This window comes from Crassostrea angulata, chromosome 9, assembly GCF_025612915.1.
Source record: "Crassostrea angulata isolate pt1a10 chromosome 9, ASM2561291v2, whole genome shotgun sequence".
In the NCBI taxonomy this organism is placed as follows: domain Eukaryota; kingdom Metazoa; phylum Mollusca; class Bivalvia; order Ostreida; family Ostreidae; genus Magallana; species Magallana angulata.
Genome location: NC_069119.1, coordinates 21,006,121 through 21,059,292, shown reverse-complemented (window position 1 = coordinate 21,059,292; position 53,172 = coordinate 21,006,121). Strand labels below are relative to the sequence as shown.

General features: G+C 33.8%; 5 protein-coding genes and 1 long non-coding RNA gene across 6 annotated transcripts; 2 read left to right on the top strand and 4 right to left on the bottom strand.

The window, feature by feature from the left end:
- Positions 1–2,817: 2,817 nt before the first annotated feature.
- LOC128162870 (fibropellin-2-like) lies at positions 2,818–5,187 on the top strand. The gene is made up of 3 exons (XM_052826288.1): positions 2,818–3,133; positions 3,396–3,512; positions 4,948–5,187. Exons 1-3 carry the CDS (start codon positions 2,851–2,853, stop codon positions 5,070–5,072), a joined length of 525 nt encoding a protein of 174 aa, XP_052682248.1. The 5' UTR covers positions 2,818–2,850; the 3' UTR covers positions 5,073–5,187.
- A 1,851-nt stretch (positions 5,188–7,038) lies between these two features.
- Positions 7,039–10,273, top strand: LOC128162871 (uncharacterized). The gene is made up of 2 exons (XR_008240721.1): positions 7,039–8,323; positions 9,996–10,273. It is a non-coding gene; the product is annotated as an uncharacterized LOC128162871 (long non-coding RNA).
- Positions 8,359–10,107, bottom strand: LOC128162869 (uncharacterized). The gene is made up of 2 exons (XM_052826287.1): positions 9,879–10,107; positions 8,359–9,501 (listed from the first exon to the last, which is right to left on the bottom strand). The coding sequence occupies exons 1-2, from the start codon at positions 10,105–10,107 to the stop codon at positions 8,843–8,845; spliced, it is 888 nt and encodes a 295-aa protein (XP_052682247.1). The 3' UTR covers positions 8,359–8,842.
- Positions 10,274–13,181: 2,908 nt separating the features above from the next.
- On the bottom strand, positions 13,182–30,221 carry LOC128162866 (coiled-coil domain-containing protein 177-like). The gene is made up of 17 exons (XM_052826282.1): positions 30,082–30,221; positions 28,058–28,182; positions 27,652–27,766; positions 27,402–27,557; positions 26,359–26,461; positions 25,777–25,854; positions 24,947–25,124; positions 24,455–24,640; positions 20,109–20,228; positions 19,494–19,547; positions 18,996–19,121; positions 18,427–18,500; positions 17,340–17,447; positions 16,134–16,236; positions 15,564–15,673; positions 15,156–15,264; positions 13,182–14,250 (listed from the first exon to the last, which is right to left on the bottom strand). Exons 1-17 carry the CDS (start codon positions 30,113–30,115, stop codon positions 14,104–14,106), a joined length of 1,926 nt encoding a protein of 641 aa, XP_052682242.1. The 5' UTR covers positions 30,116–30,221; the 3' UTR covers positions 13,182–14,103.
- A 1,766-nt stretch (positions 30,222–31,987) lies between these two features.
- On the bottom strand, positions 31,988–39,124 carry LOC128164291 (WW domain binding protein 1-like). The gene is made up of 6 exons (XM_052828068.1): positions 39,012–39,124; positions 38,434–38,468; positions 38,256–38,351; positions 35,400–35,631; positions 35,094–35,157; positions 31,988–34,655 (listed from the first exon to the last, which is right to left on the bottom strand). The coding sequence occupies exons 1-6, from the start codon at positions 39,078–39,080 to the stop codon at positions 34,594–34,596; spliced, it is 558 nt and encodes a 185-aa protein (XP_052684028.1). The 5' UTR covers positions 39,081–39,124; the 3' UTR covers positions 31,988–34,593.
- A 3,432-nt stretch (positions 39,125–42,556) lies between these two features.
- On the bottom strand, positions 42,557–49,550 carry LOC128163548 (uncharacterized). The gene is made up of 4 exons (XM_052827178.1): positions 49,423–49,550; positions 49,078–49,320; positions 43,113–43,299; positions 42,557–42,974 (listed from the first exon to the last, which is right to left on the bottom strand). Exons 1-4 carry the CDS (start codon positions 49,456–49,458, stop codon positions 42,862–42,864), a joined length of 579 nt encoding a protein of 192 aa, XP_052683138.1. The 5' UTR covers positions 49,459–49,550; the 3' UTR covers positions 42,557–42,861.
- Positions 49,551–53,172: the final 3,622 nt, after the last annotated feature.

The following is a 53,172-nucleotide window of genomic DNA, read 5'->3' as shown; positions in this document are numbered from 1 at the left end:
GTATCATACAAAAAGCAAGAGTGTATACTGTGCACATCAACCTGGAGCATTGACTCTCTTATAATATAGATAAATTTACATAAGTTATTTATAACAGCTAATTTTTTACATGAAGTACAATTGATCAGTTGATTTTGATTGGTCGATTACCGGTGTACGTATTACCTTGAATAATTAGTCAGAATCGATCCACTAACAGACGCATTTGTACTACTATAAAATGATATAATTTTTAATGATTAGATAACCAATCATTATATTAGATATATTGAATTTTTTTTTCAAAATTGGGTCGTATGATTATAAATAAACATTTAAATTATATTATTACATGGAATCAAATTTTTGATTTTCAATTTCATAAGGAGGCTAGGTGGTCAACAAACTCGTCATAAGATTTACATGAGATTTTGAGATATTAATTTTTAAATTTGTAACAAAATTTTAAGTAAAGAAAATTTTCAAATATTTTATTTAGCTTTAAAGTTTTGCACAATTTCCTATATCTTTATACAACACTCTTGTTCTTAAAGAGATCAATATGGTCTAAAAATGGCTGCGACCATCCAGCCCCTGTTACGCTCATAATGCTGAGCTTTTGTATATTATTAATACTCAACACAAGGAGTCAGAGTTTATCATTACAAGGACAATAATTGTAAATTCATGTAATTCTAATGAAGTTTGAGTCGATCTCTCATTACAAGGACAATAATTATAAATTCATGTAAGAAAATTATATTTGCCTGACTGAGCTTGTATACACGCGGAATAAGGTGTTATTTCTAAATTCCATTATGTTTTAGAATGTAGTGCACTGTCACATGTAAGGAAAAAATTGTTTAGTCATTATTATCTTAAAAACCCAAACATCTTAAAATTTAGAACACTTATGTCATCTTCAAATCATGTAATACTTATGAAAATGTGTACTTTAATTAGAAAAAATATTTGATTTGGTCGATCATCCTACCTAAATATAACAAACTCATTGTTTACTTTATTCTGTTTCTTTGTTGTGAATCCTCTTTTTCTTATACTTTTGTATATAATTCTTCTGCACCTTATGTAACATTATATGTTATGAGTGAAATAAATGAACTTGAACTTACAGAGATAATCAATCATACATATATATATATATATATATATATATATATATATATATATATATATATATATATATATATATATATATATATATATATATATATATATATATATATATATATATATATATATATATATACATACTTTTACGTGTACATGCAGCAGATGAGGCCTACATTTATTTGACACAATTTAGAAATAATTCATGTATTTAGTTTTTCAATTAATAAAGTATTATTGATGCTGGTATATTGAAAGCAAAGAAAGTCATACTGCAGTGGTTCTTCGAAATGTCAATTAAGTCTTATTTTGTAGCTCGACCTACCTTGAATTGGTAAGATGGCTGTTTATTTTTTATGTAAATGGCCTTGTTGATGATATAAAGTAAAGCGTCAATTAAAGGACAGCGGAATCACCCCCCTCCAGTCATAGCCCGCACATAACGGAATAATAAGTCAGTAATCAGTTTGCCAAGGTGAGAGAGAGAGAGAGAGAGAGAGAGAGAGAGAGAGAGAGAGAGAGAGAGAGAGAGAGAGAGAGAGATTCTGGTGTAGTGTTCTATTCAAATGTATTGAGTCAGTCTCCAATAAAATTACGCTTTTACTTTCCGGTTATTATAGGAGATAATGCTTTCCTTGCCTTTTTAGGTAAGCGGTATGCTTCTTGGTACACTATTATGCATGTCACCCTATCATACTTACAAGATTTATACTTATTTAGTCACACTTGACACCTTGAGAGTCAAAATCATTTGCACTGTGTTACATGTATATATTGTATTATTTTCCATCATTATCTAGTTTGTACATCATGTACATCTGTATTTTTTACCTACACTGTTCTGTAATGTATCAAATTTGCATTGTCATTGTTGCATTGTTAACTAATTGCCATCATACCAAATAGAACCATTTTCACAAGTCCTTGGACTTTCAGTATGATGTAACTATCTATTTCTTGCGTCAAAGCAAGTTAAAATGACGCTGGTTTCAAGCGAAATATACACCGATTGCGTAGCCTTACCTCAAAAGCCAGACAAATCTTGTTGATTTCAAACAGCCATGGCCATGGCTGAGTGGCTAGCAGTGAAATAGACAGGTTTACGTCACACTGCTGTTTGACACAACTACCCAAAGTCCAAGCTCCTGTTAAAATGGTTCTATACTAGTTGCTTGAAATTCATTGTATTTACATACCATCTAGGCATTTTGTTACCTCTTATATTATGTTGCCACGATTAATTTATCAAAACTGAAATACTGTTATATTTAAGAATCGTATATACATGTGTCACACGAATACACACATTTATGCATTATTTTGAACACCTTGACACGCAAAAAACCCCAGTATGTTCTAAAATAGCTAGCTATATATATACATGTAAGCAATAAACCAAGCAATTCAAATTTAATTTTAGTCAACAATGGTAAAGAATGTACAAAACGTCGTCCGATATCCTCTCCAAGAAAAATCTATAACTTTTCTCCTGTTTTATTTAACATACGGCACAACAAGGTGTCCCATCCCATTGGGTGGAAATCAGGGGCATTGACTTACATGTATAACCACTACGCACTTGTTTGTATTTTTTACGCTGTTAGTTTTCTCCTTAGCTCCATCTCTATTCGCCAAAAAGAGATCACGCATTTGTGGTGGTAGATCACGTGCTGATTCTCTGCTGTATTTATACCTCAACCTCCTCTTTCTTTTCGCAACATCTGGTAGAGTCCTTGTACCATGATGCGCGCGCATTTCTTTCTATTCCTAACGGTTGCTCTTTGCATCCAATTTCATTACACATTGTCGCAGTCATCACGATTCTACGAATGCCGAGACGACAATGATTGTCCCCGGTATGCTAGATGTGTAGACGACAGGGGCGATTATTTCAATAACGGTGGCCCGGGGGACTACGGTAGATGTCGCTGTGACCCGGGGTATTACCCGTACTATGGGGACACTGAACTCACCCTGGACCTGGACCGGCTTGACGATCGGGAGATCAGCTGCAGATCTAGAGGTATAACCACACCTACAAGTCCTACAAGACTGGCGTAAAACTCTCTCAGACTTGTCAAACTACTATCCTATGAAAATTAACATTAATATTCTGCTTTTTTTCTCAGTGACCTATTAAGTACATGTACGCAACATTTCTAAATTAATTTGTGTGTGTGTGTGTGTGTGTGTGTGTGTGTGTGTGTGTGTGTGTGTGTGTGTGTGTGTACACACACTGTCTTCATGTCAGTAGTATTGACTGTCCATACCTGTGTGTTCGGTAGATACTTACTCCTGTAACCAGTTCAACAATGACTGTGGGCGCTACGGCTACTGTGAGGAAATGCAGGGACGCTACTACTGCAGATGTACTAACGGATATTACGGAGAGAGATGCGAAAGTAAGCAGCTTACAATGCAATGTTCTCACACAATACACAATGAAGATAGCTTACAGTTCGGAATGAAGATAGCTTACAATTTGTAATGAAGATAGCTTATAGAACGTAACGAAGATAGCTTACAATACGTTATAAAGATAGCTTACAATTCGTAATGAAGTTAGCTTTAAATACATGATGAAAATGGTTTACAATACGTTATGAAGATAGCTTTAAAGTTTAAATGCATAATGAAGATAGCTGCATTAAGAATACTTAATGCAGGTAGTTTATATTAAGGATGTCAATGAGTACTGGAGTACTCGACTATCGCTAGGTCACGAGATCATCGACTAAAATTTACTTATAAAGTAAATAACATTATCATTTTCTTAACGCAACAATTTTTTGGTTATGAAATTATGAATGAAAATAGCATTTTTCTTCTCTCGGCATTTTGATCCGTATTGATAGTTGCAGTCTTATCATCGCACCTTATGTATATTTGAGCTGCTAGTAGGGTCAGAGTTCTCTTGATTTTGTAGATCAAAATATAGTTTGGAATAAAAACATTTAATATGCATATTGAATAATGCAATTGTGGAGACCAATTTGATATTCCTTTTCATGTTAAAAATCGATTTAATTATTGAATTAGATCTTTGTACAATTAAAAAAAATTAATTGCATCAACTATAGCTCAAGGCGTTTGTTTGTATGAACATTAAACTTTGATTGTTAATTTGGGACGGGACAATGGCTTTAGAGACATCAAGGACAAGATAGATTTGAGTTGCCTTAAAAGATATTTAATTCTATTATGTGTTAGCGTCAGAAGAAAAAGGGAAAAACCATGCTAGCCATTTACTAATGAATATCAAGATTAAATAATTTATAATTTATTTGAAATCAAATTCAACCATTTCATATTATTATATATATATTTTTTAAGAATTTTATTACGAAGACACAATGAATATGACAGTAGCGTTATTGAATTGAATAGGGCGTACGGATTTAAATAAATCAAAAAACTTTCGATTAATGGACTATGGATACATAATAATGATACAGATGTAGCTTATTTGCCTTTAAAAAAAAAGAACTATGTGCGGTATTGTGATTAGTATGTATTACTATAAGATTACATCCCTTACTTGGTTCAATTCCAAAACACATTTTTGTTTATCGTTGCATTATTTTCCAGCCTGATCTTTTTAAAAAAAAACAAAAAACTCCCATGAGTGTTAGAATTTATTTAAAAATGGTTCGAACTTTGCTGACTTCATATAAATATTTGGAAGGTCTCGGAATTACCAGAGAGTAGTGCCATGCACGTTGTATTTCTAACCATGTACTGCTAACATCACATTGTACAGTCAGTCTGCCATAAAATGGTAATCACGTGACACACACTGGCTTGTATAAAATACTTTCCACCATTTTTTTTTTACAGTCCCCGGCGACGGAATGACAAGGAGAAATCAGTTGACGAATATCATCCCACTAATTGGCGCCGGGGTGGCTGCCCTGGTGCTCCTGGGGGTCGGCGGGGCGGCTCTCAGCTCTTTGTCTGGGTAGGACTCTCTAAATGGTCCCCCTCTCAATCAGTGCCCTCAGATGAAATAAAACAGGAAATGTACCAGTGTTTTGTTTGCTTCTTCAGTTCAGAGTGATGAATAAATTACGCGTTGTATTGAGGGTTTGTTTTTTATTCAACTACAGTGGATCCTTGTTAATCCGGGCAATTCCGTTTCTTATTGAATTATTTGAATTAAAGAAGCATATGCTTTAATTGGTCACCAATGCAAAAAAATATAACATGAATTTAAAAATCAGAATACAAGAATTGTTCGAAAACTGGCGTCTAAGTAATTAGCCCCCAAGATTAAAAAGCTGTTTTGTTCACCCGTGCTGAAGGTTTACAGCTTCACGTTTATTAAAAGTGATCATTTCGGACAATATTTCGTCCAGCGTCTTTCAGCGTTGTGTTGCGTGTTAATATCATAACATTTCATCTTCTCTAGAGGTAATAAGTTCTTTCAAAGAACTATACATGATATGAGTTAAACTTAAATTTGGCCCCCATAATTCGCCATTTTTTAAGTGTTTCTGGTACCATTAAACGTTATGTAAATCTTTAGAAGAGTTGATGTAAAATATATTTTTCACCTATTTATTTGATTTATTTGCACTCTTTGGCAGTTTATAACGTCAGAAGAGATGCTATTTCTATACTTCAATCAAAATCAGTCAAAAATTTACATTTTTCTTATCTTTTTATGAATGAGAAATATAGAGCGCATGCTTGAACACGAAATTTTTTTTCAAAGAAAAGCTGCTTGAAAACATGCTGTTTTATGCTAAAAATGCAGAAATGGCGGTAAAAGGGTGTCTTTATGGTGTCATACATGTACACGTATTTCTAAATTGTGGGCTGTGAAATCAAAATGAACATTATGTCAAAACATCGCATATATATCTGTACAAAGAAAACAAAGTAAAATGATCGATGTTGTTCATTTTAGGGGTCATTTTATGCCCGTGTCATATATAGTCCTTTGTTCTAATGAAAAGCCGGGTACCCTTCTAATGAAAGGTTAATTATGGTAACATTTATACAATTATTAGGAAATTCTTGCTAGTTATATCAAACCTTATACACAAACATCCTTTTACAAGATAGATTCGACAAAACTTGTTACGAAAAAATTTTGGTTGGAATTGGTGAAGTGTCGACCGCGTCGACATCTTGTGTACGTTCTAAAATTAGCTTGGCACATCACGTGCTTATGAATATTTCAAAGTTGGGCGTTTACTGACCGACCCGGTCAGTAAATAAAGTATTTAGAATTTATATTTAATACTTTTAAATGCGTTTGATTTAATCTGTATAATTTGCAGAAATTTTATACTATTGTAGTTTAATTGAAAAACGCAAACATTTCTTTCTTTTAAAATTTTCATTTCAAACGGCATATATACCTTTAACCATTTAACCCGAAATAAGAGTTCTAAAAATACGCTATATTATATTTTCTATTGATAATTATGTTACACAAAAAGAACATATTTTCACAAATATGAATATACATGTACGAATATACATGGTAACTTCAGCCTTCTCCGAAGTTTAAGATCAGTTTGTGCAAGTTAGAGGAGTTCGTGTTCCTAATGTACCGCCTTAGTTTCGATCAATCCAGAAATGATTTACGCAAAGTCAGCGACAAAAGTACAAAGAAAACATACACGAATGATAGAAAAATTATTTTTGACAGCTACATGAAATAAAGTGTTCATTGAAAAAGCGCTATACTATAGTAAACAATGCATCTAAACACAGTTTAGAATGCGTGTATTCTTACGCCAACAGCTTATTCAACTGAATCGCGCAGATTTCTGTCTTGCCAGTATGAATTACAATCGATTATAAAAAAAAAAAACAAAAAAAAAAAAAAAAACAAAGAGGGGAAACACTTAGTGGATTTAATTATTTTAACAACAAAATGTATACTTTAGAGCTTCATGTGGCTATGATGGTAATGGTCAATCTGATTAAAACCAGCCGTTCTGATACGTACTGGTCTCGAGGGTGGTATACCTAGCGTGCCAAAAACAGCAGATTGGCCCGAATGAAGAACCAGAAAGGGATTTCACTATCAATAATAACATCTATTTTTTAACCCGTTTATCACTTATTCATAAAAAGTTGGTACGTAAATTATCATCAGAGTCGATTAGAACTTAACACACAAGGAACAGCTGAGTTTTCCAATAAAGCAAGTGCCTGAAGTTCTTAAGAACCGTTAATACAGTTATTCATAATCGAATTTATTATATGATTGATGAATTCCTGGCTCTCTGATTGGCTGATATCCAACTTTCTAAAAACATTAAACGTAATGTTCACCTGTACATGACCTACGTGGTCAATATAACATTTGGTGTTTTTTTTCTACATTGGACGAAAAGAATCGGGAAATCAAATTGATAGGATAGAATTATCATTATTCCTGTCGTCAAGTAAAATATAATTGCGTTTCTAAGTGTGTTCGGCTACGGCTTCAAACTAAAAGGTGTTGAGGGTTTTCTTTTTTCGCTTGATAACACTAAATTTGATATCTCCGAATCAGTTCGTCGCTGAATCATATACTAGTACATTGTAATGAAACATCTATTGCTGTTTTTTTTTTCGACCAATACGATGATTTATCTAGCCTAGAAGTATAATATTCACAGTATTGACCTAAAAAAACAGCAACCTTTTAAAGGTTAACCTTTTAACCTTTACTGATATATATGCGGTGAATAGTCTTTTAACTATATAGGGGTCATGTACAGACACTGTTCAATCTGATTAAAATTAGACCATTCATCTCGCTCTCTGTTATGTATGGTATGGTAACCATACATAACAGAGAGCCAGACGAAAGGTCTAATCAGATTGAGACACTGTTTAGCCAATTCGGCAATATAGAGAAAAGATAGGAATTCGACGAAGAGACGTCTTCAGCTCAAACATGTAAAAGACACTTTTGAAATGTTTTCTGCAAATGATAAGATTAATGTGACGTCATCACTGTTTGTGGGGGACCAATGTTCGTGGGTAACCATTGAAATTACATCCCCACGAACAGGTTGGTCACACACGAACTAGTACAAATATTGCAAAAACTTCAGAATAAGGAAGATTCCTCATGTTTTGCTCAATAATTGATATTCAAAGTATTTTGAAGTTTTTCCTCGCAGCGGTTTGAATTAAGTGAAGAATTCAGAATTTTCCAGAACACGGTGCACAGAAAATATCAACCATCAACTATATAACGACAAATGTTAGTGCATTTATTTTTGCTTTTCAATTGTGAAATTGGAACTAAACGATATGAAATCATGACAGCTTTGTGCTCTTCATGTATTTTATTCTTAAAACTTGGAGTTACATGTATGTTAAGATGATTTAGCTGTTTAAGTTGCAACATATTTCAACTATTATTCACCAGATAAGGATCCATTAAGGCGGCTCGGCACACCAATGTATTATTTGATCAACCGATAATCTGTAAAATACAATTTCACAAAATGGATCGATATCGGCTTTCACTTATTTCATTTGATTTTGTGTGTGTGTGTGTATTTTTCATAGAAAAGGGAAAATGAGTTTGTGGTACGAATAGGATATAAGATTTGGTCTTAATTCAAAAATAAAACAATGACATAGTTAATATGTTAGCCTTCTTTATTTTTTCAACCAATAAAAATTTGATATGATTTAGAATAACTGCGTAATAAAAGTAGAAACTGAGAGAAAAATCGTACAATTATCTATTTCATACTACTGGTAAATCACTGACTTATTTGGTGTCTGATTTTCTAGTAGAGTTACTGGTTTTCTGTGGGAAGTCGATGATTGCCATATTAGAGAGTATGTCTTGTAGTACATTCATAAGGGACTCTACTTGTAGTTCAACAGGGGTCACGTCAATCAGTCCATTGATTGACACACACAGACCTTTCGTTAACTCATAGGTATCTTTCCCTGTACACGGTGTAATAGAGCTTAGCTTCAGAGCTCTAAGCGATTCCTTGCTAAACAATATCCCTCCACTTTGGACCCCGTTGGCTAATCTGGATATCCTACCAGCATATGGACGTGGTAAAGAAGTCAATTTTGAGAGATGAAAGCGCAATTTTTCCAAATAAACAAAATTTGTGTCTGTGGAAAATAGAAACCAGCCCTGTGTGACAAAATATTTATCTTTGACGTAAGATATTGCTTCACTTAGCACTTGTTTTGCATCGTAGTCTGTAGTATAAAAGGAATGGTTAGAATCTATAATGGTATAAGGGGTAGTCTGATTTAGAGCTCTTCCTACAAAGGCTAAAGAGGAGCATCGTTTGGCCCACGTATTCGCTACAGCGGTTGCAAGCCGGAGTCCGTAATGTTCGTTGATGAAAACAACACAGTGAATCCTTACAGTCTCCTCAAAGTTTCCTCCAATGGTATCATTATCTGTAATATGTTAAATACAAGCAATGATAACGAATGGTACCCAGTTTTTTGTTGTTGTTTTTTTTTTTGTCTAGTTCTGTTGAGCGCCCTGAACGTACTTGTATCGTACTCGGTTTTCATTAACGAAATTTCAATTTATTTTTTTTACATTGTTTTGTATTAAAACGTAAAGGATTCCTACCAAGAATCAGAATAAAAATGTACATGATAGTTTTAAAAAAGTTCGGACTCTTAATACCGTAATACATGTACAAGCTTTGAAAACAGCCACCAGAGACAGGAGATTTACGTGGTAGTTTTGTCATGCCGCAATAGACACATTGCGATTAAATGCATGCATAAGTCAGTCGTCCCCTTGTTAAGCAGTGAACCTTTACCTTTCAGATCCTTTTGGTCGTCAGTTTTAGAATCAATTTCATTTTCTAGACGCTGAACGTCCAGTTTATGTTCTCTGTAGAATTCATCCAGTAATTCTTGAACACCATTTTCTTTAGGAGCAGAGCTGGATTCGTATCTGATGAAGAATATGACCGGTTTGGGGAATAGTAGGAAATACAGGATCATCCCAAGGACTGCACCGACCAAAAATGGTGCACTTTGTGTCATGATGACATCCCAGGCGATCAACCTCTCGCAATTTTAAGGAGCCAAGACAGCTATAACCAACTAACCACATAAAATGTTTAGTCTACGACAGCTAAAAGATAACCACATAAATGTTTAGTCAACGATATATTTTGATACTTGTTCGTCAATAAAACAAAACAAATTGGATCATATTTTTACATGTATATTATAGGATGATATCAAGATCGTGCGGAGCAACCAAGCACGTTGTATCGATTTCTTAAAAGAGTGTTGGCGTGTGTGTATGTGGCAAATTGGAATCTTTAATTTAAATTTTACCTTTGAAAACCAATATCAAGTTTATCATTTTATAAATAGGGTGGATATGCTTAAAAAATCAAAATTCCCCATATATATTTAAAACAAAAATAAGAAAAGCTCGATCGACAGAAAAACTATGGGGTGCTACGTATATATATTACGTACTTTGAAAGTCATATCTACCATCTCAGGTAAAATACTCCAGTGTCTAATAATAGGAGTTTAAAGAAGTAATAAAAATACTCATAAATATAACTTGAAAAATTTATAAAATTAAAATATATATATTTGAAAGAAGAAATTGATAGGTTATTAATATTCTATTTGGTTGCTACAGTATATAACTACATGTGGATATCGATACACATCCAAAATGTAATGCAAAGTTTAATAAACTATACAGTATATAACTTGATATCGATTTACAATTTACATCCAAAATGTAATGTAATGCAATGTTCAGAGTATAGTTTATTTCATTGTGTCTGGATTTTCAGATAAGGTTAATGAACTGTCATTTCTATATAATTTAAGATGGTATGTGAAATTCAGTGCGTTATAGTGGCAAATAGATGTATATATCTACCCTGAAAAGCTTTATAAAATACATGCAGTTTCATTATGACAATAACAGATATTTGTTGATATTTTAATTATCACTGTACCAAGTAAACACCAAAGTGACTTAGGAACATGTACATGTTACCCACCATAGTACAACGCATTCCATCATCCCCATTATACAGTTTTACATTACTGAGGAAAAATCATGTTAAGTTGACAAATGACGGGCTTATAGTGGTTCTAAATATTGTAAAGAGGTGTCAAAGAATTCCATCATTCTCTCAAGACTCATGGTGGGAAAACAGCAAAACCCTTGCACAGGAATACGGTACAGTACTGTATCCCACTAGATTTAAACAGTGGATACTGGCAGTGCTCACAGTGAAATTGATATACCCAATAGTTAATTATATGTAAATATTTCTTGTATATATTTTAACAAACTACTTTAGAGTGCATTCAACAATAATAACCATTTTTAATAAATATCGTACGAAAAGCTCCCACGGAATATTTTAATGAAAAAGAGGCATGCCAAATCCAATAACTTACATTTGCGAGATTAACATATGGTCCCTTAGTACATGTATGCTGGTATTTGGAGATTCCGGAGTATAGGTCTAATTTTGCCTTTATAAAATTTATCCTCCGCTACTATATATACTTTATCTACATGTATACGTCTCCTTGTTAGTTATATACAGTGAGCATTACTTTTTGGATTTACTTTACCTAGTTTTGGTCACAAAAAACTTGTATGTGTCGGATAAACAGGACACAGAAAGTTTGTATAACTGTACCAAATACATTCTGATTGGTACATGTGCACCAAATCGCAAGGGTTCTTGTCAGTGTCTGTTCCCTAATATTTTTTTGCGTTTTAGTTCACTCCCCCTATACCACCCTGAAAAAGTGAATCACATCATTAATAAATCATTTCGTAACTAATCATACTACGTGCCAGCTTCTTGGAAGGTCACTGACATGAGTATTTGTAAGGAGAAATTTCTCCGCGGGTATCCCCGATCCCTGCCCTCTCTTAGCTTCAGGAACAGCCCGCGTCTGTCCGCAGGCAACCAGTGGTCACAGAGCAAGCACTACGTAGTCTTCGTTTCGTATTTACATTTTATGCGTATTTTTACTTGTTGATGACTGATCCGTTCATTCTACACGTTTTCACGTGTAATATCGTAGTATATTTCGTGTTGGACACTTTATACATATATTGTACACAAGACGTGTACCAACGTTGTGATTACTCTTATTAGTTAAATTTTTACTTCCATCTTTAAAAAAAAACCCGAAAAGAGTGAAATCATATATGATGATTATTGTGTAACTGAAAGAAGTGAGCAGGCGCACATACCCCATGCCCCCCCCCCCCCCCCATATTACTTGACAATGCTACACATAATGAATGACAGGGTTTGCGTTAAATACACAGAATAATTTGATAAGGAGCAATCATCAGATCAAAACTCCCTAAATATATGTACATCTACATCTATTCCCTCTTTCTTTCTCAGTAGAGACCTGATATTTGGAACTAAGAGCAACTGATGTCAATGTTATCTGATATATTGACAAATTAATCCACAACAACTGATTTTCGTAATTTATTTTCTAAAGAGTAAAAATCGTTGTTTTATATCAAGAATTAATGTACTCTGTTCAATTCAGAGGTGGAGTGGGGTTAAATTTTTAGGTATACACTACACGCAAATGTAGATCATTCCCTGAAAAATAAAACTTTTAGGTTTAGTTCGGACTGGCCGTCGCCCGTATTCTATATATTATTAAGTTCATGGAGTACAGCTAAAAGGTGAAAGGGTTGATGAACAACAGTTAACTATGTACCGTCAGCAGTAAAATCAATGTACGGTATTTTAATCAGTTTTAGTAAATAAAACAAATTGGGGTGGGGTTTGGGTCCTGAGACTTACTTTGATAATATTTCCATCAAAGTTTAAATTTTCTGGTGTGTGAGGAATGGTCCAGATCTAGATCTGCATGCTTTGAGTCTTGCGGATTGAAACATCATTTTAAAATTGTCATTTCAACTCATTTGCCTCTCCATGTAAGTACACTTAGGTGTCAATACCAAAGTAAAAATTCAAGGAGAGTTATTGCTCCTTTCGTTAATGAACCTGCAATTTGACTTGTAAAAATGTAACAAGACATTACTTCTTGGTAAATAATGAAATAACGAAAAAGTGAAAATGCTGAGATAAAATATTCAATGTTCTTTATCTAACAAATGACCATAAATATGGAAAGTACAATGTCGCTAAGAGAATGTCCTATTCAAACTAAACACTAAGAAGATTTAACTTGTATGACAACTATAAGATCAAATCATTCGTCCTTTTCAGACTGGCCAGATACATTCCAAATAATATTAGTGACATGCATACAACACTCACAAAATCTCATCCACAGGAACATTCAGTATAATTATATTTGAAATAAATTACCTAGTCTATAATACATGTATATCTAACACATTTCCATGTACATGTAAGTCTAAAGTCCAATGCTTTATACAAGTATTTCACTTCCTTTTTATAGATATTTGTCTCCGGCTCTGTTCATTGAGTGAATAAATATTGCAGCACAGATGCTAGTACTGTTCACAGATACTGTATAAAGTGTTGTATAAATGCACAAACATCATCATAAATGTGTAGAACCATTGCCAGATTTCATTGTAATGATGACAAAAATCTCGGGGAGATTATTACTTACATATAGACACAAATAAAAGTAACATCAAGTACCAAACAAACAACGCTGACTTTGACTTTTTGTAAAGTTCATACTGCATTGCATTGCATGCAAATAAAAATTCAAACATTCTTTTATACACACCCCCAACCCCTCAAAAATCCACATATAAAAATAACCCACTTGGTAACAAAACAATTTCTCACAATGTTTTAAAAAAAAATAAAGATATTCAAGTCCATACCTAAATTAAATGCAATCATAAAATTTCTGAATACAAGACAAATATCACAGACTAAATTTGCAATTTGTTTTTTGCTTTGGAATGTACAATCTACAGTCCTTTTTGTATTAAATACAGGTGCTGACATTGGCTCTGATGGAGACTTATTCCTTGTCAGTCTATTGGTCCATTCACTGGGTGACTCAGGCTTTCCTCTGTGAGACGTAATTGCCAAGGTTTAGTTTGTTGTAGAGGTTGACTTTTTGAACTTTCTTGTCGAAGCTCTCGCCGCCGTACTTCTCCCTCAGGCTGTTCCTCAGGACTTGGGACTGGTGGGCCACCTCTCTGCACTGTAAAACACAACATGGACATTACACACAGACCCTGTAGCCAAAATGTGCTGGTTATAAGACACTCTTGCATCTGGTCAAATCCTGTCACACTTATTACTTTTCTGCCATATACATGTAGTAAAGGGAAATGTAACTTAATTTTTTAATCTGATCAAGTTTTTTCCCTTGCAAATCTTATGATAGATATGAAATACCTGCTTATTGAATAATACTTTGAAAACTTTGGCCTCAGAATTTAAAGATTTATTTTCTCAGGCCTTGTCTACATTGTTAAAACAGAAATAGCCACAAGTGTATTGCTGAGCAATTCATAAAATGTATATAATTATCCAAAAAATACTTTCCAGAGAAGTTGTTCTAGACTTCTTAAAAACTAACATACACTTATAGTATATGTCCACAGAAATAAATAAGGAAGGATCAATCATCAAATGAACAAATATAGAACATAAAAAATTAAATTCCTTCAATATCAAGTCAAAAATTGAAAATACAAGTATAACAAAGGATATTGATATGTACATACTTACTTATAACTAAAATAAAAAGATGGAGCATTCAAAATCTTATTTTTACAAGACAGTGTATACATTTATCGTTTGATGAATATCCTAAAATTTCTAGGGGTGTTTCTGGGTTTTTACCGTAATTCTTATATGATTGTAGAAGAAAATTCAAGTTCATTACACCCCCATGTTATTACTGTGATACTTAAGACATTAAAAATTAGGTAAGACCCATTTCCCTTGAAAAAATATCACTACAATCTGAATATCTGGATGAACTACCAGGTATATACAAATGTAGGAAAAATAGTGCAAAATCTTCGAAATAAAATAGGACCATACAATGATAAAGATACGGAAAATACTACATATTATGGTACTCATTGTGGAGCTAACCTTTTGAATAGTAACACTTTTGTCCAGTTCTAGGCTGCGTGCTCGCTGTTCTTTCAGGAGAATATCATCTTCAACCTCTCTTTTCCTCAACCTTTCTTCTTTTTCAATTCTGTTGTAGATATTTAAAATACCATTATTTGAGTATAATTCAAATTTCACACATATTGAGAAAACATATTCCATGAGTATCTAATTCCATTTTTGCTCACTAGCACCTGAGGACTGTGAAGAAAGTTTTTGTGGAAACTTTTTTAATTACATGTATTTCAGACAATGAAAGAAAACACAAGTATAAATTTTGAAATGAAATCTGTGAAATTTAAATACATCATTTTTAGTTTACAGCTCTAAAGCTTCTGCAAAATTACAGTGCCTAAAATAGCCGTGATCCATGGTAAATGTCCTTACTGTTTCAGCTTCTCTCGGAGATGCTGCTCTTTCTCCTCCCGGACCTCCTTTGCTTGTTTCACTTTCACTTCCATCTTCCTGGCCACTATTTCTGATGCATGCTCCTCTGCCTATTAAAAGCACCCACTGAGAATTAACTTTGTATGCCATGAAATAAATATACAATATGGATTTCATGCAATACTTCCAGTTATAGATTAAATTCCCTATTTTATTTTCCATACTACATAATGATGCCTGTAAACATTTTCAAAAGCACCCAAATGTTTTTTCAGATAATGGAAAAACAATTCAGTTTAATGCCTCTGTTTCTAAATTTATTTACTAGATTGATCCTCAGAGAATATTTTAATAAAAGAACATGATCTAAAGAGAGTATTTTTTAAAACTTAGTGCATACCAAAATTAGCATTTTTACCCAGTTCACTGACAGATTTTATATATTTTAATCATAATTCAAAATCACATCTGGCATACCAGAATGTTAATTGCACCCAAATGATGCTTTTACAGTATCAAAAAATGAAAATCAGTGGTGCCCTGTCTTTGGAGACCATTGGAGACTCTCACCATTTTCCTGTGGTTTGTTATTGAAGATCTCCATTCCTCCATCTCCTCCTCCAGTTTCTGCTGAGCAAGCTGGGCCTGCAGAGATTTCTTCTCCCGCTCCATTCTAACCACAAAATTAAAGTTTTGTTCAGAAAACTATGTCTATCTAATTTCAAATAATATATCACATCTTTACTGTCATAATTTCATGACAAATTTTTAATGGTAAATTTTACATAGTTTGATAAGAAATGGCTCTGTTTCACAGGTATTTACCTGTATTATAGTTAGGAAACGTCACATTTGGATTCATATTTTAACCCTATTTATAAGTTTTATAAAAACAAATCAGATCATGATATTGTCAATAACTTGAGCAATTCATGGTTTTCAGAGGAAACATTGTATGAACAAACAAACACGAAATTCAATGAAAAAAGTCCAAATCATTTTGAAATGTTAAAATTATATTTCGAACCATTGGATGTTTCAATTCATGGGGGAAAAAACAAACCAAGTTATGTGAAGTTTTATTCGGATGGTGTATTTCTGCTTCAGTCTATAGTGTAAACACAGACCTGCTAAAGTTGAATCCATACTGACCTGCTGAGAATGAGTTCCTTATTGACCTGATAAGATTGAGTTTTTTACTGACCTGATAAGATTGAGTTCCTAACTGACCTGCTGAGATTGAGTTTCTTACTGACCTGTTAAGATTGAGTTTCTTATTGACCTGCTAAGATTGAGTTCCTTACTGACCTGCTAAGATTGAGTTTCTTATTGACCTGCTAAGACTGAGTTCCTTACTGACCTGCTGAGATTGAGTTTCTTATTGACCTGCTAAGATTGAAATCCTTACTGACCTACTAAGATTGAGTTCCTAACTGACCTGCTAAGATTGAGTTCCTTATTGACCTGATAAGATTGAGTTTTTTACTGACCTGATAAGATTGAGTTCCTAACTGACCTGCTGAGATTGAAATCCTTACTGACCTACTAAGATTGAGTTCCTAACTGACCTGCTAAGATTGAGTTTCTTACTGACCTGCTGAGATTGAGTTTCTTATTGACCTGCTAAGATTGAGTTCCTTACTGACCTGCTGAGATTGAGTTTCTTATTGACCTGCTAAGATTGAGTTCCTTCCTGACCTGCTGAGATTGAGTTTCTTATTGACCTGCTAAGATTGAGTTCCTTACTGACCTGCTGAGATTGAGTTTCTTACTGACCTGCTGAGATTGAGTTCCTTTTCCCGCCTCTCTATGGCCTGTTGGTGGTTGTAGGAGGCGTGTATGTGTTTCTTGTTGATGCTGGCACGGAGCCCCTCCTCCTCCTCCCTGTCACACACAAATCTCAAGTTACTCAATGTACCCTGGTTACACACAAATCTCAAGTTACTCAATGTACCATGGTCACACACAAATCTCACGTCACTCAGTGTACCCTGGTCTCACACAAATCTCAAGTTACTCAATGTACCATGGTCACACACAAATCTCACGTTACTCAGTGTACCCTGGTCTCACACAAATCTCACGTTACTCAGTGTACCATGGTCACACACAAATCTCAAGTTACTCAGTGTACCCTGGTCTCACACAAATCTCAAGTTACTCATGTACCATGGTCACACACAAATCTCACATTACTCAGTGTACCCTGGTCTCACACAAATCTCAAGTTACTCAATGTACCATGGTCACACACAAATCTCACGTTACTCAGTGTACCACACAAATCTCACGTTACTCAGTGTACCCTGGTCTCACACAAATCTCAAGTTACTCAATGTACCATGGTCACACACAAATCTCACATTACTCAGTGTACCCTGGTCTCACACAAATCTCAAGTTACTCAATGTACCATGGTCACACACAAATCTCACGTTACTCAGTGTACCCTGGTCTCACACAAATCTCAAGTTACTCAATGTACCATGGTCTCACACAAATCTCACGTTACTCAATGTACTAACCATGAGCAAAACATCCAAAACAGATATCCAGTAGAAATTGCTTAGCCAGATTTTTAATAATAATTATTAACTTCTACTCATTTTATCGCTTTTCTTCTTAATGTATCGTTATCTTCAAAACAAAAGTATAAACTGTTCAAATGGATTTTTGAATCCTTTTCCTATCAATTAAGTATTATCTTTACAACTGCATAGAGTATAAATTGTTCAGTGATATTTTTAAACAATCTATTTCCACTCTTTTAATGTCCTTTTGTTGCTGGGTGTTTATACATGTATGAATTTGAAGTTTGAGAATTTTAATATCAAGGACTTAATAAAGGAAAGATAAGACCTACTCTGTTAGCTTTTCTAGTTCCCTTTGTCGCTGCTCAAATAATTCTCTCTTACTTCGGTCCTCCAAAAGTTTTCGCTGAAAAAAATTAAATATTAAAAACTTTTCTTCAAATTGTGTAGAAGTGAAGAATATATTAAGCTGATATCTATGATCGAAATCTAAAAATGATACAATATCATTAGATACTACGAATTACAAACTGCTCGTGCTAAACGCATGATGACAGTATATAAATAAATTACTACAGTACTTACCGGGTAATTAATAATGAAGAATGTGAAACATCATGATACAGCAAGTTGGAATGGGTAAAGCTAAATACTTCAAATTACATTTTGAAACTTTCAACTTCTCTACTTCACAAATCAACTACCAAGATGTCAAACTAATTCCTGACCACCAATAAGGCTTCACAAATAAGTATTAAACCCTTAAAGATGTTTGCTTTATATGCAGTGGGATTTTCTGACAAATACACACCTATGCCATTTCTCACACAATTAAGAAGTAAGTTTACAGTATCGCTACAGTAGAATGCTTAATTGTACAGAGAATTAGGCACATAGTTACCATGGTTTCTTGCAGAAGACGATTTTCTTTTTTCTGAGAAGCTGACCTCAGATCACTCTCACTTTTCATTCGAATGAGATCCCTCATTTCCTCCTCATCTCTCGACAAAAACGTTTTGTTGGTTTCCTACATTAAATAACATTCAATGAAACAATGTAGGAGAATGGGGAGATAACTGAATATAGCACGCTAAAAATATTCATCTTCCCAGCACAGTTATCTTTCAATGCATGCATTATTAAAAATAAACTGTTAATGCAAAATTCAATTGTGTAAATATGACTTCTTTCATTCTTAATTCTGAATGTTTTATTTGAATCCTTTTAACTATTATTTGTGGTATTTTTAATTAAAACCATCCAAAAACTGTCATGTCTTCCAAAATTTTCTTCAAATCTAAGTTTAATATTTTGAAATCTGTATATTATAAACAACCCCCCCCCCCCCCCACTTTTGGTGCCATCACTTTTTTCTTTCATTTAGTCTTCTAGCTTTTACCTGGAGTCTCTTCCGCAGATCTTCTTTTTCTTTCTTCTCTGACAGCTGCAGGTCCTGAAGTTCAAAAGTGGTGTAAATAAAACAAAATCTAGAACAAAGAATTTGGGGTTTTTTTTCAGATTAATATTGTCACTCATATTCTCATTTTAAACTCTGCTTTATTGATTTTATTTTGTTTCACTTTTTACAGGTATACACATGTACAGGTACACATACCCTCATTCTGAGATCTGTCTCATTATTTTGTCACACCTAATACAGATATATAGATACACATACTGTAAATTCCTTATTAAACGCGAGGAATTAATATCCGCATAAAATTACGAGAAGCACATCTTGCAGATTCTAAAACCTCGCTTTAATTTTTCGGAGAGATGTAAACTATCAGGGAATATGTGAATGAAAAAAAATTGGTGTTCGCGATTTTATAATCTCACCATTTGATGCATAATGACAGAATTGGGAAATTAGGTACTCGCGTAAAATAAGGAATCTACAGTACCCCAATACTAAGCTGGGTATATACAGATTAACATATAAACCTTACTCTTTAGAACCCATGCTATTAACCTTACACCTGATATAGGTACATGTATACACAGGTACACCTACCCTCATTCTGAGCTGAGTCTGTGACCGCCTCTCCCATCCATGCATGCTGCTCTGTAGGCTTTTATTAACACTCTCTTTCCATTTCTCTTCTTCTTTCTTTCTTCTTTTGTCCATCTGTTTCTGTTTTATTAGAAATATTTAACACAGATTTCAAAATTGATAGTATTATATGCTTATTTAACACACAAGCTATTAATTTAGGTCAGACGACACGTTCCTCGAGAATCTTTTTTTGTATCTCCTCGTAATAAAGAGTTCCAATAAAAAATATTAATTTTATAATTTTTTAAAAAATGATTAAAATTTAATTGAATGTGGTTATGTGTCTAGATGGCCGAGTGGTTAGAACCGTGGCCGCTCACTGCCAGAAGCGTATAGGTTCTAGAGGTCGTGAGTTCAAATCCCCGCCCCAGCTGAGATAAAGTTCCAATATAGTGAATTTTGCTGTGCTGTATATGTATTCATTTTTATATCAGCAATTCAAGTGCATTTTCAAGAAGATTATATAGGAAATTGCATACTCTAGTATTTTGCAGAAATGCCTGGTAAGGTACCCTAATTTTTTGCAAGAAAGCTTGTCAAAATAGTAGTAAACCATCAACAAATTGATGGAAAAAGTTATATAAAATTGAGGAACGTGTCGTCTGACCTTAAGCATTGCCTAAACCCAGAAGTGTTAACACTATTACACAGCAGACATCTAATTAAGCAACTATCTTAATTTGAGAATCATGTTTTATATCTAAAATTTGTCTCTGATGTCTTGGTATATATCGGTATCTGTCCCCAATGGTTTGACACTGAAGATATCAATTATATTTTAACTCAAATATAAATGAGTGTGCATGGTTATGTCTGCCTCCATTTTAAATGTAAACAAGAGGCCCATGGGCCACATCGCTCACCTGAGGAACAATAGGTATGATAAAGTCAGCTTAATGGAGTCATAATACAATCTGGACAATGTACATGTAGATCCTGTATAAATAAAATCCATTTTTCCCCCTTGGAACTCGGATAGCCCTGATTGCTGAAAATATTTACAAGAGCAGACTTTAATCACCGCTCCTGCACATATATAGGGACTCAACGTTATGCAGGCAGGGATGACTGCACACCTACGCAACTCAACAGGTACCAACGTTAATGCAAGCAGAGATAACGCAAGCAGAGATGACCTCACACTTGCGCCAACAGCTCAACCTAACGCAGGGAGTGCCACACACTTGCACTAGAAAGGCCAGAACACCAGCAGGGATGACCATACACTAGTGCTCCACCGCAACCACCACCAATACAAGCAGGAATGACCGCACACTTGTATCAATGCGATACAGGGCAGAAATGACCGCACATTCTGTTTCGTTGGTTAGAAAAACACGCAGACTAGAAAGAGCAGGGATGTCAACACCCTCAATCTCTCCATACCTGTTCAAGTTTAACCCCAAACAGTCGCCCGTTGCAATGCAATAGACACTGTCCCTATATATGTGCCAGCCTAAAATAATTCATAGTATCTAAAAATTGGAAATCAAAAATAAACAAACTAATCCAGCCTAACCCAAAACTACTTATGCAGAACAACTTATATACATTTAATATTTATTATTGTATAAAAATAATCATCACATTAATTGGTTAACAGTGGATGCATTAATTAAAATAATCAAGAATCAATAAATCAAGGGCAATAACCCAAAACAGTAATACAAAAAGATTCTAATGAAAAAATAGCTGCCTGTTTCAATTTTATAGTCATATCACATGTTGAGTATTGCAGTTCTCAAAAAGATCCTTTACAATTGTTTATATATGGGATATTTAGCTACATCAAACTCTGAACCTTCTTGTGAGGCCGAAGAATTGTCCTGGAGCCAAAGTCTTAACAATTAAAAAGAATCATCTTGCTGATTAGTTTCTGAGAAGAAGATTTTTAAAGATTTACTCTCTATTCCTATGTAAAACTTTAACAACCCCCCCCCCCATGTGGCCTCACCCTACCCCCAGGGGTCATGATTTTCACAACTTTGAATCTACACTACCTGAGGATACTTCCCACAAGTTTCAGCTTTCCTGGCTGATTAGTTACTGAGAAGAAGATTTTTAAAGATTTACTCTATATATTCCTATGTAAAATTTTGACCCCCCATTGTGGCCCCAACCTAACCCCAGGGGTTATGATTTTCACAACTTTGAATCTAAACTACCTGAGGATGCTTCCACACAAGTTTCAGCTTTCCTGGCTGATAAGTTTCTGAGAAAAGATTTTTAAAGATTTATTCTATATATTCCTATGTAAAACTTCGACCCCCCATTGTGGCCCCACCCTACCCCTGGGGGTCATGATTTTCACAACTTTGAATCTACACTACCTGAGGATGTTTCCACACAAGTTTCAGCTTTCCTGGCTGTTTAGTTTCTGAGAAGAAGATTTTTAAAGATTTACTCTATATATTCCTATGTAAAACTTCGACCCCCCCATTGTGGCCCCACCCTACCCCCGGGGGTCATGATTTTCACAACTTTGAATCTACACTACCTGAGGATGCTTCCACACAAGTTTCAGCTTTCCTGGCTGTTTAGTTTCTGAGAAGAAGATTTTTAAAGATTTACTCTATATATTCCTATGTAAAACTTCGACCCCCCATTGTGGCCCCAACCTAACCCCAGGGGTTATGATTTTCACAACTTTGAATCTACACTACCTGAGGATGCTTCCACACAAGTTTCAGCTTTCCTGGCTGATTAGTTTCTGAGAAGAAGATTTTTAAAGATTTACTCTATATATTCCTATGTAAAACTTTGACCCCCCATTGTGGCCCCACCCTACCCCCGGGGGTCATGAATTTCACAACTTTGAATCTACACTACCTGAGGATGCTTCCACACAAGTTTCAGCTTTCCTGGCTGTTTAGTTTCTGAGAAGAAGATTTTTAAAGATTTACTCTATATATTCCTATGTAAAACTTCGACCCCCCATTGTGGCCCCACCCTACCCCTGGGGGTCATGATTTTCACAACTTTGAATCTACACTACCTGAGGATGCTTCCACACAAGTTTCAGCTTTCCTGGCTGTTTAGTTTCTGAGAAGAAGATTTTTAAAGATTTACTCTATATATTCCTATGTAAAACTTCGACCCCCCCATTGTGGCCCCACCCTACCCCCGGGGGTCATGATTTTCACAACTTTGAATCTACACTACCTGAGGATGCTTCCACACAAGTTTCAGCTTTCCTGGCTGTTTAGTTTCTGAGAAGAAGATTTTTAAAGATTTACTCTATATATTCCTATGTAAAACTTTGACCCCCCATTGTGGCCCCAACCTAACCCCAGGGGTTATGATTTTCACAACTTTGAATCTACACTACCTGAGGATGCTTCCACACAAGTTTCAGCTTTCCTGGCTGATTAGTTTCTGAGAAGAAGATTTTTAAAGATTTACTCTATATATTCCTATGTAAAACTTTGACCCCCCATTGTGGCCCCACCCTACCCCCGGGGGTCATGAATTTCACAACTTTGAATCTACACTACCTGAGGATGCTTCCACACAAGTTTCAGCTTTCCTGGCTGTTTAGTTTCTGAGAAGAAGATTTTTAAAGATTTACTCTATATATTCCTATGTAAAACTTCGACTCCCCATTGTGGCCCCAACCTAACCCCAGGGGTTATGATTTTCACAACTTTGAATCTACACTACCTGAGGATGCTTCCACACAAGTTTCAGCTTTCCTGGCTGATTAGTTACTGAGAAGAAGATTTTTAAAGATTTACTCTATATATTCCTATGTAAAACTTTGACCCCCCATTGTGGCCCCACCCTACCCCCGGGGGTCATGAATTTCACAACTTTGAATCTACACTACCAGAGGATGCTTCCACACAAGTTTCAGCTTTCCTGGCTTTCTGGTTCTTGAGAAGAAGATTTTTGAAAATTTCTCAAAATTTTTCATTAATTTCTAATTATCTCCCCTTGAAAACGGGTGTGGCCCTTAATTTTCACAACTTTGAATCCCCTTTGCCTAAGGATGATTTGTGCCAAGTTTGGTTGAAATTGGCCAAGTAGTTCTTGAGAAGATGTTGAAAATGTGAAAAGACAAAATGTGATCAGAATAGCTCACTTGAGCTTTCAGCTCAGGTGAGCTAAAAATGTCATGAATTTCTACTGAATGATACAGTGTATTTAACAGATATTAACCAATCATGGATTATGGTTTATAAAGAAAGCCTCTGACTAATTTTATAACTGAATCAAATTGAAAAGTAATCAAAAATAAATTGCAAGGCAGTTATATTAAAATGCATTTTTTCACTCCTATCTAAAGCATCATCTTGTTTACCAACCTTTTTCATGTCTCTGATCCGGTTCTCTTCTGCCAACATCTGCCTCCTTTTCATCTCTGTTCTGACCTTGACCTCTTCCTCCAGCTTCCTCTGTTCCTCCCAGGCCAGGTCAGCCACGAAACGGTCACGGTTCGCTGAAATCTCACCTTCACCTTTCATCATCATCAATTCTAAAATTCTCTGGTCCTGCAGATAAAAAATGTATGTCACAGATATCTGTACATGAAAATTAAGGTGGTATAAAAACACCAACAAATTCAGTTTTTACCCAAACTCCTCATTAACAACTCAAAATGAATAAAATCCTCAAAATCTCAGAAATCATTGATGTTCTGTCACTCTGAAGTAAATTAGACATGAAATTCCTACTGATACTTGCTCTTATTTTTACACAGGTAATATTGTGATATAGACAACATATTTCATACAGCATCAACGTTAAGCCAATCATTACAACCAGAAATAATTCAACTTCTGAAATTCTTCACGTACCCTGGGAGTGGCTGTAATGTTGGAGAGATCCTGTGATTTACTGAGGGTTTTCCTGAGTTTCGAGTTTTCTATTGGCCGAGCCTCTCTTATGGAGCTCTTGTTCAGCAGGGAGCTGGCAGACAGGGACAGGTTGGAGGCACTCTTACTTCTCCTCAAGGATGACGACTTCTTGGCCGCCCTACAAACAGAGATTACATTATGTCTTTTGGTTCTAGTCTGCACTGTAAAATTTTGAAGTGCAATATGTTGAAGTTTTTAAAGGACCAAGTCCTACCCACTGATTTCAGGGTGTCAGTACTTTTTGATAGTAAGAGTGTTTTGGTGTTGTATGTTATCTAGAAAAACTGTGATCTACAGTGTATGTCATAATTTGCAATCAATTTAATCAATTTAAGTATCATGAACATTAGATGAGACCAAGATTGAACAATCAAGAACTTAATTCTAAAGTTGATAAGATTTTCATCCATCAGTGCTTCCTGTCTTTAAAAGATTTGTCCTAAGTTATAATGGTTATGTGTCCAAAATAAAGTAAAACACGTAGATTTTCTAAACTCACAACTTTTTGCAATATAATTTTCTCAAAGTTATAAAACATTTTAAATTGGCCATGGAGGGTACTTTACAGATGGAATTTATATCAAATACTGTAGACCTAACATACAAGTAAATCGTAAGGAACCATTATCTTCCCTGTCTTTACCTCTTCAATGGATATTGACTCTTTATTTTTTATCCACAATGATTTATTCAAGAGTTTTATCTTTAAATTCATTCTTTTAATAAACAGTTCTACAATAGTTAAGCCGGAGCGTGGAAACACAATTTACCGAGCTGATTTAGGTCTCTCTTTTCTGGACAGGAGTTCATTTCTTAACTTCATACTTTCTTCATGAAGCTCTGACATTCTGTAAAAGACATATATAAGGATTATCTTACATTCATTGTAAAGTGTTACAGGGGTATCATTTAAAATCTATGATTTCAAAATTACAATATTGTGTTTTTAATCTAAAAAGAAAAGTCCAGTGATTCACCAATTCTACAGGTGTGTCATAAGACTCTAAATACACTAAAATCATTACCGGTAAGTATTTAAAAGTACATGTGATTGATTATTGCATCTGATAGGTAAAGGTTATGTGTAAAATTTCTCTGGTAGCCTGTATCTTTCATCACATACATTTAAAGTGACTTCAAGTAGCATTCCCTTTACTTTTACCTGGGACAAGAGACATTTTTGTTTTACTCCAATAATGTGGTGTTTACACTTCATTGATTAATTCAGGACAAGCAAGATCTCAATTCATTTTTTTTTTCAACCTCATCCAAAATCCTGGGAAATCTTAACTATCTATGTAGAACTATGATGATTATGAGAAACTTTACAGGTACAGCATAGTAGCATTTACCTGTGATTGAGTTCATTGGGGGTGACCCTCTTGTGTCCCACTGAGGTTGACCAGGCTGTTCTACTTCTCTGCAGACTGCTCTTACTTTTATTCAGGCCTTCATCTACAAATTCCAAATATCACAGCTATTTCATATTAGATACCACTTATTAATTGACAATCTCATGAATACATGTATTATGAAGAGATGCATGAGATAATTCATAGTCATTCTTTTTAATAAACTCTTAATATCAGTGTATTTGTAACACTGACCCAGTGAACCTGTTGTATCAATAAGCAGATTGAATTGGTACAACTTGATATTCTTTTTGCAATACCTTCCATATCATCTAATGAAACAAGCACACTGATGAACTGTTAGATTCTGCAATATAATTTTTAGTGGCCCAGTTCACAATTCAGCTGCTTGCATGCCTTCGTTTGGTTGGTACAAAATTGTTTTAACTACATGTATATATTTGTTCACTATATCGGTAAATGGCTGCATAATCAATCTGATTAAAATCAGATCCTCCATGCTCCCGTTTTAATGATGTAACTCGTAGAGACACATCATTAAAACGGGAGCATCGAGGATCTGATTTTAATCAGATTGCTGCATAATAAAACATGCAGGTGGCAACCATGCAGTTATTAATGAATTGAAATTCATTCCATGTATAAAGCGATGTCTATTACTTGTTACCTTTTATTTTATAATTACCTTCATGTATTTACATAAAAGTAAGGTTTTTTTTTTTCATTTCATTAACTACTGTGGTTTCATCAATATTCGTTGAATACCAATTTTTGTGGATTTCGTTGTTAAGTTGATCCACGAAATTATATGTTCATCGAAGTGCAATTTCTATTCACACTTTGCATTGATAGGGTATTTGGCCACGAATTTACATATCCTTGAAACTGTGATTTTCACTTTATCCATGAAAATTGATACCCTTGAATATTAATGAAACCACAGTAAACTTTAATCCAACGAAAAGCTTTGTAAGTAAACAAATAAAGCCTGTTAGTCACTGATTCAGTATTAATAACAATACCTGACAGGGTTCGAGTTAGTCGGCCACGTGCTGAGGGGGACCGAGCGGACCGGGTCCTTGTCACTTGAGACTTTCCACTTCCTTTTTTTGCAGATTTCTTGCTTGGAGGAGCAATTTCAATCTTATTTCTCTCATTCCTGCAGAGTCGTAATTTTCCTGAATAATTTGAAGTCAAAATAGCGGTAAGTGTTTTCATAATGAAATACACTTGCATTTCTACTTTAATAGCTGTTTAAGCAACGAGTCTTACTTTGTCTGTCATGCTCATGTTCATCATAAACATTGTAGATTGTTCTAAGGGGAATGTCCTGAGGTAAAAGTTCTTCTTGAAAATCTGATAACGGTTTGTACAACAGATTCACTGGCTGTAAAGAAAAACATACAGTAGTGCATATACACTGAACAAGCCACTTGTCCATTGGTATCAAAACTTAAAACTTTGATTGTCAAAAACAACAAAATCTAATATACATTGAAGTTTTAGTACTGGTAGATCAGATACAAATAGAATAAATAATCTTCTCTTTTGGTGAAGCAGACATCTTATTACATTGACACATTTACATTAAAATGATTAAATAGATATAATCATGAGCTATTCATAAAAATCACTGAGCAATTCCTTGTTCATACTGTCGGTAATAAATGTATAATACCTTTACACCAACTCTAGCACAAGCTTCTAGAGACCTTGGACTTGTTAGGACATATTTACTATCCTCAAATTTAGGATCCTCGAAGTTGAATAGGTTTATCTGAGGAGCAGATGCACTTCCATTCTCTGCAAATAAATTTTTTAAAAAATATCAGTTTGTACAGAGACATAAATAAAAGAGATTGGCAACTGATCGAAATCCGGTGGAATCTCGCGAAATCCTGCGGTCCCTATTGTAAAGTGTTCCCAGTTTAAATCAGTATATCTTTTGAATAAACAATTCTATCGAAATATAAACAGCTAAAACCTATTACCAAAACATTCAAAATATTATATTTTCATGAGTTTATGTCATATATTATTACACAATATTAAAAGAGGAGTTTTAGGAGGCAGTTGGCTACCCGTCGTCCGAGATTTCGCCGAAGTTTTATAACTGGCCAATTTATTTTTTAAATATTAATTTTAATATTTTTAAATTTTTTGTTTCAAAAATGTCTAAAACCAATGCACACTTTTCATTTAAACAATATTCTTTTGGTTTAAGATCATTATCTCAGTTTACTAAAATGTAGTTCTCAAAGTAAGGTTGGTCCCATACCATTTTTAACAACAAAACACGCTAATGGCAGAGTTGCCAATCTCTGTTATTTATATCTCTGGTCTGTAAGATTACAAACATTTGAATTATTTTTAGTGCTGAAACGAATGTTCGAATATTCACGAATGAATAGTAAATTTTTAATATTCGAATGTATATTTAGCATTCGAATATTTGATCATATGTTTAACACCCATGTTAAGCACTGTAAACTATGCAGCATCGTTTTATTTCGTTACGATGGAAGAAATGCTGGAAACATTTTACTCTGAACGAAAGTTAAGACAAAGCCATCTATGACTGCCATGCTTGGTAGAGTCTATTACTATTACCCAGTAATAGACTCTTCGAATATCCGACTCTTCCGCCATGCTTGTTTTCATTGAAAGTAAAAGCAGGGTTTACATGGAACAGAGACAAACATTCTGGATTTTTCAATTCATATCGGACGATGAAGAAATAATTTGTTTAAATGTTTGAATGAGTGTGAGCTACGGAGAGTTAATATCGTAAGGTACACATGGTACATCGAAAGTTTGTTTTTAAAAGATACCTTGATATAATTTTTTTTTTAAAAATAAACAGAACAATTCCGGCATTATGAGTGTTGTTGGGTTTTTTTTTTAATACTATATCAAACATGGAAGAAATATTTGGAATGACTTACGAAGTTTATACGTATATATCGGTCTCATACAGGAGTCAGGACTGTAGTATAATATTAAAGAAGTAATAAATCTTTTGATTGTAGTTGATGAAAATTAAAAAACAAATTAAGTATATTATTATTTGCATAAAAAATGAATGCCCACCTAAATGAATGGATACTCATGAATGCATTATGTGTCAACTTCGAACTGACATGTTTAAACAGTCTACACATACACCCACTTATTAATACAAACTATCAAATATGCTTAATACCTTGTCGATGACATCTACAAATATTCGAAAACGAATCAAATAGCACTCTCGAATATTCGAACACTGATTTATGGTATTCGTTTGAGCACTACTTGTTAATTGAAAACACAATAACCAAATACAGAAACAGCTCTGCATCTACATAAATACAAAAAGCAAATAAAAATTAAATAAATTTGAATATCCTAAAAGATATGCCATGATTTTTTTGTTTTCATCTTTTTATTTTTGCAGCGAAAATACACGGGCCTATACAGTAGGTAGCTAGATCCGTAGAATTTTTAAATTGATAAACCGCTTGTACGCAAGAACCATAAGTAACAAATTGTTTAAACGCTGAAATTTTATGGTACTATAATGGTTTTACAACTTAAGAAGGTTCTGATCTTATGTGTGACTTCTGCCTAAAGACCTGTCGGTGCATGTTTTCTATTTTGCTTGTCCACATATTCATAATCTAATAACATAATTTAAATAAGGACGAAAAACTTAAAACTTACTTTCAGCATCAAAAAATTCGTCGTATGTTGTCATTTTTTATGCTTGTGTTTGTTTATCTGCAAAACACAAGATTAAATCATTGCACACTTCGCGATATCTTTCAAAGCGCCGCCATTCGTAAACATCAATTCAGTGTCGGTAAAACGCTTGTTAAAAACCGACTTCGATAAGAGTTTGCATTTCCGTTTTCATTCGCGATAATCGAAGTGGGCTGGAAAAAAATGAAATAAACAAAAAAATAAACAAAATTTAAAAACAACAATAAAAATAGTCATAAGAATCGCTAAAACCGTCAAAATTACATATTTTTGGAATGAAAATGCAAAATTTGCACCTACAGAAAGGACTAAGTGCGGTTTTATGCAATTTTTGCCCCCCAAAATCAAAGTTTTAGAAAGAGCTTTAAAATAAGGTGAAAGATAGTTAAAATCATATTGGAAATAAAGGTGTAAAAGGTTATCACCACAGTGACGTCATAATGTAGAAATGACGTCATGAATATTGCATTATTTTGATAAATTAATGTTTTGTAGCAAAATATGGGTGTTTTCCGATGGTTATTCGACTGGGAAACATCGAGCGCAGGCTTGCTCAAGTACCATTTTTTAGTATAATATGTATAACTATCTGAAGAAAAACATATGTTAAAATCGCACTTGAGCAGACCTGCGCTCTATACTTCCGAATGCAAAATATACAGCAAAAATGAGAATATCTTCATTTGTTTGCAAATTTGCGGGAATTAGGTCATTTATGTGACGTCATAGATAAACAGGGAGTGAGCAATGATGACTAAAATCATTATTAAAGTTATAGGCATCCTCTTTACAATGATTTGTGAAGATTTCATTTTTATACGATACTATTTAAAAATTGGTTGAAATCGGGGGCAGATATTTGACCATACCGCACATAGTCCTTTTTTTACGGTATTTCAAGCAAATACCAGCATACAAAAACATCATGTTTATTTTAAAATTATTTTAAAATGATTAGGCTATATTTTAGATTACGCAAAGTTTTAAAAATAAATTCCGCCTTCAATATACTACTGTATTATAAATATCACAAAGTTGTTGATATTCATATCACCCCCTCCCCCTCATAAAAATTAATGAATTAGATTTATTGTTGACACTTTTACATGGATTTTTTTTTCATTATCGGACTTCATATTGAATATTTTAATTAGTTTTTTATTGTATTTTTATCAATGCATACTTATTCTCTCTGCCTTTAAGAACCAGAAGAATTTCATTGATCTCGTTCAAATGAATTAATTTTTAAAAACAGGTTTTCAATTATTTTGCAATTCTTAAGTCGTATCTAAATTAAATATTTTAAAATTTTGAAAATGTTTATGTTTGTAAGAGCACCACATTGTAGGTAATATCCATATGTGTGGCATGCTTTAATTTGTGTGTTCGAATAGATTTTGGTCAGGGTGTATAAACAGTAGAGCCATGCAGTAGCATTACATCCCAAAGTTCACTCGCTAGTAAAATAAGACCGCTCTTAAAGTAAAGGACGCCTTATGGCGGACAATGATACAAGAATGAAAAGCAAAATGTAATGAGTTGGGCCGGTAAAATTCAAGCATAAACTTGAGATGTTGTACAATTGTACTAGAATAAGGTGTATAATAAAAGAAACCCTAGCGAGCAGCTTTGTCGTGTACACATGTAATACTCGTTGTCAATTCATTTTGTACTTTGTTTTACTTTTGGACGAACAAAATGAGAAAAAATATGACATACTTCTACGTATATTAAGTGGTGCACAACCCTAGTACAATGTCAACCAACAAATGCAGGGGCATTGCAGGTACAATATATATAACCCTTGTAGCATGTCAATCCGGCCTCACTAATTTTCAATAGAAGGAATTTCAATGATACAAAGAAGTTTGGTATAAGGACTTTAATATACATAAAAACAACAAATCTGCAGAGCACACACAAGTATAACAACACGGTCATGTCAGAGGCCTCAAAACTGCAATTTCGGCTTTATAATATATTAAAAAGATCTCTAGTGTACATTTACCGGTTTATGCAAACAAGGATTACAAAGTTGACATGACGAATTGGTACACAAGAACAATGGCGAATAAGTTTGTGCAAATGTCCATTGGCTTAATCATAAAATGCAGTATAAAATTAAAATTCACGCTATAAAATAATTATAAAATCGATATCGTACAAAAGGCAAATTTCCATCTGTAGTCATATATTCACAATATAGAAAAAATGTCCGAGTGCTGATCAATTTACAAGAGGAGATTTTTAATGTTATAAAACCTCTCTCAATGGTTTACAATCTTTTACAATCATATTTTCAGGAAAAATATAATTTAGCATTTTTAGTGGGAAACTATCAATTGACTTACAACCTTTAAAAAATGGTAAAAAAAAAAAAAAAAAAAAATTGCACCCAGTTTATGCAATAAATGTTTAATTAATAATGTAATAATTTATTTGATTTGTAAGAAGCATTCTTGGTGGAAACCTATCAAGAGAAAAAAACTGCCGCTTTGAAAGTTATACAAAGCAAAGAGTTGATGACCCTATGGATGGGATGAACATATTTATATTTTTTTTTCACTTTCCACTACAGATGTTACACACTAAATCTTGACAATATTGGCTTGGTAGTTAAAAAAGGAAAAAATGTAAAAACTACACAATGCATATATATAAAAGGTAAGAGACAAAACAGCAACAAACACTTGAATGATATGGGTGACTTTAAAAGTGATACAGATATCTTTTATCATATTGGTACAATGGATTTTGGTTAAATGGTCTTTTAATATCAAGTGACTTGTTGCCATTTTTTCTCCTTTTAACATCACTTGTAATATCATTTTAGAATGTATGATGTATGCAATAAGCTTCATGAACTTAACAATAATACCACATTACCAACTCCAACAAAACTAAATGCCAAAATCCTTAGACTAAAATTCAGATGTATAGTAAAACAGGCTTATAGGGAAGTATAATTCATAACATCGAAAACATTCATTACACATATATATAATATACCGGTATACAATTTGAGATTAATGGGAAATAAATCTAAAACTTCACTGTAAAAAAGAATTTCTCATAATCATTTTCACTGTAGCAATTTTTTACTGTAAGATGCCATCATATTTTCCAGAGTGGTTACCCTTGAAACTACACCCCAATTAAATAAAATGGATCAACAATATTGATAAAAATAGTTTCATTCAAATTACGATATTCACAGTAGTACAATTGTACAGGAAATCTATGTGGAGAGATGAGCTTTATAATATCCAAAGTTCATCCATAGGATAAAAGTTGCTATCCATAATTTTTTTTTATCCACAATTGTAAATAAATAATTGAAAATTATACAATTCATTTTGCACTATTACCCCATAATTAGTTGATGAATGAATGACAAACTAAATTGTAACAGAACTTGGTGTAGCAAAAAAGGATAATATATCACAGAGACGACATTTTTTTAAACACAAATTTCTTAATGGTTGGAATAATTTAAAACCTGATTGTTATATACATTATGTACTCTTCATCAAGTCCATCACTCTTTATTCATCACTTGCACACAAGTTGTATAACAAGGAATCAAAACAGATTTCTAGATATTAAAAATCAAAACATAAGTAGCAAAAACATATAAGTATACATACACAACAGCAAATTTTCAAAAATGAAAAAAAAAATAGAGAGAAAAAATTTCCCAAACTATCACAAATAAACATTTGTATATCTTAAATTCTATAATATTTTTTCAATAAAAACTATGATTCTTCACTTACAAAAACATGTAGAACTCAAAACAAGATGTCTAAGGGTCACTCCCCATATTTAGCACTAACCTGATGAGCAACAAAGTACAGCTGAGCTAAATGGTTGACTAACCCCCACATTACTGAATAGTGGCCTCTCTCTGACCAATGAGGAAACAGATAATCTACAGGAATTTAAACTTTAAAAATCTTAAAACTATTTTACTATTTGTTTTAATTTTCAAACAGTACTATGGCTACAATTTTATATAAAATTGAAAAGGACAAGGAAAAATGTATAAGTTTTTTAAAATACAGTGTATAAAATTCATTATTTCTAATCATCTCCTCTTGAAAGTGGGTCTCTGTTCCTCATTTAAATAATAACAAACTTAAAAAGAACTTCACCCTATGATCATTTAATTTGGCCTACTTTGATTGAAATTCCTCATAAAATGAAAGTGGGGAATTTATAAAGCTGCATTCAGCAACAGCTGTGAGGTTGACAACAGAAACGAGAAAGATGTAAACACAGAAAACTTCACAAATTTCACATACTATCAAACTGAAGACTAAGTAACTGTCTATATATAGTTTTATATGGATGTATAGTAAACTCCTTTGCCTGGTTTGTAGGACTGGCAGGTATAATCCTCATTTATGAAGGGATGCTAGGATTTTACAGGATATACACACACATGAAACACACGTCTCTTGGAATGTCAATTCAAGACTTGTTTTGATTTTGTCCTGAAGAGATTTCAGTATATTCAGGAGGACTAACGTCACCTGTCAAAAGAAATAAACATATTAATGCAGTGCAGCTTTCATATCTATTTTTATCAATTTCATGTTCATTGTAAAATTTTACGGTTACAACAAACTCTAATACAAATAATAAACCAATATTGATAAAGAAATTGATTTTTGAATTCTATTGAGGAATAGATAATGATTTTACATCTCATGAGAGAAACTATTTTTAAGACCAAACATTTAACACAGGAAGCAATAATTAATTGATTCCTCCTTTTCTACCAAATCTGATTATCACATTGTAAAATTTTAACTACAATAGGAATGGTGGCTTTATTGCTTACAGTTTGGTTTTTTCTTGAGGTTCAAAGACTTAAAAGAAACAATAGTGACTTTTATTACATATCATTGAGTGCAACTTAACACTGGAGATTTTAAGGTGTAATGAGCTTAATTATCGGGTAGCCGTACCTTGTTTGTCCCCAGGGTAAGGAGGTGGTTTAGCTTCGAATTGGTTTTTTGGCAGGTTAGCCACCTACAAAGAAATAATGTTAATGATAGTTAAACCTGTCCGATCAGTTGGTAGAGCACATGACAATGATTCAGGTAAAGCCCGGTTTGGTCCATCATTATTTCTCCCATCCCATTACATATGCAAGAAAATACAAAAATTTGCTAGTAACTGTAGTAAACCAGTATCACCAGTTAAAATATATCTGTATACATGTATTTGGTATGTACTTGTTACAGTTCAGTTAGAGGACTGAAACGGAATACCTCAGAATAAGGCGGTGGTAGAATGCTGATGGACGGCTGCAGTGTGATGGGCTCTGTCTGGGGTGAGGCTGCAGCAGTGTGACTAGGAATGAGGCCCAGCCCCGGGGTGGTCCTGGCGCTGGTCCGCCCCCTGTTTACATAAGTGTCTCTTGGCATCAGAAGAAGGCGTTGTTTATGCTTGTAATAGCCACATCCCCCAAAACAGGACATCAGAATAAATAGAATTACAAACCTACAATCATCAAAAACAAACTGAACATCATCATAAAAACTACAAATTTTTCTTTATGTGAAAAGTTCTGGCCTATATAAATGAATCAAATGATTCAGAGCATTGTAAGAAGCCAAGTGGAATGTAAGAATTCAATCATTTGGGCTATTAATTTCATTGACTCTATATGTACTCAATACATATTGAATTAAATCTTTAACCAATCATTTAATCATATCTTTTGTTTCTAACATTTTAGAATCCACGAATAAGAAACCCTACCAAAATTGTGAATAATTACAAAACAATGATGAATAAAATATACATAATACATGTACATACCTGTATCTATCTACAAAATTTTCTAAATGCTATTGTACATGTACCTCAGGAATTTTTTGGCATTAAAATTTTAACTAAATACATGTATAATCCTTAATTAGGTCAATAAGTCCAATACCATGTGCAAATCTTTGTGCACAATAAATATACAGTTTTATTTTATGGGTGGAAATGTAGCACTATGGTCCATCAACACAAATTTCCCCATAGAGCAACAATTCTGCAGCTAACATGTACTAGTACCAGTAGTATTTAAAAAGTTTACTAGCAAATTATACTATATCGTAATACTTGCTTTGTAAAGAAAAGAAATGATTCATGGATATATACATGCAATGTTAAGATTTTTTGGTCCCTTGCACTTTATGATAATTATTATTGAAATCTTCCTATTTAATAGATTTCATATCACATATGTAATCGTCAGAGTGGTAACAATCACAGGTGCTTGAGGACAGGATCGACCCCGCCCCCCCCTCCCCCACTTCCACCCCACCCCCAAGTATATAGACCCACGGGACTTTTTTTTATTACATGTATTAAATTATCCTTTTATGACATATTTCTAATCTAATTCATTGCACAAAATTACCTAAAACAAACATTTTTAAAAATCAGACCCTCTACATGTATAATACAAGAAGGTTGCTAACTTCGTCCATCTAGAATCAACGGAAGTAAGGGTTTATCGCAAGGAAGATAAATCCTCACTTCCGTTGATTCTAGATGGATCTGTTCAAAACTTGCAACTTGTCGGTAAAAATTGTAATAATTTACCCAATAAATGTATTTACACTGGCATGACATGCAGATATTCAATGAAGGGAATTATCTGGCTACAACATGAGGTCACCGTTTTACTGGTAGATGTAGTTTGATAGTACATTTCAACAAATATTCATTGGCAGTGCCTCTCGGCTGGCAGACGAAGTTAGCAACCTTCTTGTACATGTATTATATGTAGAGGGTCTCATTTTTAATAAAAGAATATTTGTTTTAGGTAATTTTGTGCAATGAATGTATAAATTATATTAGAAATATGTCATAAAAGGATAATTTAATTAAAAAAATAAATATAGTCACGGGGGTCTATATACTTGGGGGTGTTGGGGGGGTGGAAGTGGGGAGGGGGGGGTCGATCCTGACCTCAAGCACCTGTGGTAACAATACCAGCACCATCAGATAGCTCAGTTGTTAAATCACCTGAGTAGAGATTCAGGGGGCCCGGGTTTGAATCCCAGTCTGGTCCGTCATTATTATTCCCATCAGTTACACATAATATAAAGACAAACAAGATATCTGTGAGCCAATGCTCACTAGTGATACCCCCGCTCTGATGTGAATATGCAAAATAAGCAAAGTCGACATTTAACAGAAAGCTGGCATCCGATTGGTACAGAAATATATCCCACAATATAGCATGCCTAAACAAAAAGTGTGTTAAAATTTCAAGCATCTGCGATAAACAGTTGCTGAGAAATCTTTGAGGAAAATTTGTTTGAAAATTTTGGCTAAAATAAACAAAGTACTCATTTAACAGGAAGTTGACGTCCGATTGGTACAAAAATACATCCTACGATACGGCATACCTTAACAAACGCTGTGTAAAAATTTCAAGCATCTGCGATAAATAGCTGCTGAGAAATCTTTGACGAAAATTTGTTTGAAAATTTTGGCTAAAAATAAACAAAGTCATCATTTCACAGGAAGTTTGACATCCGATTGATACAAAAATATATCCCACAATATGGCATGCCTATACAAATAGTGTGTTAAAATTTCAAGCATCTGCGATAAATAGTTGCTGAGAAATCTTTGACGAAAATTTGTTTGAAAATTTTGGCTAAAAATAAACAAAGTCGTCATTTAACAGGAAGTTGACGTCTGATTGGTACAAAAATATATCCCACGATATGGCATGCATATACAAATACTGTGTAAAAATTTCAAGCATCTGCGATAAACAGTTGCTGAGAATTCTTTGACGAAAATTTGTTTGAAAATTTTGGTTAAAAAATAAGCAAAGTCGTCATTTAACAGGAAGTTGGCGTTCGATTGGTACAAAAAAATATCCCACAATATGGCATGCCTTAACAAACACTGTGTTAATATTTCAAGCATCTGCGATAAATAGTTGCTGAGATAAATGCGACAGAAATTTTTGTTGCGGACGGACAGACAGACGGACAGACAGACAGACGGACAGACGGACGGATGGACAGACAGACAGACACACAAGGGTTAAACAGTATACCCCCTCTCCCTTGGAGCGGGGGTATAAAAAAGGATAAAAATTCACTGACCAAAAGTACCACAGGTTCCAGAAGGAGATTCTATAGGTGTATGACACGCTCTCCTGGTCCTCCACACAGCAGTGGCCTTCACAACACGACCCACACCTGGGTAGATAACAACACTATTGCTGTACAAAAATGTCATCAATCAACTATACCTTCATATTACAAAATGTTTCGTTTTTACCTTTCTCCAGTATTGGGGCAAATGATTCCCGAAACCTATAAATAAGAGAAAAAATATTTTTGACACCTATTAATTATATATATTTTTTTACCCAAACAATCAGTATGATCTCCAATTTGAGAAAAGAAATTATTTCTCAATCACATTTGATAAATCACGTAATTGATACATGTAACATATATACATGTATAAGGTGCAAAATAATGTTTCTCGATGAAGAACTTACAGCTGGGATCTCATACACTATATATACATGCATGTGTATTCAATAGTATGATGTACATGTAGGCTAGCATTTTGTACACAACTGCTTCAGTCACAACTTGACAAGTACTGCCAGAGTGGACACAAATTAACATGACTAACAAATGGTTATTGGTATAATATATTGATAGATCCTAATCAATCCATAATATTAGGCCTAGCAATAAAATAATAACACAGGCGCTTGTTTTAAATAGTTGGCTTTCTGTGTGGTAAATAAGCATACTGTATAATACAAGCGCAAGTAAAAAATACGATATTGGACTGCTTTGGAAAATGTGACTTCATTACACACATTTTAAATTTCTCCTTACCTCAGTAAATGTAATAATAAACACAAGAATAGCCCCAAATATTTGGAAAACCCCATCAAAACGCTCCATTTTAAGAACTGTTTTCTTCGCAGCTTCAGCAACCGATTCTTTGTATTGTTTATATATTTCGTATACCGAACCCGATATGTTTAATTCCAAAGGCTGCAACAAGCTCCAGCTCCATGTCCATAAATACATGTAACGTTATGTGTGGCATCTTATAATCAAAAGGGGGAATAAAAAGTTCACCCTCACTAGAAAAAAAAAATGAAAAAATAAACACAATACGATTTTGAGATGTTGTAGTTAACAAATGTATCATTTTAACCATGAATACCTGTATTGTATCACTTGTATTTCAAGCCACGGTCTGGAGTCCATTTAGGCTCCAGTGGGAGAGGATTGAACATATTGGGTATGATCAGGGGGTCCGGGGTGGGGTGGGGGAGAGCCATCAGATGCTTCTAAGGTTTTTGAGATTTTAAAGAGTACAACGAAAACGTGAAATTAACCTCAATATTGGCGATCCCCTTAACATGTGGTCGTAATAAATTTACATTATTTTGAAAAATATGCATATGAAATTTCAAGCTGCTTGGTCCGATTATATATCAAATTTTATGCACGCTTTTAAACGATGGCTATGCTTAATATATGTATAATAATAGACATTGCAGTAGTTTTACCCGTCAATTATGCCAAATTTCAGTGAAGAAAAATACGTACAAAATTTGCTAACAAAACAAACGACATTAAAAGGTACCGCGTTATTTCGCCTCATGTTAAATTTCACCTCTGGCGACGAGACGGGAATGGTTGTATTACGACTTTGACATCGCTCTAAATAAAGGTCGAAATGATCAGAAAAATTACAAATAAACATGTGTACGTTTTGTTCGATAATATTTCCAAAGTCTGCTTTCTTTACAATCGATGCATAGCATGCGGGTTGAATAACCCCAATCATTAGGGGGACGAAACCAAGCGGTTTCCTTTTCTAAACATTCCCGTGATGCATTTTGGTTTGTTTTTTCGTTTGCCCAAAAAGAAATTATTTTTATTTACTTTGAATATTTCTAACTTTGAAAGGAGACTGATTCTGCTGGTGTAAATAGGAGAAAGTCCATAACTTTCTGAGATAAATGATTTGTATGGAACAAATTTTGATATTGTAATTACAAAATAAATCGGACCAAGCAGCTTTCAATGAATTGCGGTTTTCTAGTTCAAAATATTGTTTTCTTACAATATTGATACTTTGTCAACTTTATTTATGAGTTTATCAAAACGGAATAGAAATCTTAACATTTTTATTATTTTTAGGATACTAAAAATGTCCCATAATATGTTAAAACTTCTCTCATCAACAATGAAACCGCAATGTGTCTGATACCACCTAAACAATATATCAGTGTATTCTTTGATTTTTTAGTACAAACCACGCACGTACGTAATTGCTAGACTATACATAATTCTGAAGAAATTTAAATCCCATTTTTAGGCTTCCAAAGAAAAAGGGGTCGGAAATACTCCTACATGTATTATGCATTTAAACTACATGTTTATGTAGTAGAACTCTTTTTGAAAACAAAAACAGCAGGATTGGGACTAGTTTAAACATTGCGATACTAATTTTTCTACCACAAAATACCATTCTTTAAGTGAAAATCAGAGTTTTTAGGATACGTAAAATCATGGCCAATGAACATTAAATTTCGTGGATCAACTGCAGCCATTCATGAAACTCACCGAAAATTGACATTTGGCGTTTCAAACTTTACTCATAAGGTACAATTAAGCTATATCAATTTTGGTCGATATATTAATTCACACGCTTTTTCTCTTTCTCCTCCCCCTCTCTTTTACCCCCCCCCCTTTTTTTTGGGGGGGGGGGGGGCATTTTCAAAGGAGGGGTCAACCCCCGTAAACCCCTTCTAGATTCGTCACATTTTTTATATGATATGGGGGAGGGGGCGATGAAATGTATTAGGGAACAAAGAACCAATCAAATGACATTTGTTCAATAGAAGTAACTTCCTTGGATAAATTATGCATGAGAGAGAGAGAGAGAGAGAGAGAGAGAGAGAGAGAGAGAGTTTGTATAGAAGTAAATTAAATTATTGAAGAACTATATATGATAAGAGTTAAATTTGGCCCCCATAATTAGCCATTTTTAAAAGTTTTTCTGGTACAACAAAATGTTATGTTATATTTTAGAAGAGTTCATGTAAAATATATGTTTCACCTATTTTTTTTATTCATTTGCACTCACTGGCGGTATATGACGCCAGAAATGACGCTATTTATATAATTCACTCAAAATCAGCCAAAAATTGACATTTTTCTTACCTTTTTATGAATGGGAAATATAAAGCGCATGCTTGAACAAGGAAAATTTTTTGGTCACTTATTAGCCTTGGCTACATAAATCTCTGATTAAAATATTTTGTTTGTTCAAGCATGCGCTCTGTTTTCAGAAAGAAAAACTGCTTGAAAACAAGCTGTTTTATGCTAAAAATGCATAAATGGCGGGAAAAGGTTGTCTTTATGATGTCATACTTCTAAATTGTGGACAGTTGAATCAAAATGAATATTATGTTAAAACATCACATATATATCTGTACAAGGAAAACAAAAGAATTATAGAGTAAAATGACGATGTTCATTTTAGGGGCCATTTTTTGCCTATATCATATATAGTCCTTTGCAAGATATTTATTTAGAAAAGTTTCAATGTAATGTAATTACGCGTATGTGAAAGCTATAACTTTACCATCGTCGCAAGCCACGGATTTTGTGTCCATTCTATTTCCACAAATAAAATAGGGAATGTGGAAATAGAATGGACACAAAACCCGTGGCTTGCGACGTAACTTTACACGTTTTTATCAATGATTTGTGTATATATAAGAGTTTTTTCCGTAAGTTTAATCCGTTCTGATACGTCAGACCAACAAATTGTACATGTGTTCTGGTTTAAAGGGCTCTAGACGAAATTTGAGCTCAACATTTTCAAATTTTGTTTTTGAATTTTTAATGTCTAGAATGGTTAGCATGGGTATTTTTTTATAAAATGCTTCTTTAAAATTTGAACGTCAAATATCCAATTAGGCCTACAAGCAAGACAGTTTAAAATTCTTTGCTTTGATTATTTTTAATGAAAAGGTAATCACTCTAAAACACTATCGTGGAATTCAATTACACCCGCGAGTTCTCTCACGGAGATCGCTACTTCACCAAAGGATCTAATGGTAATCAGATTGAATTTTACTTTAGACTTTCGGTTGGACGTAGCTATCTATTTCTTGCGTCAAAACAAGTTAAAAATGACGCGATTTCAGGGGAAATCTGCACTGATTGCGTAGTCTTAGCTCAAAAGCCAGACAAATCTTGTTGATTTCAAAGAGCAATCATGAATGGCTATGTGCCCAACAGTGAAATAGACAGGCCTACGTCACATTCCTCTTGACAAAACTACCCCAAGTCCAAGCTCTTGTTAAAATGATTCTAATGTCAATACGTCAAGAATAAAAATACAACAAAAATTCATTCATCAGTTCTATTCAATCTACATGTACTTGCGTTCTTTAAGATCTATGGTTTCTCAATGGAGGTTTATCATATTGCTGCTTTGTGTAAATCCATTTCATGAATTTGTAAAAGGGACATCAAATACACAAATATTGTATGGAACATAAAAGTAAAAAAACCCAAAAACAACCATACATACATAAAAAGTTAAACTCATAAAAAAGGAAAACGAACCCCCACCCACCCCACTACTTTTTAACACTGATATGCAGAGTGATATGTAAAAAATGGCATCCATACAATCTATGCTGTTTTAAGTTTAAGATTTCACAGTAGCAAAGAGAACCAGCACAAATGCGACCCAGACGAGGACTACCCGGATGTAATGGCGGGAGATCCAGCGTTCCACGGCCTCCCTCACCCACTGTTTCCCTGTCAACAGAGCACGGTCAAACATTTCAATAGTCATCGTCACATGTATAAATCAAAACTAGGTTTATTAAATCGAATATATTATTAAAGAGAACATTAAAAAGAAACCTGCAGGGTTATTGTAAGTGCCATTTTTACCTTTCTTTGTAATGACATCTTTCTCCAAAAGAATGTTAGTTTCCGGACGCATGACGATGAGGGTATAGACAAACGAGAAGAGAGAGAAGGCCACTGGAGCCAGCCAAAGATTCCGCAGCTCATCAGAGGCGGGGCTTAGGTAGAACACGCCCCCAGAGGACACAGCCATACACAGCAACATCACAGGCTGTAATATGAGGCAAAATTCAACTTTTGTACATTGCAATGAAGTGTAATTTATTTTTTAGTGGGCTGCTCTTTCCAGTGCAGTGTACAATTTTGTGATTTCACCTTAAACATAAAAATATATGCTTCGTGTGATTTTAGTCATCAATTAAAAAATCACCTAATTCAATTTACAAAATAAAATCGCAAAAAGAAATTTTAAAAGGTGTAACGGCATAAACAAATCAAAGTACTGAGAGTACTGAAAGACGGGTGTCTTGAAAGTTTGAATTTGTAATTGTACTTGATTTCCTCGAATATGCTTCCAAAAATTATGAGTTTGAATTAGTTACTTCAATCTATGTTAATTCGGCTCTTTTTGCAATTGTCTGATACTTTGTACTTTGCCTAAATTTTACTCAATCCCGGCCTTCATAATTGTAGAAAATTGACACAACGGTATTTTATGTAAAATAAGACCCCAAGGAAAAATTTAAAGAATTACTACTAACCGGGAAAATCAAAACAACTATATCAAGGAAGATAATTTAAATCATTAGATTTATTCAATTTTGTGATACAAGAGAATATCCACAAGTCGGACGGTATCCGTTTTACAAGGTTTATGAAAACCTCTAAAACTCTCAAACTGCTGAATTAACAAACAAAGTGAACATTTGTATACCGATAACAAACACAGGAACCTGACGTTAGAAATATTTCTTTTTACAATAGGATTCCAAGTACTCTAACAATAAAAAGGTTTATCACGGTCGCCATTTTGAATTTTAAGACCGACTTATCTGACACAATTTTCTTGCAAAATTAATAGGTAAAAATAAATCCGTTCGCCACTTACTACTTTTTGTGTAAACTCGAACATCACCTACACGAATTACGATACAACTGCTCCGTTCATTAAAAATCATTCTCCGAAAATCAGAGACATAAATAACAGAGATTGGCAACTCCGCAATTAGCGCGTAAATGTTACGGGACCAACCTTACTTTGGGCACTACAAGTGCAACAGGAATCTTATATAGGTCATTAAATTTGAACCTGATATTAAACATGAACCTGTCAATATGTTAATTAAAGCAAGTTTTATTTATGAAACATCTACAAAAACTCTTTTTTTAGCTTTTAATTTACTTTTTTAAAACTTATCGACTTTTCACAAAGTAATGGTAATGGCAATGTATTACTTTACTCATGTAATGGTAATGCAGTGCATTACTTCAAGAAAATGAAGTAATGGTAATGGTTATTTAATGCCCAAATTCATGAAAAATGGTAATTTAATGCATTACTTTACAATGTAATTCACCCCAAGCCTGATTCCAACTAAACCGGACAACATCAACATAAAAATTTTACTTGGTTCTTCAATCGATAACACTGTATATATTATTTGATGTATTGGTCGCCCAAAATGTATAATCTACCGGTACATGTATATAGATTTTGCTTATAGTCCATTGTTCCAAATTTGCGCGAAGGCAAATTCAGACTTGTTTTTATTTTCTATGTACAAAATTCCTTCAAAGACGAACAGCAGTCATACCGCAAGTAGACTGGAAGCCAATGAAACACCTATTTAATATGTAAGACATTTTTGTATAATCCGTCCTGATTTTAACTTCGGCTTGCGCATGAAATTCGGCAGTATTCAGGTGAAAGATTGTAAAAATAAAATTCACGACTTTTCAAAAATGGCACATTGCGTTTGGGAAATTTAATTCCGATTCAACCTTCAACATCCTCTATTGATTAATGAGCTTATACACCAACTGAATCGTCAACGGCGTTGTGCATTCAGTTACGTAACTCATTCCACATTTGAACCCGAGCAAGAATATTTTGATCAATAAAACTATTTGTTTACTTTCTAAATAAAATTTGGTTTATACACAGAGGACTTAAAGATTTAATGCGTGGTTTTATAATATATATTTACTGAAATGCATGAAAATAATATATATTTACTGAAATGCATGAAAACTTTCTGCACTATTTTCTTACGCGCAGACTCAATTCATGTGTTCTACGCGTGCATTCCGGTTTGAGACTTCGGTTTCAGTAAACTAATAGACGGGGTCACGTGACTCCGTCTAAAAACTTATATTGAACAGTGATTTAAAACTCTCTTTAAAAAAGATGTACAGAATTAAGTTTTAACATTCTTGTAGCTGGAAATATGTCATCAAATATATATTTATTAATATTTATTTATTCACCAATCAAGGGCCCTCGGGGGGCATATGCATTAAAACAATAAAACAACATGATTATAACAAATATAGAATATCGGATATGTCATCAAATATAAAGAATTGAGGTGCCAGCGGGGTTTGCTTATTTATAGTTAAAGATTTAATTGTACGATGGCTTAAAATTATATAAATATAAGTAATAAGGAATCATTCTCTGAATATTATGAGGTGATAATTTCGGTCGGGGCGTGATCAAATCTAATAGTATCATAAAGCCCTTTGGGCTTTATTGGATTTGATCACGCCCCAACCAAAATTATCACCTCATAATACTCGATCAAAGAATGATTCCTTATTCCTTATTTATACATGTTTATTTCAAATAATACTTTGGTGGTTCTTAAGGGTACGAACAGAAACAATATTGTGGACATTTCAGGGAAATACAAACCCGTTTGAACAACACTGGTTTTTTAAACACATTTTAAAAAAATAAAATAGAATTTTATATTGAAAAACTCACTGAGATTTGATGTGACTTCAGTAAATTATAGCATACTGCATGGTCCATATCACAGGTACTAAAAAAATCTCCCTACTTTAAATAAACGATCAACACCAATCTCTTCATACACATTCAGGGGTTTAATCAGGTACTAGCTCTATTTATAGTCATATACATGTATTATAATTTACATTTTTTTTCTATGTGATATTTCATCCTTGTATATCAATACCACAGCGTTTTAATATTACTTGTAATATTAGAATTTACATTGAAATTAATGTTATGAGCGGGCTTGGCCCTTGTGATCAATACACCAAATATTGTTCAATGATCCGATCCTGTAACGAAGAATATTGACCCGGGTTGAAAATTGACCCGGAGGTCATTTTTCAACGTTGAATATTGACCCGGGGGGTCATTTTTCAACGTTGAAAATTGAGACCAAAATCGTGAAATTTATACCCGGGGTCATTTTTCAACGGTATGAGAAAGATTTTTCTAAACTCTGATGACCTCGACCCGTTGAAAATTGATCCTGTTGAGAATTGACCCAAACCTCAGAGTTTTGATCTGAACTGGAACTTACTCTACACGGTTTAAATGTAAAATCATGCACATATTTGAAAGTTTCAGTTTTAAAATGCACATACTGTCCGATACTTATGCGGACGTGGCTAATTTCTTTTAGGCTGATATGTTCAATTAATCATTTAATTTTTAGATTGAAAATATGCAATGATATCCATTTATTATTACAATACTATGTAAATAAAGCTAAGAAGACGACCGTTTGATTCTGAAACTTGTCACAATCTCTGATAAATATATCTAACAAACATATTGCCCGTTATCGTCACTTTTAAGGCAATTCAACAGAGCTCTATTCGACAGGCACCTGACGTTGTATATTTTTCTAATAACTGAAAATATATAATCTCTATACTGCTTTATTGGGTAAAGGGTATATATATTCATGTATTTATATCAAGACAAAAGGATATAATGTCAGATACCTATGCTTAATTTGAAGAAGTCAGAATATTTCACTGACAAAATAATAAATGAATGGTTGTCATATTTTTATCCTTTTTCATATATACTGGGTATTTTTTATACGTATATATACAGCATATACATATTTACACATGTTTTTAATTTTTTACGACTTAAAAATAATTTTTCATAAACTTGTCTGATTAACTTTATTGAAGCACCATACAATTTTCTGCATATACAGTAATAGTTCTTCTTAAAAATGCAATTTATTTCTATTATTTTGAGTTTTCAATTCTATTATTTACCTGTAAATTAGAAACACAGGCAACTCACGTAATATATTTTCTCAAAATTAAAAACATATACCCTCTACAGCAAAAATGTAATCAATTTAAAAACAAGTAGGTTTGCATATAAATATACAGTCGGAGGATTGTTGATCTAATTATATTAATGGTATATACATGAAAAGGTATGCGAAAAGTATAAAACTGATAGATATGTTGTTTGGAGCAGCTGTATCAAGGAAAAATCCGAATTGCTTAAACATGTACAAATTGAAGCAACCAGGACAGTGACAGGGATAATAGTTAATTCTTCTAAAATAATTTATATAGTGAGCTTAATTTGGAAACCTTGCTCTCGAAGGGATAACCATAAACTAATTATATTCTACAAGAATATAAATGGTTTAGCACCACAAGATATGTTAAATTGAATTCAATCATATTTTCTTACTGAACATGCATATAATCATAGATCAAATTAGTTTTTTTACTATCTACCACTATATACTTATTACAATAGCTTTGTTTCGCGCGTCTACATGTAAATCATGGAATAATCTTCATTTTTCCTGGGTTTACTTTCGTTTCCGTCTTTCGTTCCTCCTGCAATGATGTAAATAGAAGGCGTATAGAAAATCTATATAAATTTAGATTATTCGTGTTATTATATGGGGGCGGGGAAAGCCGTAGAAAGAATAATCTTACCGTGACCAGGCAACGGGTCCGTAGGGCATCCGTCATTCGTTGATCAATATTGATTCAATGAACAATTTAAATAAAATAATAATAATTATAATAACTAGACGCTCGTTGCGAGCAACAAGAGGTCTTCCGTATGAATACAATAAATAATAAAATTTAATCAATATCAAATTATCAATATTAATGAGAAAAACGTTCAAATTATGGTATCAAAGGATTTTAATGATGTAATGGCGAGTGTCTATATTGTCAAAACTTAAGATAAGCATGGTACAGTTTACACAAATGAAAGTTGATATCGATACAATATGGCCGATATCGACAATAAATATGAACAGCTTTTGTTGTGAACATATGCCAATCGATATCGATAAGATATCATCGATATCGACGATATCGACATTAAAATATGGTGAGTTTTAGTATTGACGACATCTACATGAAATACGGACAACTTCAGTTGTAAACAAAGGAATACGATACCGTCGATATTGACGTTAAATTAGTCCTGTACATATCCAAATGAATATCGACACGATATTGTCAATATCGACGTTAAATACGGACAACTGTTTCAGACCTAACCATTAGGCACATAACATCATAGAGGGTTCACCCACCCCCAAACATTTTTCCGCAGGAAAGATAATTTTTCCGAAATTTACCTTGAAAAGATGGAAAAGTGTTAATATAGAGATGTCAATTTTCAACCCGGGTCAAAATTCTTCGTTACACCCCTTTACAAAAAGAAAGAAAGATCGTATGCACTCTACCATGACATTTATTCAGCGTTGTTTACAGTTGATTTAGGCCTATTCTCTTTTGAGAAGTGGACAGGCATAGCCTACATGTACATCCAGGCTATGCCTGTCCACTTCTTAAAAGAGAATAGATTTAGGCCCATTTCTCATGTTAATGCATGTAGTAAACACCAATAAATAATTCGTCAAATAACACATATTTATCCATCTTCGTTAGCCAAGGGTTTTCGGTCCACTTTGCTCCCCATTTATGGGCCGAAAACCATTGGTTAGCGAAGATGATATTTATCAGCCCGATTCCTTGTTTACAGATTTGCGAGAATGTGACTTACGATAACTTTGGCTGCTCTGGTAAGGCTGGTGGACCATTGTTCCCACAGAGAATGCAGCGGGAGGTTGGATCGACTGGGAGCTTCTATCACTGCTGCATACACACTGCAGCCCGTGTAAATTCCCGCTAACATGCACGTGAAAACCTTTAACACTTCCACGGGGGATATCTCCACACTCATGATAATTTTAACAATATCATCCATTTTTCCTGGGTTTACTTTCGTTTCCGTCTTTCGTTCCTCCTGCAATGATGTAAATAGAAGGCGTATAGAAAATCTATATAAATTTAGATTATTCGTGTTATTATATGGGGGCGGGGAAAGCCGTAGAAAGAATAATCTTACCGTGACCAGGCAACGGGTCCGTAGGGCATCCGTCATTCGTTGATCAATATTGATTCAATGAACAATTTAAATAAAATAATAATAATTATAATAACTAGACGCTCGTTGCGAGCAACAAGAGGTCTTCCGTATGAATACAATAAATAATAAAATTTAATCAATATCAAATTATCAATATTAATGAGAAAAACGTTCAAATTATGGTATCAAAGGATTTTAATGATGTAATGGCGAGTGTCTATATTGTCAAAACTTAAGATAAGCATGGTACAGTTTACACAAATGAAAGTTGATATCGATACAATATGGCCGATATCGACAATAAATATGAACAGCTTTTGTTGTGTACATATGCCAATCGATATCGATAAGATATCATCGATATCGACGATATCGACATTAAAATATGGTGAGTTTTAGTATTGACGACATCTACATGAAATACGGACAACTTCAGTTGTAAACAAAGGAATACGATACCGTCGATATTGACGTTAAATTAGTCCTGTACATATCCAAATGAATATCGACACGATATTGTCAATATCGACGTTAAATACGGACAACTGTTTCAGACCTAACCATTAGGCACATAACATCATAGAGGGTTCACCCACCCCCAAACATTTTTCCGCAGGAAAGATAATTTTTCCGAAATTTACCTTGAAAAGATGGAAAAGTGTTAATATAGAGATGTTGGAGTCACAGGTAAACTAGTAAACTCCACCCAACCCCACGGATTAGGAATTCAAGATTTGTGAGAAAAAAAAATTGGTAGTTAAGAATTTTTTGTTTTTTGAACTATTTGTTTTAACCCCCCCCCCCCCCCCCCCAAACGGAGTAGGATTTTCATGATGTTGGAAATTAGGTGTTTTTTTGTTTTCTGTTTTGCCTGTCAAGAAGATAGCTGAGAATAAGTATAAGTCTACCCCCCCCCCCCCACTTTCAATTTGCTTGCGACGCGACTGGTACATGTGGTATTTGCTACAAACATGAAGAACTGTGCCCCCACCCTACACCCAGGGATCTAGATTTGAACGAACTTTAATATGTCTACACTATACAAGTACGAGGATACTAGTGAGAAGCCCTATAGAATGACAGACAAGTACGAAAATACCATTGGGAGAAAGGCCGGTACGAAGGGAAGCCCTGTTGCTTGAAACACCAGTATGAAGATACTGGTAAGAAGCCCTATAGCATTAAAGACAAGTACTTGTATTAATAAAGAGATTGATGCAACAATTCCATTTATTTTTATTGTCGTTGAATTCTTTGTTGGAAATTTTAAGTATTTCTAGATATATTTAGAAATCATTCATTCTCAATATTAAACTTAATGACTTAAAGTAGATCCAGTGTTCTGTGACGTCACACTTTTTTGTAAAACTTTGAATTCTTTAAAAATTGTGCAAGATAGTTTTATTTATTTTATGTGAATATAATCACATGGATGTAATCAGAATTATTGGTAGGTTAAAGATATTTTCGCACTTAATTTTCTACTAAATTTCCAAATTTTTATATATTTTATCTATGCAAAAGGGAAATAACTCTTTTTCTGACTTTTCTCTCAGTTGTATGTCTAAATGCTATAGTTTTTTTTATTTCAACGATTAATTTTAAAATATTTTTGTAATTTTAGTTTTCTGATAAAGTTGACATTAAAATTAAACAAGAAAAACAAATTTCTGCCTACAAGATTTTACTTTTAACAGAAAAAAAATACATTTTTCTAATGCTAAAATATGCTTTAGTTTATGTTTATCTGGCATCTCAAAAAGTGTGATGACATGTATATTTTTTCTAACAATTGATGATATTTAAGTCTATTAAGTCGAAATCAGTTCGGTTTTTCAACTTTCCTCAGAGAATTTTACGAGTATGGAGCTACCTTAACATCCAAAAATGTTTCCATTGTAAGAATATCAATAGCATTGTTACAAAAACAGCTTCATTTCAGAATAAAATATTCTAAAAATCATACCAATTGTTTAATTTTTTTGTAAGAGCGACATACGAAATTGTGATATTAAACCAGTTTACAAAAATATCTCGTGAATCTAAATATCTGTAGTTTAGTTAAATAGCAACTAATTTCTGTTCAAGTTTATGCTTCCACCACTGTTTGCTTAATGTTTTAATAATAATAAATATTTTTGTGCCCAACCTATTTTCATTCACTACAACAAACAAGGGACCAATGGGACACATCACTCACCTAGTGTGCATCAATAGCCATGACTAGACGCTCGTTGCGAGCAATAAAAGGTCTTCCGTTTGAATACATTTACATTGTTATAGGCTATCGGGACAGCTTCTTTTATTTATCAACACCTTCTCGTATTCCAGGCAGCCTCCCTAAGGATTTCAACAGAATATCATAAGATTAGGAAAGGGCGCTGTTACTGCGATTTGTGATAAAATTCAAACAAAACATATTAAAATTCATCATTTCAGGGATAACATTCTGAATCGAAACACAATTAAGGAAGAAAAAGGAGTCGGCACTCGGGGATTGAACCCGGGTCGCCTAAACAGAAGTCTACCACTCTAATGTGGATCAATTTGAGAACAAAAAATACAAATCCTGCATTCATTAAAGCGTCTGTATTGTAACGTCGCAAAAAATATTTTAAAACAAGAAAAGTTGAAAATAAAAAACGGTTTCTGCTTTCTTCCGGTGACGATTGGAAGTGACAGCGGACGTTCGGATGTGCGAAGTGCACTCAAGCTAAAGAATAACAATCATCACTGAAATTTTGAGAAACAGAGAGATAAGCTAGTAGGCTTAGCGAAGTTAGATAACTGAATTCAAAATCCAATTATATTCCGCAAAATTGAGAGAGATTTCATAGTGCTCAGGAAATCAATACATATACTAGTATATCAATAAACGCATATATAAATGCATGTGTGTATCTATACATGTGTAGGGGAATAAATACTAATCACTCCTCCTTTTTAAGCCGTGTAGAATAAGGTGGGTGCATTGCTAAATATTGTGTACATACAGTCATGGAGATGGCAGCATTTCTTTGATGCCGGCAAAGCGACCCAGTGAACTCTAATGCGGTCGTACTGCAGGGGCGCTTTGTCTTTGATTAAAGGATTTAGAAAATTAGGGAAGACCTTAATAATAGTGAAAAAGAAACAAAGCAATAACAAGAAGGTCTTCCGTTGGAAATGGAAGACCTTAATGATAACTAGACGCTCGTTGTGAGATATGGGGCATGCATGCAAAAAATACACATAGATTATATTATTATATGTGTAAAGAAGAATTATACAAAGACTGCAATTGCAAATTTTGAAACTGGGAGGCTACCTATGAAAATTATACACATGTTTTGTATTAAAAATTTTATTCATATTGAAAAAAAGTCAGAATCGTAATTTAATTGCAGTCCTGTTAAAAATGCTGTATAATGAGAGTGAATTGTTTTTGGCACATGATACAAATTGAGTTAGTGTAATTCAAAACAAGAGATGATTGTGAAACACGTTTGTCCCATTCCTTGAAGACATCTGTGAAGAAAATGACCGGAAGGGGCATAACTCTGTCAAAACTTGCTCAATCGTACCCCAAATCGAACTTACCAGGGCATATATGGTATGAGCAAGATTATATACATTGTACAACTTATTTTCTTATAATTAAGCAAAGATTCATGATCATTTTATTCAACAACTTTTAGAAAACATTAATTCCTCATCTCGATGTTATTTTTACATGCATATTATCGATCA

Excerpts from the sequence above, each read along its gene's own strand:
- LOC128162869 (XM_052826287.1), bottom strand. The coding sequence starts at position 10,107 with ATGACACAAAGTGCACCATTTTTGGTCGGTGCAGTCCTTGGGATGATC. Across the intron at positions 9,502-9,878 it reads CGACCAAAAGGATCTGAAAG|ATAATGATACCATTGGAGGA; the intron begins GTAAAGGTTCAC and ends AACATATTACAG.
- LOC128163548 (XM_052827178.1), bottom strand. The coding sequence starts at position 49,458 with ATGACGGATGCCCTACGGACCCGTTGCCTGGTCACG. Across the intron at positions 49,321-49,422 it reads GGACCCGTTGCCTGGTCACG|GAGGAACGAAAGACGGAAAC; the intron begins GTAAGATTATTC and ends ACATCATTGCAG. Across the intron at positions 43,300-49,077 it reads CCAGAGCAGCCAAAGTTATC|CCTGTGATGTTGCTGTGTAT; the intron begins GTAAGTCACATT and ends CTCATATTACAG.
- LOC128162866 (XM_052826282.1), bottom strand. The coding sequence starts at position 30,115 with ATGACAACATACGACGAATTTTTTGATGCTGAAA. Across the intron at positions 20,229-24,454 it reads GGATCAGAGACATGAAAAAG|AAACAGATGGACAAAAGAAG; the intron begins GTTGGTAAACAA and ends CTAATAAAACAG. Across the intron at positions 15,674-16,133 it reads TAACAAACCACAGGAAAATG|GCAGAGGAGCATGCATCAGA; the intron begins GTGAGAGTCTCC and ends TGCTTTTAATAG.
- LOC128162870 (XM_052826288.1), top strand. The coding sequence starts at position 2,851 with ATGATGCGCGCGCATTTCTTTCTATTCCTAACGGTTGCTCTTTGCATC. Across the intron at positions 3,134-3,395 it reads GATCAGCTGCAGATCTAGAG|ATACTTACTCCTGTAACCAG; the intron begins GTATAACCACAC and ends TGTGTTCGGTAG. Across the intron at positions 3,513-4,947 it reads TTACGGAGAGAGATGCGAAA|TCCCCGGCGACGGAATGACA; the intron begins GTAAGCAGCTTA and ends TTTTTTTTACAG.
- LOC128164291 (XM_052828068.1), bottom strand. The coding sequence starts at position 39,080 with ATGGAGCGTTTTGATGGGGTTTTCCAAATATTTGGGGCTATTCTTGTG. Across the intron at positions 38,469-39,011 it reads TTATTATTACATTTACTGAG|GTTTCGGGAATCATTTGCCC; the intron begins GTAAGGAGAAAT and ends TCTTATTTATAG. Across the intron at positions 34,656-35,093 it reads TTACCCTGGGGACAAACAAG|GTGACGTTAGTCCTCCTGAA; the intron begins GTACGGCTACCC and ends TTCTTTTGACAG.